A 61,647-nucleotide genomic window follows, 5' to 3' on the forward strand; every position below is an offset into this window, starting at 1 on the left:
CTGTCTCTTTAATATGATGATGCTATATCTGGCTTATTTATTTATTTATTTGTTATGATGTCGCAGCCGTGACTGCAAAGCACAATGAAGGGAAGCTGGTGCCTCTGCTCACGGAAGCCGGAGCCCTGGCCACCGCGGCTGCTTAAATATATCATATGTTTTACTAGGCATGTGCTGCTGCTCAGGTGCTTCGGCCTTATTCATAAATAAATACTAGGATAAGGAATATTCTGTTTTGCATTGCATGCTAAGCTTCTTCAACTCTTGACTCTTGCTCAACTCTTACGTATGCAATTACTCCTCTTTGTGCTTATGACTGTGCGGTGGCTTGAGCTTCTAACGTACTCTTTTGACTGCCATTTGTTCTGCCGGTGGTGGTGATGATCAGCGAGTCCAAATGATGGATGTCACAGAAATGTTGTCCTGTATAAAATGCCTGAAAGGTTCCCTGTGTACTGTAATGCACGAATTTAGAATGCATACGGGCAAATCCAGTAGAACACATCCGCATCTCTCTCTTTTTTTTCTTTTTTTTTTTTTAACTTTGCGAATGCTTGGTTGTCAAGGGTGCTGCTTCTGAATGAAGCAGTTGCAGGCTTTGGTTTAAAGCAAGAAAAATATTGAGCGTCGTCGAGGGTGACCGCACCCTGGCACTGTACATTGTTCCACCGAAAAAAAAAAAAATACTAGGGTATTATAATACGAGCGAGGAAATTGCATTAACATATTAAGCTTTTTACGTTGCCGACCACTGTTCAATAACACAACGGGGGAGGGACGGAGAGAAAGTGCAAGTCTCAGAGTAACAAACAGTTTAAAACACGTACAGATTCCAGCTCGGGTGGACCGTCCAGAATGTAAACAGTTAAAAACATTTGGGCTGTGCAGAAATGTTTCACGAGACGTGGATCAACCCTAAACCCTTAAATGAAAGAAACAACAGGGCCTTCTGTTTCTCGGTCCAAGCTGGACAACCAGCTCCTGATACCGTTATGTCGTGACTTCCTAGTCTTCTTATCTGACGTTAACCTCATGGAGTCCCTTATTCGAGTCTCTGCATCCCGTATTCACATGCGATGTTCACAAGCGAGAGCAGAGGTTGTGAGACTCTTAAAAACTCAACAAATCAGGAAGAGGCAACTTGAGATGGATAGTATACTTACATTCGAGAGCTCCATCCAAGATTGTAGCGTCCCTATGGCTTTTCCAGATTGTTGCGTCTCTTGCGCAAGTGCCACACCTTCAGCAAAACTGCTCACATGACCACTCACAAGCAGAGCAGCCGCCGTATTTAAAACCTACATATATGCCACATCAACAACACGTGTAAATAATCACCAAGATAACAACTCTCTCATTCTTCTGTGAACTTCCCATCTGCAGATTCTGTTTTCTTCTTAGCTTTCTTAGGTGCATTATCTCATATTTAACGTCTAGATGGATCCAAGATGCTACTGCTACTGTTGCTAAAAGGAACAGAGATAAAAACTTGCTTGTTAGACTCAGAGATCACAAGTATTAGCCTTCTTTGGTTATTGCCGCCATTTATTTTGTTCGTATAAATGAAAATTATACATTATTGCATACGTGACAGATAGATTTCTCTACTCTTGTTATATTTTTTATAAAAAAAAAAAAAAATTAAACAAGAGAAAACAAAGAAGCATTCATACCAAGATTTGGTTTATTCATGCCAAACAAACTCTTAAATCTATTGACTGCAAGCACTTCCTGTAGTATAGAATTGGTGTTTAATATAAATAAATGCAATAATATGAAACAGAGCCTTAACTTATAGCTGATATGACAGTTTGTACTACGCAAAACAATGTGCATGCTCGTTTGTACTAAGCAGAACAATGCATGTGAGACATGTTACGAACCCATAAGGGCAACAATTTGGGGTATCTGCAGCAGCACTGTTTTACTACATGGTAAGTAATGGAATAATACCGTGTGTTTCTGGTTTAAAGCAAAAGTAATATCCTATGCCATAGGCAGGAAAAGTAAAAGAGAAGAAAAAAAGGTAAAAATAAATTTGAAGCAACATGGAAGGAGAGGAACAGTGGAAGCATCGTGGAAAGAAAGGTACTTACAAAAGCATCTGCAATTGGCCCCTTCTCACCAGAGAGGACATCCCTAAGTACTTTTGCATTGAACTCAGGACCTCCCCCTTTCAGACTTTCTAGAGAGCACCGAGGGATACCGAAGTCCACTGTATGATCATATATACACATATCAGCAAACATTACTTACTAAGAAAAAGAGTTTCAGAAAAACCATGCATAAATAGTTGTATGATCATATATTTACACATATTAGCAAACATTACTGACTAAAAAAAAAAAAAAATCAGAAAAACCATGCATAAATGGTTCAGACACAGAGAATGCGCTTTATAGGAATAACACCTATTAGACATACATTGAGAAAGGAAGCTATTACATACATGGATCAAAGTGCAATCTTTCAATCTTTTCAGGAGTAACATCCAGGAGATATCCAGGTCCTGCAATATGGAGGACACTGTTAGCACAAGACTATAAAAGTTCACTTTCTTATGCCTACAAGCATTGTCTGTTGAAAGTAATAATGTAATCAACTGTGCTTCAGCTCATCAATTGACAATAGAGATGTATTTGAAGGCTATCATACCAAGCGGGCTGATCTCATCCAGTCCCTTTGAATGAACGACTAATGCTCTTTTTGTCCCAAATCTTTGCAATGCTTTGGCCATTTTCATAACCTATCCACGCAGTTAATTTACTTATCCATTCATAAAAGGAGCAACTCCTCAGAAAACATAAAACACATGCTATAAAGCATATTTTTCTCCACAAGAACAACAAGAATGAGCAGATGTCTGTAAATAGAACATGCATAGATTCTTACCAGTGACATGAAAACTGTAAGTGAAATGACTTAAACAGTTGAAAGAGCGACACTCTATGAGGGTTTGAATAAAAGGTAAGGGCATACAAGCTGGACGTTGTCAGCGTTTGTGACTTTAATCATTAAATAAATGATTTAGTACTAATCTTGTACTTCATATTCACAAAGTGAAACTGTATACACTTGACCTAAACTTTGGATCATTTTGAAATGACTACCCAACACTTAAAAAAAAATTTTGATTTTACTAAAAGGGTATTCAAATAGTTTGATTTGCCTTCTTAAAAGTAAATGCCTCACCTAGTGCATCAAGATATTTGTACATCATACCTTATTTTTTCTTAAATGCATCTCATGTCGTTTATTCAATTGCTCAGTTATTACCTAAAACAAAAACTACAACTCATTGGATGGTAAAGATCGAACAATTAGATAAAATGACAGACCGATAATGACATGGTATGCAAGTGCATGAATGCACTGGGTGCACGTAGTTTTTCAGAACGAATAAACTACTAAAATCAAATAAAATCAAAGGTTGGGCAGCAAAATTTTTAAAGAATAGGTAATTGTTTCCAAATGACCTAAAATTCAAGTTAGTTGCATACATTTTTACCAATTCATAATCTGCAGAAGCTGCTGATAATAGTTAAAAGCAAACTGATTTTCCTTATTTGAAATCGAAAAGAACAACTTTTCTTAAAATCAGGAAAACCCATAATATACTTTTCAAGGAGATGGAGAATTTTATATCCTGAGATGCAAAAGCTTCCTATACAAGAATCCTATTTGATTGTACCTAATAAATATTACCCTCCTTTGCTTGGAAGATTTCCTCTGGACAGCATTAGTCAAAAAAGGCAATCATGACTTGTAAATAAATGATCAACCTCTTGATCATCTTTTTATTTGTGCTATTGCTTTCCTCCAAGAAGAGGAATATACTTTTCAGCCTTCTATAAGAAATTCCAATGCCAACTGCCTCTAAACACTATAATTCGACTAAACATAGTCAAACATACATAAAACATGTAAACAGATATCTAGTAAGCATGTAAACGTCATGTTAATAAGTAACTTACGGATATTTAGTAAGCATGTAAACAGTAAAGATCTAGGCCATGTTATTCTAATTTAAATAACTAAGACTATGTCAATGTATGAATAAAAACGGAATGAAAACTTACAATGTCTTCATTATAAACACCAACAACAGCAAAAGGGACCTGCGCTGGATTGAGCATTGGGCCGAGTATATTAAACACTGTCTTTACTTTAAGCTTTTTTCTCACGGGACTAACGATTTTCATTGCAGGGTGATAGTATGGAGCCATCATGAAACCAATGTTTGTCTCCTTCACACACCTTTTCACTTCCTTATGCCATGAAAATCATGTGGAAACAGACAATTAGCATTACTTATAAACTCCTGCGAGATCTAGGTGACACAAACTCACACAAGATATGGGTGATTTTACATTAATTACAATGGCAGGGATGTAGAAAGAATTTAACATACAGTATATATTAAAATCACAAAGAAGACGGTACTGAAAGATAAACCATAATTCCTTTTAACTTTTACTGAACAGAAATACTCCAAAATCCAATAGCTGAGGCAAATTTAAAGCATCTTTGTTTCTCAATCATGTGAATCATGATACAATTAGCTTCTACTTCCATACTCAAATGGCTACATCTAAGGCAGCTTTGAGAAAACAAAAAGGTTAAATAAATCTACATGACATAGATAACATAGGATAATATACGAGATCTTTCAAAGGAGATAGAATCAGTGAGAAATTAGTGCGTTAGAGAGAGACAATCAGAATGAGCATAAATGACAATTCATCTCAGGAAGGAAAAGATTAAAATTAAGCCATATATATAGATATAGATATAGATATATACACATATAGGAATTTAACCACACTTGGTGAAATGAGCTTCAAAACAATGTGACTTTCAAAAAGTTGTAAGAGCTTGAAGTNAAAAAAAAAATGGGTTTGGTTGTTGGATCCATCAATCAAATAAAATAGATCGTTCCTATGAGAAGATCTAATCAAGAATTTCATTATATCCCTTCCTTCTGCATTATATTTTGTACGGTATCTCATAGGGATAAATGATATGGATACAGTATAGAATAGAACTAATAAAGTAAAGCTAATAAAAAATACTAAATATAGATAAGATATCGGAATGATTTTATCTTATTAATTCTAATGAATGATCTTGCGATTTGTAATAAAGTAATAAGATATTATGTTCCATGGAAGTAGCTCCATATAGGTATTTATACCTTCATTCAGATATAAATACACTAGGTTTAGGTTGCGCAAAAAAATAGTTTTTTCGTCACGCCAGGAAAGGATTTTCCAAGGTAAAAGGGTCCGTTGGGCACCTAATCGTTATGTCATAATAGATCCGAACACTTGCCTCGGATCGACTTCAATATATAGAATCAGTGAGAAATTAGTGCGTTAGAGAGAGACAATCAGAATGAGCATAAATGACAATTCATCTCAGGAAGGAAAAGAACAAAATTAAGCCATATATATATATATATATATAGAGAGAGAGAGAGAGAGAGAGAGAGCCCTTCGTACTCATAAGTTGTTTTCGACGTTGGGACCTTCGAATCGACGATCCACACCGTTAAACATGATCTAGAGTATTTGAAACTTCCAGAAAATAAATTTCGCAATTTTTCGAAATCATTATAAAGTCCATCAAGCGGGTATAAAATGAATGGTCAAAATCGAACGAGATCTTAAAAAGGGATGATCGGATCCTTCAATTTAAGATCGGAGTTATTTATCTTTATCTAGGTAGTGAATAGAACTTTCTATCAAAAATTCAACCTATTCCGATTCTTTTACACCGTTAAACTAGCAAGCATCCCATACCGGCCGTTAAAAATTGTCAATTTTGTGAGTTTTTGATCGTAAGGTAAATGATATCAAAAAATTATAAAATTTGATTTCTAGAAGTTTTAAATGCTCTAGATAATGTTTAACGGTATGGATCGTCGATTCGGAAGCTCTATCATCGAAAACAACTTATGAGTACGAAGGGGATCGTACTCATAAGAGTATAGTAGCAGGACTATATATATATAGAGTCCGGCTACTATACTATCGATAGTACCAAGCCCTAGGTACTATTGAGTTTTCTACAGTTAGATCTACCCTTTGATCATTTCCACCCGTTAGATTATACTATTAAACCAACCATCCACTCAACCCTAGGGGACCACTATCAATTTAACCGGGGACCACTATCATCCTAACCGCACATCTTTTCATCTAACGGCCGAAAACTCAATAGTACCAAGGGCTCGGTACTATTGATAGTATAGTAGCATAATTATATATATATATATATAGGAATTTAACCACACTTGGTGAAATGAGCTTCAAAACAATGTAACTTTCAAAAAAGCTTGTAAGAGCTTAAAGTATTATAAAGAAAGAAATGTCAAAAGTGACAGAGTATAACTCTTCTTGCTTTGTAACGTCACAGTAGGATGCTGAGGCTAATCAATAGCAAGTTTAAAGATGATTCACTCTCAGTTTCAAGTCTTTTGTACTATGTTTATTAGTTATGCTCATAGGCGACAAAGAATGCACTCTACAGGGGAGGAGGAGGAGGAGGTGCCATTGTGAGTAAAACCAGCATTTTCTGAGCCTCGCAAAGCAACCAGATGCACAGAAAAGAAAAAAAATAATAAAAAAGGAAGAAAAAACCATGTCAGCACGGAATATTTAGCAAGTGATGTACAATTAATCAAATAAAAACTTGCTAGCAAATAAAATGAGAATTTGAAGCAATAGCTAAAATGGCAGTTGCTATAGTGTGTTAAGCAATTAGAAATCCATATCCATATGGCTATTCTTTGACACTAATAAAAAGAAAGTGATATACTTTTTTTAAAAATCTGTCATATACCTTAAAAATTTAGTAAAAGGGGAAAAAGGTCTTGATTAAGAACATTAGATAATTTTGACGACCTCGACCATTTACAGATTCTTAAACAGATCATTTCCACCAAATCAATCGCCACGCTAATGTCATAATAGCATGTTGATGGTATGATAGCCACAAACTACCTCAGGGCCCAGATCGATATTGATGCCCAATGCCTCCAACACATCTGCACTTCCGCAAGCAGAGGAGCTCGACCGATTCCCTTGCTGCAAAGCAATAAAAATTCTCATCAGGTCCGGCGATGGCCCGACAATCTAAGCACATGCTTGCCCTTGCTTTTGCTTCTGCTGTTTGCTGCAGCCGACTCCAGTAAAGCATTTTGGAAAGCAGAAAAAAAAAAAAAAAAGGGGGACTCCGAGAGCTATTACTGCAGTCGGAAGCAAAATAAGATTTGAGGCCTAGAATCACCAACTCTGGTGCAGAGAGAGAGAGAGAGAGGTTATTTACCAAAGGATTTCGATACAGCGCTTCTTTTGAGAGCACTGCTCAGTAGAAGCAGAAGCAGCGGTTCTTCAAACAGCACAACACTAAGATGTAAAAGACCTTCTCACCTTCGCGACTCTCGCGCCGGCGGCGGCGGCCAGGACGCAAGCGCCGGTGGAGATGTTTACCGTGTCGGCGCCGTCCCCTCCCGTGCCCACAATATCCACCGCGTCCTCAAGACCCTGCACGGCCGTGCACCGCTTGATCATGGCCCTCGCCAATCCCACAATCTGTTATTCGGATCGGATTGCGCGAAGACAAAAAAAGAGAACTAGGAATTAGGGGGCTGCTTGTATACAAGCTCAGAGATATATATATATATATATATATATATATATATAGAGAGAGAGAGAGAGAGAGAGAGAGAGAGAGAGAGAGAGAGCAGAGACCTCTTCGTAGGTCTCTCCTTTGGCTCGGAGGAGGACGAGGAAGGCGCTGATGAGGGCCTCGTTGCCCCCGCGGAGAAGCAGATCCAGCGACTCCTCCGCCGCCTCTTCCGACAGATCCGATCCCCCGATCAGAGTCTCTATCAACTGCAGCAAACCCCCAGAAGAAGGGCAACAAATTAAGAACAGCAGCAACAAGAACAAGAAGAATGAGAGCATAAGCAGGAAGATTTATTTATTGCCGGTGGGGTGTGTGTGTGTTGCGCTGGGGAGCAACAGAGAAACACAATACGATACCATACCATACCTCCTTAAATGATGTGGGGGGATGCTGCGATGACGATGACGATGAGGAGGGGTGCACGAGCGGAGCCGGCATCGTGGTGGTGGTGGTGGTGGTGGTGGTGGTGGTGGAGACCACCGCCGCGGCATTCAATAGCCGCAGATGCTGTCGCCTCCTCTGAGGATAGAGAGATCCAGATAGGGGGGTGTTGTTGTAATTATTGCCATTGTTATTATTCGCACCGGCACCAGCATTAATGGCGAGATTGCTGCTGCTGCTGCTGCTGCTGCTGCGGCAGAGGAGAGGGAGAGGAGAGCGGGAGGAGGAGGATGAAAGAGGGGGTGGGGCCGACAAGAAGGAGACCCCCCGCGCCGCCGCCGCAGCTACTTCCATTTATTCTGGGGGCAAGGGCGTCGCTGATGTGGTGATCCCCTTTCTTCCTGGGGTCAAAAAGAAGAAGAGAGAGAGAGAGAGAGAGAGAAAAGAAAAAGAATTATTAATATACAGTACTAATATAGGGGAAAAAAAAAACAAAGAAAAAAAGGAGGAGGAGGAGGAGGAGGAGGAGGAGGAATCAGAAGGTGGGATGGGAGATTTTGGGGCTCACGCATGGAGGGGAGAGAGAGCGCCAGAGAGAGAGAGATAAAGGAGGGGTTGCAGAGAGGGGAGCGGATGATGTGTCGATGAATCGAGAAATGAACGTGGGTCGACCAAGGACAAGGACGAGGATGCAAACGGTCGCGGCGAAAACGGAAATGGCCGCTCCTCCAAAATCGGCCAGATCCTCGCTGGCGCTCGGGGTGGGGGCCACCGAGAGAGAGGGGATCTGCGCTTGTGGCGCCGGTTGGGACGACATCAACATCAACCCCCGGACGAGTGGACCCCGCACCCGAATGCGACTGCACGTCTGCACCCTACTTTACTATTATATTATATATATATATATATATATATATATATAAAAAAAATAGGAAACTCGCCCTTCCATCTACGCCGTTCATCATTCTCAGGAGTTGGGCCCACGGCTCACCACGTGAAAACAATGGCGCAAATCGCGAGAAACATAGTAGCAGTGTATAATTTTAAATTAAATTATCATAATACAGTTTCTAAAATAAAATATTATATAATATATTATAAAAAAAAACTGCTGGCTGGAGGGTTGCGTGGGTGGCATCGTGCAAGAGCCAGGTGTCACGGATTTAGCATTTTTGTTCGCAAAGCCCCTAAGTCCCTGACACAGGGCACGCTAAAATCGAGGGAACGGAACGGAACACACGTTTCTCTCACGTGTGGTAGTGCCTAGTGGACTAGTGGTGGTGGTTCTGCGCCGACCGAGCCTTTATAAACAAGTTTTACACCCCTCCGCGCAACGTAACCCTTATTTTTCCCGAACAAAATTGTCTAGCGCAATAAATTGTTTTAGAAAAAAAAGGAAAGGTGGGGCCCATCGCAAGTCAACTTGCAAGTTGCAACAATCTCTGGATCTCTGATAGGAGTAGCAAAAGTAAGATGTGACAAGGTCTTTTGTTCGTTCCTTATAATTGTTGTGGGCCACCAGTTCCGGTGCAATCAAATTTATTTAAATTGCATCATTCTCGGATATTTCCCCAACCTTTATAAGAACTTTTTCTAATCTATTTTAGTCTTGTTTGGACGGGAAAGTATTTATTCGAATAAATATCTTATCCGATATAAAAAAATTTTATTATAACTAAAAGTAAGCAAATTTAAGTAAAGTATGCAAAATTGAATAATAGTATATTTTAAAATCGACTGAATCAGATGCTAAAATCTTTCAAAAAAGCAAAAATCAAGTACCCAACTTTCAATTAAATATATATACATATATAAAATAAATAATAAATAATTAATGTGGATAACTTATTACCACGTTTAAGCAAGCCCTGACAGGTAACGGATTCGACAGGTAAGAAATGCTTGTACCATCCAATGCCAATTTGGCTTTTGAAACATGTTTTTTTTTTTCTCCCTTCTTTTCGTGGAAGGAATTAGATCGGAAAATAACTTGTATCCTTTGGAGATTTCTTTTTTGTCCTTTTGGCTGATTGCAAGCTTCTTTTTTTTTTTTTTTTTTTAATCTCATTCCATTACAAACGTCTGAAAAATTATGATATCCGCCGGAGGAAGCTAAGCATGAACTACAGATTTCAATCTAACAACAAAGCTACAAGAGTTAAAAAAATAGAAAATACTAAGTGAGACATGCATGCTCCTCGGCTTTTATGCTGATGAGCAAGATACTATTTGCATAAAACTAACAGCATAGCTGTGTGAAATTTTTCATAGCAGCAGTGGATAGGTCTACGATTTTCATTACTTCTGACGGCAATTAGCTGAATATCTCAAACTTCTGATTGTTTAAAGATAGCATTCTTATTTCAAATAGGAGGCAAGCCATCAGGATTGAACATTTTAAACAAAAGCTCATTGGGACTTAAAGCAACCATTTCCGCTCTTTGCCCGATGGCCACTAGTACTATTGAATCTACTGCCCAGACGAAACATAAGTTAACTGTCGCAAACAAAGCAAATGACGCAAATGAAGAAAGTTCATTCAAAGTTATCTAATTTTATGCAGCAGCGGTAATACACTCGATTGCCTGCTTGCAGATGCCAGTCATAGTAGCTTCAGGTCCGTAAACCTGCATTTAAAATAGGGAAATGCCCGGTGAGAAACTAGCATATTACGGGCATACAAATCTCCTATAAATAACCAAGTCATGAGCTAGATTGATTCTCACAAATCATAAAGGTTGTGTTGTAAGCAAATACGTCGATCCTTGAACATGGAATCTCATAACATACTGACCTAAGAAGTCCAACTGCTATATGAATGTATCACACACACGGTAAAAGTGGTTATTAGAGAAAAGCTTTCGATGAGAAGAGTGATAATAATGTTACATCCAGCTAATGGTGTTAAGGATATTCCTTCAACATGTAAATTTTTAATATTTTAATGGGCATCAATGAAAGGTCATTTTGATGCTGAGTTAGCGCAGAAGTGTTAGTATCGTATATTGATTCATGAGTTACATAAAATAGATTATTCCTCCAACTCTTTGAGATGTGAACAGTCAAGGGCTCAAAGCACAGAGAAAAACTTGATCACTACCAAAGGTCCTTTTAAAGAGCAATCCCAAGCCAAGTATATTGTGACAGAATCGGAGAACAATCAATAGCGTCTGAGAGAATCAAACTTTCACTACTACCAGTTCTAATGAAGTGGCAAGGGATGTAACTATCTGTACCAATTGATGTAATGTACTGACAGGTAAGCTGAACGACAATTACCAAGATGAGACTAGATGTTAAGTAAAACAAGTTATATAACATTTGTCCAGAAAGAAACGTGGAAGATCATAAAAGAAAAGAAGGTTTTAAAAATTAGTTAAAAATGGACATGAAGGTTAATCTAAATGTGGAAGTATGCATAAGCGAAATATGAATAGAATCAATTGTGTAAAGAGTGGAAAAAAATTATTTTTATCCAGCTTAGTGTTATATGATCTTGCAAGCAGTGGACCTAAATTATAGATGACTAAAGCTGACGCCATCAAATACCCAGACGAAGTAGGTTAGATCAGCCAGAAGAGAATATCCAGGTTGATTATAAGGAGAAAAAAAATTTTTGCCACAAACTCTGCTGTAGACGTAGCAATACAAATTCATGCTAGATCTGACTAAATAAGTTCATGAATGTGACATCAGAAGTTGCCTCATAAATGGTAAGATGATGAAACATAAAGTTAAGGTTATATAAAGTCGACAAGGCCCACAAGAAACCTCAGAGATACATGGCACAGTTTTTCCATAAGGCTATCAAACAAAAATGGGGCAATCAATAAACAAACAAATTAAAGGCCTTAGTTCCTGTTAAGGAAGAAAGTTGGATTAAAATAAAAAAAAAAGGTGTGCTCTGTGGAAATACGAGTTATCTAATGAAAAAACAAGTTTATTTAATTGTAAACACCTAGGCTTTTCCCTAATCTGCTAGTACACAAAAGCAGTCTAGCATATCAGAAGTTTCAACAACTGTTACTTACTTCAATGGGGATTCCGATTTCTTCTCCAAGATGTCGCATTTTCCTAAGGCCTGTTTGATAATTTGGACCTCCTCTCCTCACAAAGCCATGCATCCTTGAAGCCTTAAGATTTGATTCCTACAGATCCAATGCCAAAGAATGAAATAAAACCTTTAGTGCCAATATAAAGGATTGCTTATACCAATCATATTATTCCCTTCAGCTTTGTTTGAGATACGGAGAACTCCGATGAGAAATTGTACAAAACAAGAGACAGAATAGCTTAAATTTTAAAAGAACATGTAGAATGAGATATCACCTTTTCCCTTAGAGCCCGAATGATGCCACTAAATGTTGCAGCAACATCAGTAAAGTTGGCTATCCCTCCTCCAATGACAAGAGCTCTTTTACGGCCATCAGGATTGGCAGTAGCACACTGCAAAGTAAACATGATAATAAGTCATACTAAACCAAGACCTAGTAGCAATATCATTAATTCAGACTTGCATCTCCACCAATCACATGCCCAAAACAATCAACAATAATCTGGTGAAACCTGGAAATACGAACTGTAAGAAAAAAATAATAATAATAATAGAAACATGCTGCAAAAATGAAGCTTCATGATAACATATAGGACATGGTTGGCACCCACATCAATAACAACTCTTGCATACTGAAGCACCTCCTCTTCCTTTGGAGCTCCGCTATATTCTGCGTAGTTGCCAAGTTCAGAAGCATAACCAAGATCCCCAACCTGAGCAGGCATTGAGATATGGGCTCATTAACGTGTGCCAGATTAAAATTCTGTAGGTTTCTTTACAAAAAGTAAGTACCGTGTCAGCATAAATAACACTGGCGCCTCCTCCAGCTACCATTGTCCAGATTCGTCCTTGAGGGTTCAGGACAGTAAACTTCAAAGAAGCACTTGTCTGTAGACAGCATAACTTAGTTAACGTCAAGTCCAATTTAAAGCACTCTTTTCTCATATCACAAAAAGTGTACAAAGAAAAAAATTAATCAATAGAAAATATACTTGCCTTAGTTTGGCACATAAGAAAAAGGAAAAAGAAAAGAGAAGAAAAAAAAAGAAAAAAAAAATCTAATTTCTTTGTACATAAAATAGGTTTTATATGGGTTCAATTTTGAGTTCGTGTTCGATTCGTGTACAAGCAAAAACTGTAACCGAAACCAAAACGATCAGATTTTGAATTTTTATCCTTATAAACGAAACCATTCACATTTAGCTTCAGTTAAAACTGTCTTGGTCGGGTTCATGCTCCGATATTTTGTCAGGTCTTTATATCCATTGACATCCTATCGCATAATACTTTGTCATTAATAGAAGGTAACTTCAAACCTTTTCATCAAGCTTATGCACAAAGCTCTCAGTAGGACTCATTACTCTACCAAATGGCATTGGAAACTCAATATCTCCCCATCTGCAAATAAAATCGGTAGGTACTATCAAACCATATATTTGGGATCTTTTGGCAGTTGATGCATCATTTTCTAATGATTATTCTTAAAAAGAAAAAACAAACAATTCACACTAATGTTAAAATTGCATACTTCTTGAAGTTCTTAAAAGCAGCAGTGTCATCCAATTCCCCTCTCATATCCAGAGGATACGGCTTTCCATCAACCAAAGTGAAGGGGTTCATCTCAAGGAACGTGAAGTCAAGATCTGTTTAACAGTTCAAAAACCAACAAAAGCAATAATGAATTAGCAGCATTAATCTTTATTGGATTTATCTCCAAAGTAGAGAACTAAGGCCTATTATTTATCATGTGAGCAATTAACAAAAGGGTGTATTGAGTTTTATTACTACCACAAGGCTCAAAACTTTTGGGAAGAAACTCATACAATGATGTGGTACACATTGTGATCACATGAATTGATGATATAGCCATTACTTCCACCTCACAAATTACATCAATCACCTTTTTAATAGGCCTTAATGAGCGCCCTTAGGACACTCGTAAGGGCACTCATTAGCAAAATCCCTCTTCTATTTACCAACTGAGCAGGGGAGCTCACATTACCTAGAAAAGTAACGAACACCTTTGTGATGAAATCCTCAATTTCTCCTTTGATCTGAAAGTGCAGGATCACGAAAAACGCGGCAATCAGCGAAATGTCAGAGCCAAGGAAAATCTAATTGCCACCTGAGGGCAAGGAAAAAAAGAAGTGTTTAATAGAATAGTTCCAAGAGTGTTTACCTCCAAGGTCAAAGTTGCTAGCAAGGGAGCACAGGTTTCGGGCGAGAGGGATGTGTCTGACGGAATGAACACAGTTTTGACCTAATTTAAAGCGTGATCCGTCATGTAACTGAAAGAAAAAGGGATCAATTGGAGAAGGAAGGAAAGCAGTAAATTATATATACTTTATCCCAGTTCTCTTCGATCTCAATCCCTCCACACTCAGAGAAGCTAATGCTGCAGCCGAGACGCTCCGAGACGACGGAGAGATAGAACTCTTGGGAGTGCGGAACAAAGGGCTCGACAATGAAGGTAGTGATGGGGCCCTTGCACCCGCCGATCTCGACCTGCTTCCCCAGGCGCTCTTTCGTGAATGCGGCGACCTGAGCCAGATCGAGGTTGAGGCCCACGAGCCCGCTCTTGCCGCGCTTCCCGAACAGCATGTCAGGCTTCACCACCAGCTTCTCCGACGACAGCCACGGCTCTGCCTCTGCCAGCGCCATCAAGTCCGTCGCTTCCGTGATCTGATTCCGTAATCGAATAGGACAGACATCGATCAAAATAACAGACAAAGAAGAAGGCGGCGAAAAAGGAAGGGCAAATGGCACACTGCCAGTTTGCGGCGGAACTAAGGTTCACTTTGGTTCTGAAATTTTTGGAGCTGCGCATATTGATGCCCTGACCTTTTGGGAGTGTTTCACCCTGGTCATTATCCTTAATCGTCTCTATAAACAAAACGTGCTCTCTGCCGGTAAACAAAGTGCATTCTCAGAAAATAGAGACCGGAGAGAAAAGATTTCCGCATTTGAGACGAGATCTAAGCCTCTTTGATGGTAGACATTAGTTATTATATTAAGCAGAAGCCTAAACTAACATGATCTGATCTGATGCGAGAAGAATCAGTTAGGGGACACACGGAAATGGCACCAAAAAAAAAAAGGAAAATGAGACCAGGGTATGTAATAATAAATCATGAAGATGAGGAGGAGAGGACTATCAACTATGGATTAGACTAGATTATACCTGGGCGGATCTGATGGGGAGGTGAATGCCGAAGAGGCGCTGGAGATGTTGCTTGAGGAGGCGCTTGGAGTCGTACTCCCTGATCTTCTTCCTCGCCATCGATCCCACCTGCAACGCATGCATACATGCCCACATTCACATACAAACCCCTCACTCTCTATATATATCTATCTCTCTCTCATTAATTAGCTGCTCGAAGCAAACCCATCGAGTTTCAGTGAAGAAGAAGACGACGACGACGACGAGAATGGTAGAAGATACCTACCTATCTATCTGCCTGCAGGCAAAGGTTTTGGGGGCTGAAAAGAAAGAGCCGAAGACTGACTCGCTGCAGCTGAAGGGACGAACGGACGAAGCAGGCGGAAGAGAGTCGCAGAACGAGGAATTATATGGTGCTGCTGCTGCTGCTGCTGCTGCTCTCTCGGACGCAGCGCAGGAAGAGGAGCGTGGAGTGAGAGAGGCATTAAATTAGGTGGTTTGGCGAGCAGAAAACAAATAATAATCATATATAATATAATATAATATAATATAATATATGAGAACTGCTGCATCGTTGATTTTTCAAAGAAATTCGGTTGGTTGATTTGCTCATTTTTAAGAGCGCCTTAATAAATTGTCTGAACACTATTGTCTCTATCAAGGATCCAACGGATCGTACCTAACCTACATGGGTAAGAAATCTACTATTGATATTCCAAACTGTAAATCCCAAGTATAATTACTTTATATTTTTAGATAAATTTATTTTTAATAAATGAATAAAACATCTACAGTTTAAGACCACGTTATTTTACCAAAAATAAAATTCAAGTTGAAATAAATTTTTGGATAAATTAGAATTAAAAAAAAGTTAGTTATTTGCGTTGTTTGTTTGTATATATATAATTATAAAACTGAAGTTTTTTTTTTTATTTTTACTGTTTATTTGGTATAAAATAAATATTATAAGAACCGAAGTTTCTCATTATTTATACTTTATTTTTTTCATTTTTTTTTTATAAATGACCTCAGTTTGAATTTCAAAATAAATTATAGTGGATGGGACAATAATTATAAGTATTTATGATGGAAAATAATTTGACTCGTTGTCACGTTTAGCGAAAAAAATGAATCAAAATCAATGATGAGGTTTCACTAAGCGCTGCCGGACAAACTACTCTCATTGGATACCCACCAAACTCAAGGTCCTGAAGAAATGAATTAGTGCTCGCGCGCTTTGTGGATCTCGCCAAGTACATCGTACTTTATCAGCCTTTAATTTAATCTGTTGTTTAGCTTAATAAACTGATTTTTAAATCAGCAAAAATTGTTTAATTGCATAACATTATATACGAGATAAAATTGAGAATTTAAGACAAGGCACCAAGTATTTGTTGATTCACTTTCAAAAATAGATGAAAATAGAACAAGGTACTAAGTATTTTAAGATCTTTGATCGTAAGGTAAATAATATTAAAAAATTATAAATTTTAATTTTTAAAAATTTTAAATACTTTAAATAACGTTTAATAATATGAATCATCGATTCGAAAGCTCTATAACCAAAAATAACTTATAAGTACGAAGGCGATCACACTCATAAGAACATAATACTCGAATTTTATATATATATAATCATAGAACAGACTAGGCATTTAACTGTATAATAATATGGTGAAATTCAATACCACAAAAGCCAAATGCAGACCCAAAAAAAAACACAAAAACAAAATGCACAAAAAGAGTTTTAGTGAAGGCAAGACATGTGGTGTGGGCCTGACAACTAATAACCGTATGTGCTAATAGGACAGAGCCCAACCCCCCGTCCGTACGTAGTCCTTGTTCTTCCTTTCGTTACAGGTTTCTGACATCATTAATAACAGCACGAGTATCAAATATACCACAAAGTAATTAAATTTGTAGCTTGCCATCTCCATCACCCTGATATTGTCTTGTTAGATATAGTTTGAGAGGAAACTTTTCTGCACAACTAAATTGAAAGGTACAGTCCAATTCAAACAAGCATCTGGAAAGTGGAATCTGCACTATACAGAACAGATAACTTGCTGAACGGAGAGCTTTATAATAAAGATTTGATAAGATAATCCCCGCTACATTCTGTGATAGACACATTTAAGATCATTTCCTCCGGCGTGTTTCCTTTCCATTACTTAGCCCTTTAATCCTGGGCGTAAAACAAAAGCAGGAAGATAACCAACACTTTCTTTCTGCATCCGTAGAATAACTTGTTCATATTTATCTTCTGAATGTAATGAGCATGCTTCAATAATCTTTTTTTTTTAAAAAAAATAACGTTAAGTCGCGAAAGAGAGAATTATAGCCCTCCAAAAAGCTGATATCCATACCACCAAGAAAACAGCAGCCCTGCATTAGGCAAACAGTTGTTCTGTTACAAAATGGGCGAGCTTAATCGGCCAAAATATGAAGAAGACTACGGATTTCCGGATCCTGTATTCTTTCTTGGTTTTACCCTAAAACAAATGTGAATGCAATTGCGCTACGAAACAAGCATTCATCAATAGAAGCATCACAAAATTGTGCGGCCGAAAAAGTGTTTATAAAACTAGAAACATTAAGGGGCTGCTGCAGTTGTCTCAATGAACTATGTTTGCATATATATGCAAGGATATTACAAGATTGTATGGCCAATAAGAAAAAGATGTCATACATCGGAAAATGAGTCACCTGTTGGTATACTTGAGATGTTAATGCTTTAATATCTTAATGACTATTGTTAATCTAGCATTATCAGTTGAATAGAAGAATGAAGGAGTTTTGACTTTACCCCATGGCAGACTTGTCGAGAGTAGTTTTGGTTTGATGACTGGAGCAAACGAGCCAACTGCATCCATACAAAACAAATTGGTAAATCATATTTTTACGATGCCTATTCAGAAACCTTCACACAAAGAAAATGTTGCAATAAGTTAAGACACCTAGTTTCATTTAGTAGATTAAGTGTTGGCTTTGTTTAATTAAGAAAATACTCTGTGCACACCAGTTTACTTGTATGTAAACGCGATAGCTCACTGGGTTATTGGTTGATTCAGAAGGCTATCATGGTTAATTGCAAGTTTATGATAGTGGACAAAGCAGGACTCATTTGATTAACAGCTGTCAATATCAATTAGTAGTACTGCCTAAATGTTCACCTGCAGAGTCGCAATTGGAAGTAGAGTTCCAGTTGCCGCAGAGGCAGAGATCCGCGCCGCTGCCTTCATTGTGGCCACAGACCCCGCCGGTGGCCCGGCACGCTCCGCAGAAGCCCTGATTGTCGGTGGGCAGCGAGTAGGATAGTCTTATGCCATACGCCCATGCTCCTGGTCCCAGCGCCCGTAGAGGAGCTAGACTGTACGCGCTGCTGTACCCTTCGCACTGAAGATGAGTCAGGTTAATCGCCCGGATCGCCCCAAACTCCACCGCACAACATTCTGGTGCTGTTCCCTCACCCGCCAACATCCCGTCCCATGCAGGGCAGCGGTAGTAGTCCTCACAGCTCATACCTGTGGAATAACTGTTTCTTTTTTCCCTCTCTCTAGAAGCTTAAACGAGTAGAGAATACAAATAAATTCGTATGCAACAAATACCGGACACGTTGCGGCAGGGCAAGTGCTTGTTTGGGAAGCCCTGGAAGAGCGGGGAGTCAGCATGGCAGTGGAGCAGCATGAAGACGTTATCACGGTCAGGCTCGAGGTATGGCGCGCGCCATGGCTCGACGACAAAGCCATTGGCACCGTGAGAGAGGGACAGGGAGTAACAGTCAGACATGGCGGGGTCGTGGATGGTGAGGCCGCGGTAGGCATAGTCGATGTCGAGGACCCGGTAGGAGCCAGATGGCACATGGAGCATCAGCACGCTGTTGATGCAGAAGAGGAGGTCGCGGAAGCCTGCATGGCCGCAACCTGGGCGGAGGGCGAAGGGGTAGTCCACCGTAATGTTGCCGCAGTAGGACCGGCACGTGCTGATCGGGACATTGGCTACTGACACCGCACATGGCGCGGAAACAATAACAACAACAGCAACAGCAACAACAACAGTGGCAGTGAAGAGACGGGGAAACATGAACAAGGTAATGAGGTGGTGGATCATGGTGCTGGCAATACAGAGAATCAAATGGAAACTTAATTAAGAAGAAAGCAGATTTTAGTAAGGGGCTTGGGATGGGGGGGTGGGGGTTGTACACAGAGAGAGAGACAGAGGCATATATTCTTTGCTTGGTGTGATGAGTTAATATGGACCCTTGCTTTTCTCTTTTTCCTCCACTGATTTGTGTTCCTTTTCTTTTTCTTGGGCGCTCTTTCTCTCTCTGACATATGTGTCTCTGTTACACAGTTATCAAGTACGAGGTTGGTCTGGTTTGCTTTAATTTCTCCTTGGGCTAATTTATTGCAATGAATGCAGAAATAGCAGCAATTAGCTATTCTTTACAGAGAGCATCTTAGCCAACTGTAAAGAAAGCAACAAAATTGGAGTTGAACTGTAAATTCTGTTTTACCTAATTTAAAATGAGTGTCATGTTCCACTAGCAACTGTCTAAATTAAGCCCATACCAATCCCTCGCGCTCGATCTCCTTTACATTTTCTCCAGTGCAAGCCTCCACTATCACTGCTGGATTTGCTGCTTGATAGTTGATATCATATCACATGCTTGATAACTACATTTTCCCAGTCATGGGCAGCTAATTCTGTAGAGGGGAAAGGAAATGTTACATCAGGCCTAGACAATTAAGCATAACACAAGACCAAATAAAAATAAAGTGAACTTAAATAAGCCTCACACTGTACTCAATACCTCACTGAATTAAGACAGCAAGATCGTAAATAGATAGTAGCAGCATTATTCCAAAGAAAAAATGTTGTAGCAACAAAGTAACTCAGTCCAATCCCAAAATACAGTACAACGGATATAAATTAGGACCTGTACATAATAAGAAAAGATTTCAACTGAGCAACTAAAAAAAAAAAAAGACATCACTTATTTCAGTTACATCATTGAATCAGCCCCAGAAAATGGCATAGAATAATCTTTTGGAATGCAAACCACATTAACAAAGACAAAGTAATGATCATTGCAAATAAATCTAGGTGATGATGGATAAAGTGGATGTTGTCACTTGTGACAGTGCCAAAGGAAAAATGCTAGCTGCACAAGTTCTGTATTGAAGTCCATTTCCTATCCACCAAACTCTCATTTGTGCTGCGTCCTTTTTCAAGAACCAACAGATGGAATGAGAAACTCCATCATGAAGACTGAGAATTACTTCTTTAAGCTTCCCTCTAGCCTCTCTATTGCAGCACCGACTCGGCTTTGACTCACTTCTCCCCCCTCACTTAAATCAGATGACGAATTAGAACTTGCAATCTCCGCGTTTGCCTTTTCCATCAGCTTCAGTTGTAACCAACCTGTACAAGAACTCCTAAGAATTAGCCAGAAACAGAATTTATACAGTTACAGCAACTTGACCAAATTTAGTCCGAGTAACAAAAGGCAACTAGCATGCTATATTTAGTACTCCGCATCTTGAAGACTACTACAGAAAGAATAAATCATTCAAGACAAGTAATGGTTATGATTGCTCAAAGGGTAAACAGATCTCATGCAACATTTACCACCCAGACCAGTCCGACTCTTAATTACATAGCGAGAATTAAATAATAATCAGTTTCATACAATGTTCTCAGTTGACAATATTGGGTCCTAGCAAAGTGATTCAACAAATAAATAGAGTGATGATAAGGAAGTAATAAGGAAGCTTTGGTGATAGACAATTTATTCTCAGGGTCATAGAATGCCATGTTAAGACTGATTATTTCAAAGATTTTCAGTTTGCCAAGTAGAGCAAAGTGTAGATCATCTTTAACAAGACATACTAAGATCTATCGACTTTTCCTGGTCTTTGATGTAAATGGTATACAAGGCAAACATGGTGACTGAATAGAGGCAAGCAAGATGAATAGTACTAGTCTGCAAGATAAACATTACCAAGTGGAAAGCAAATTCCAGCTCCGAGAACTGAACCAAGGAGCACATTCCTAGCACGCCACATCATCGATCCTGGCACTAAGAATCAAATGAGCAAAAATCAGTTCAGCGTTTTCACACAGACAAAATACCCAAAGGCTATCATACTGGATCGTAAATCTCTTGTTTAGTATCACAACAAAATGTAATGACCGCGAGGCTAGGAAATAAATGGAAAAAGAACAGAAATTGAAATTAAAGCAGATGATTCAGCCAACAAATCAAACTTACAAGATAGCGCTTATGCAAACAAGTACTACTGAGTCAACACAGTCCTTATCAAATATGGTTTTCACAAATACTAGGGATACTTAAATAAGAGAGAATTCTCATTACTGGCTGGTAAAAATAGCAAATTCATAACTTGTTTCTTCTCTGAAAGTAATCCTCTACATTGTCATTTGATCTTCACAGCTCAGAGGTGTCTATTCCATATGTTTAAAATGTGAAACAGATCCAAGTAAGGCAGGGACAAGTAAAGCAGGAGTAACATAGCCAATTCCCTTCCAAACAAATTTAGTTAAGAGCAAGAATAAAAGTTAAACTTACATCCAACTTGGATACAGTTTTAAATGACCTAAATAAACTAAAGGACAAAGCTAAACTACAGACTTACTTCAAATAGACCAGATAAAACTTTTTATATTTACACATCTTAGCATTGCAGCAGTAATTGTAGTTTAAAAGAAAATGTAAACAATTGAAGTCTTTACGCGTTGAGAAGTTTACTATATTTGTTCAATGACAGCACCACCTTGCCTGTTAAGAAGGTCCCAACTAGTGGTACTACAGGCAACAAGAGATAAATATCTTAAAGTATGCTTGGAAAACCCCTCAACTATAAACTATTTTAAAATAAAGCCCCCCGAAATTTATTACTGGCGTCTTTTGACTCTTGTTTCGGTTTGAGTAACTCATATAGTTAATTTGGGAATGATGATTTTTTCTTCAAATGGTCTAGAGTTTAGAGTATCAACATAAATATTTACCACATATTTTCCATCATAAGATTAATATGGCATTAATGGAATTGTTATTTCTACTTCCTTTGAAGCAACCTTTTGATTTAGTAATTAACATAGTATGCCAGGAAAATCACAGTAATCAGAAATAGCAATCAGAGAAGGTATATGAAAATGAGTACAGACATAATAGGTTGAGTGTCTCACATATAAGACCGAACATTGCTGCAGTAGCAGAGCCAGCCCCAGCAATATTGAAAACATCGTGCACGCCCCTCTTGTCGGCAAGAAGGTTTTGTATGCCATAGAATGTGGCAGTGAACATGCCAAGGCGAATGCCGCCAACAAGTGAACCGCGAGTCACTCTGATAAACCTTTTCTCCATGGCATCTCTCATTAATCTGTACTGCTCACGCTTGTCCGGTGTGCTCCCCATTTTCAGCATCACTTCTGCATCTTTGCTCTGCCAATAAAAACATATTAAGCTAAGTACTTCTGCATCCTTGCTCTGCCAACAAAAACATATTAAGCTATGCACAGTAAAGGCTTTTCATCCTAAAGAACAAGTTTTCTAATGAAAGGATTAGATAACTTTATCGGTCCCTCCTGAAAAACTACAGTTTTGGTCTCTCCTGTTTACATCTAAAAGTTAGACTGGCCAAAATGAGATAACACCTAACAACCAGTGAGAAAACCCTGAAGGGAGATCGAGTGCGTGGAAAATGAGAGGTTGCTTTCCTCTTTGAGAGCTTAAAATTTAGAAAAACTAAGCGCACATTGAAACCAATTGTTAATAGATTTTTAAAAAAAAAGAACAAGAAAGGTCAAAGTATATTTCATATTCAGTTCAGAAAATATAATCTTATTGAGACAGAGTTTTCTGATGACAAGTTTAGAAATGAAGCTATTAGCGAACTATTATCAGATTTATTGTGCCATATAACCAAGTATTAAAGCTTGAAAATGTGCTTTCATAACCCTTCCGACACTACTGTCTACCGAAGTTCTACAGATAATAAAACTTCAAAAGTTTAGAGCTTACAACTGATGCAGCAGCCTCCTTGCTTCCTCCATATAACAAGCCAGCAAATACGCCGACAAGTGTTGCCGTGCCCCAATTTACTGTTCCAATAGGCCGTTGCCTCTCCTGAAGCAACAAAAAAAGAAAAAAGAGTAATGGTACAGAAAAACCTTTAGCATTGTAACCTCAAGAACGACACATTTCAAATGCATCTTGACTGCGGGTTCAAAATATGTGTTGGCTCAGAAAGCTTTTTTTTTTTTTCCCCCCAAACAAAACAAGACGGGCAAGCAAAGAATTCAATCTTTTATTGCTTGTAATGAACAAATGGAGAACCCATCGAACCATAGCTTGCGAAAGGTAATACTGAAATGTTTAGACTCCGCGGTCAGTAATACTAGGAAATAAACTCAAATTGTAGGGCGGTGTTTGGCGCTATTTGATGAGGTGTCGTCCGAGAAGTGCTATTGCGAGAAGCTCCTCTCTGCGGCAGAATCAGAAGCTCCGAATTGGATTGGAGCTCCTGCTTCTGGGCCTCAAGGTCACATTATGTGCTTCCGTAATCCTCATTGGGACTGCTGCAAGCTACTCCTCAGATTACTTTTGCAAATTCAACAACAGTAACAACAGATGAAGAGAAGAACACCAAAAATAAGGCAGGAGCAAACCGCCCACTGAATGCCACATAATCTACAGTACGGACTCAAAAGCAAACGATCAACAAGAGCCCTAAATCCGTCTCCAAAAGCTTACGCGATAGCTTCAAATTCACCTTAAAAGTACTTGAACAGAAACAAATTGGATAAACAGTGGAAAAAGGAGTTGCACCAACCGTTGAGATCGCCGCCACCTCTTCTGCTGGATTTTCTGAAGACGCGGCCACCATGATCCCAGAAACAAGCAAAAGCGAAGAAGAAGAAGAACCTAAGCCCTATAAAACTACTCCGAGTCTTTGTTTAGTCAATCACCAGAACCCTAATTTTAATTCCGATGATGAAGAACCCTAATTTTATAATAATAATATTATTATTCTCCCAGATGATCGAGAGATTCTGCCCCTGCGGCTGGATGAGCCGAGATCCTTTCCCTGATCCCGCTTCGAATACCCGCTTGCAAACTCTGGAGAACCGATGTAAATGGGTTGGACCGGCCCATCAGGCTAATGGGCTGACCACCCTAGAATGATTAGAATCGGGTTGTGGATGATGGTTTGGGCCTCTTTTATGGGAAAAAATTAGTTAGGGCCTGATTCCGGCTAAGCTAAGCCCGACCCAAGTTTGGGCCGGCCCCAATAGTTGTTTGTAAAAATATGTAGAAACAAAATTTTCCGATTTTTTTCTTTTCTTTTCTTTTTTTTTTGTAAAAATAAAAAATCGCGAATAGTTCCACTTACCTTTGGTTGTCCAAAGAGTTCTCCGTATAATTCGTTATTATATAGTGTTGATTAGAAAATTATACAAATAATTAAGGAATTTATCAGCTAATTAATCGTTACTGAAGAATTTATCTAATTATGTTATTGAATATTTCAACCATAAATTTGAGCCCAAAAGGAAAGGAAAAGTACATAGAAATTGTCTACTTTTTTATATTCTTAATTCTATATATTTCTATTTTATTAACTGAACTACTGCCAAATTTTTTCCAAACTCCAAATTTACTGCCCTTACCGAATTTTAGCCGAATACCGAACTTTCGACTATGACAAAAATCTTGCAAAAGATTGTTGCAGGTGTAGGAGCATCCCCAAAGCAAATTATGCAGTGCAACTGGTTACCAGTAAACCAATAGCATCAAAATAAGTACTTGCGTTTCATATCCTATACAAAATTTCTGATACCTGCCTCTGCTACAAAGAGTATATCTTTCTAGCAGGCATTTGTTACATGGAAAATGAAATGGGAACTCACGAAGAAAGCAGTGAGTGTTTGAAGTAAGTGCACAAGTAAGCTGTATTATACAACATTGTTCTTTACAAAACTCCAGTGAAAAGAATACCCAGTGTTTGAAGCATCGTGCCATCAAAGGCAAAGAAAGATGGAAGATGTACAATACGTTTTAATGTTGTATATAAATCGCCTTTGAATGTATTGATATATGACTTATCTGTGGATTTAAAGGGAAGGGGGGGAAAAAGAAATTCTATAAATGCGGTCTTGAGCTCAACAGTTTGTTTCAGGACAGAAATGCTGGCACCTGCTGCTTGCTTCGATGCCTGCAAGTTGTCATCAAATCTGAATGCAGTTTTAAGAATAGCATCAATGGTTTCCCCCCCCTGACTTTGTACAACTTGGGAGCCATAGAGAAAATGGCACTTCTTTCTCTTGGGTCACTTCACAGGTTGGTAGGACTGAGGAAACCACCTTGCCAATAGAAAATGCTTCAATCTTATAATCAGAGGGAATATTGCATAGCAGGGAATATGCATCAACGCCACCATGAGATAGCTGAGAAATCATTCACAGCAAAACGGAAGCAAAAGGAACATCATCATTCAGAATCTGTTTCCTGATGAAGCAAAAGGGTAGTAATTACGAGGATCTTTCCTTTGCTAAAACTTAAAAAGGACTGGGGAACTAGAGAGACAAATTATTCTTATTCTGATTACCAGGGAGAAACTATAAAGAGAACAAGTGATCAAATTTTGCATCTACGTCTCTTTTGCTACTATACCTTTGCTTTTTGAGTAAACAGATTATGGTTTTATTATGCCTAAGAAGTATAGATCTATGTCACTTTTTAAACCAAGGATAAACAAAAAATGGAGTTGTTTTGACTTTTATCTCTAACAATTCACCTTAGTCATGCACTCTGTCGCACAAATGTAGCAGTTAAACCATATCTATATGTTGGCAAGGAAATCAAATCTTATAAGAGCTTAGTTGCATATTTTGAAAACCAGGATGATGTAGAAACATAGCTTTCACAGCAAGAAACTCTAGCAAATCAAAATTAAACACGTATTAAAAGAAGATTGAAGTACTAAATGCGAAAAGGAAACAAAATTTTATGTGTTTGCCGTATGGAAAAGGGTGAAAGCTGGCAAGAAATTAAGGATCCATGAAACATAAAAAAGGTATGAGTATGAAGAGGGACTACATATATATATATATATATGTTTCTAGTTCGCGTAAACGTATCTCGTTTTCATTTTGAGTAATCTCCTCCTCACCTTTTTTGAATGGATATCTCCTCACATTTTTTTTTTCTTTAAAAGAATAATCATTTCACATTCTCAAAGTCAGACTAAAGCTGAAGTTAACTTGCTGAACAGAAAGATAATCAGCCCCTCATAAACTGAAAATCTAGAATCACAATAGCTTCTTGACTAGGAGAAAGTACTTACCATGCAGGAGCCCGAGAAGAGGATAAGTCAAGAAATGGGTAAGGCCACCTGTAGAGAGAACAAAGAAAAGAGAAACAGAATGAGCAAACATAAAGAACTTGGTGTAAGGGGAGCCTACAAAAGTGCTCATTATCATCAGAGATACTACCATAGCGGGATAATAGCGTGGATTATCCACTGAAAAATAACGTAAGTAGCTGTCCATAACAGGAAGTAGCCAATCCGGAACCAGGGGAAGCGCTGGCAAAACCACACAAAACAAAATACTTAATGAAGAAAACCTCAAGATTCAAAATAAATTACTTGATTGACCAAAGAGCCGCCAAATATACTCACCAAACTATTCAGTGCAGTATCACCGAGGAGGAAAACGGCATTAACTGAATGCATCCCAATAAGTAGCTGCAAAATTTGGCAAATTCATACATGTTTCGGATGGTGACATTACAAGTTTAGAGAAATATACATATCGTAGAAACTAACTAGAATGGAGACGAAACAAATACAGTAACTATTTTTTTTTTTTTTAAATATGCTCTCAAAATATTCAATCATCAGGGCAGATAAAGGATGCTGTCCAACACATCATTGTATTACATCTAACTAGTCAACACTGTATATAAATACAGTTGAATTAGCTGCACCATGAGAACAATCATTATGCTGATAGGAACAACCGAACAAGTTCAGATTATTTTTCAGCACTGAATTCGACAAAGCTTTTCCTATAAGAACATCAGTTGCTTCCTGGGATAATTTGATCATTACCTTGCATATAAAACTGATAACATAGGGTAATAGCTTGGAAAGAAAAGTAGATTAGTAACATATTTAGTTCATCCATCTTATTGTCATACACTGTTTATGGATTACAAACTGATGGTACTACTGGCTAGAATGGTTAATAGTGGATTAATAGTACTCCATTATACAGTAACAGAGACCAATCCTCCGAAGATGAATTTTCAGTAGATTGTTTTAAAAAAAATCTTTAATATATATCCAAAAAGACTGCTTGAAAAAAATAATAATATTTGCATACTCACAAAGTTGAGATCATAATCTTTGATGGCAAGGAAAGGGAAAATAATGAACCAAAATACGCAGTCAGTCAGCATCACAGCACCTGCATTTGTCTGTTTATAAAAAAGAAGTGAGTTAAATGACTGAACTATTCAACTATGAAAGTTTTCTCTAACTTTGAAGCGCTGACCCAAAAGAATACCAAAAAAATGCTGATATGCATGAGAAATTTCCCGACTCTTTGGCAAGGTAGATGCATCTATAGCTGATAACTAGTGATATTTCGGAAGCATGTTATTTTTCATGACTACTCTTACGCTTACTGCAAGTGGTAATTTTCAAAGTAAGATACTAGTATTCTGAACAGTTGTTTCAAATATCGGAGCTGGATATATGCTGTATATTATCAACGAACCAGAACTTCCAACATTAAAGAGTTAAACTGGAGAATATGAGCTCCACTTGCCTATTGCTAATTAATGCAGGCACTAGATTCAGTTTCATTATAGAAGGTGCTCAGTTAACTCTTACATCATGAAAGATAGGACTATAATCAAACTTTGATGCTGGAAATTACTAGGCGGGATCCTCTAATGATCATTCATAAAAATCACAATTACGCAAACATTATACATGCCTAGACGTAACACAACGAGATAATTTTAAATTCTTAATATTCAGTACTCCCTATTCCATGAATAGCAGCTATTCGCTGTAGAAAAATAGGATTTTGGATTATGTACACCACCTGATAGATGATCTGAAAAACATAACCCCAAAATCCAGCGGTTTGTCGAGCAAAGTGACCTTCATGGGAGGTAGACTCTTTGACAGCATGCGGGTTTGCATTTTCCTCAGAACTTCTAGGAGCCTCATATGTGCCTTGCTCGATATCCGGTCTTACGATGTCAACTTTATTATTGAGATATTGATGGCACCCATAGATGGACAGCAGCGAACCGAGCTGATCAATGCCGAATGAGTTAAAGATATATCTTTTATGAGGGAAAATTGCTCAATAAAAAGATAAAACTAAATTATGATCAGGATGTCACTGATCATGAATCTTTAAGTAACATCTAGATGTTCAACCAACATCATCAATGAGAAAAAACATACCCCAAAGTAGATGGTTACCAAAGCAAATGTCCACCTGCCCAACAACCAAAAACACGGTAGATTAAGTCAGCGATTAACTAAACAGCACATACAAATGCAAAATGAGTATTCCCAAAAGAGATTTGAAGAGAACACTGATGGTAGTTTAATATTACGAACTTGGGCAAACATGACAATAAAAAAGAATAGCAAAACAGCTAAAAATGCACATTGAGTTCTCCGAATGCACAAAGAGGTGGGGGAGGGGGGGAGGGAAATGTAGTTCAGCCATACGTGAATTACATGTTATTTGTCAGCAGGAGCCGAGATATAGCAGTATTGCACTATAAGGGAAGTGAGAAAAAATATATATATTTGTTAGATAGGAGCAATGATGTACACTTGAATGGAGTTCAAGCTTACCAATTGTTAAGTTTGCAGAGATGCGCACACGGACTAAAACACAATGAAATCACATACTTCCAATGACCGGTGCCTTATGCAAATGGGAACAACAGCGATAAATTGGCAATGGAATGAGTTGTGGGTAACGGACAGACATATGCGGGTAATTTGCAAGTTAAAAAAGTACGAAAATAGGGGGGAATTGAGCTTACTGAGTATAGTAGTAGAAGATGCTCCCTCCGTCCACGATGAGATTGGCGATGAGCAACGTCAACATTACGAAGAACGACGTCATCCGAAAGGCGAGCAGCCAAGCAGGATGGATGTCTTTAAGGCACGGTCTCCACGACTCGTCGTCATACAGAGTTCCGACAGACTTCTGCCGGCCGTCCTCTGCTCTGCCTTCTTCTTGTGCTCTCGCTGAGCCGTCGGCGGGGCCCTCATACCTCCATATCAAAATGGCTCCGACGACCACGGACGAAAAAACCCAAAGCGCGCACAGCAGTACTCTCCAATTCAGCCAGTAATGCGCGGAGGCGGTGTTAACAGTCATCACTGGCTGCCAAGGTTGCTGCGACGCTCCTGTTGAGAAATGCATAGTGGATTATTTCTAACTGCTCTAATGCAAACCGACAGTTGGATTCTGTTTTTGTTTCGATGCTTCTTTTCTTCACCCTAATAACTCTTCCCGCTGTCCGTCAAATGACGGTGCCCAATGACACTGGTCGGGTAGCCTTATTACTATAAAGGGATCGAATTATGAAAATCAGAAGACAACATCCAGAAACAGAAGTGGAAGGTTCTCTTGCCAAAATGAGCTCAAAAGAAAAGAAAAGAAAAGAAAAGAAAAGAAAAAAAATCCAGCTAATACAAATCACAGCAGAGGATAAGTCGAGAGGAGAAGAGAGCCCGCCCGCGAGGGAAGCGCGGAAGATGATAAGAGAGACAATTATCAGAACCAACAATTAGGCCGCCGCCTCTAGAAGAAAGAATCTGCTATCAAGGACGGCGGAAATTAAGGCAATGTAACAGGGGAAGAGGAAGGCGACCAAAAAGGGAAGATAATTAGAGCCCATTTCATCTATCACAGAGTGCACAGCCTAGGCTAACACCAGGAGGGGAGAGGGTGCGGGAGAGAGAGAGTGACGAAGCATGTGCATTAACAACACCTACAGGACTGAAAACGCACCCAAACCGTACGTACGCAAATGAGAAAAATAAACAAACAGGGGCTTCATGTCATGCATTAACCGAAAGGGATTTGTTCGCGAGGGGGAAGGGGGGAGAAAGATACCAAACTTTGGGTGGGATTTTTCATCAGGGCGAAAGCAATCCATTTAAAATAATTAATGCGAGGGGATAAGCAGGAACAGAGCAATATATGCGGAGCAAGGAAGGTAAAGGTAGGATGCTTACACACAAGGAAAAGCAGGGAACTGAATGAGATGCTTTGCTTTGCTCTGCTTTGCTTCACCCCTTTGGAGGGAAACCATGGGGACACATGTATGTATAGTCAGTCTCCTCTCTAAATAAATGAATAAATAAATAAATAAATTCTTAATAATAAATCTAATTAGAGAGGGGGACTCTTCAGCAGTATACCTTTCTCTGTTTTTTCGTAGGTTGTAGGCCACCACCCCCTTCGTCTTAAGTCCTAACGACCCTTCAAAAGTTCAATCCCTCCCCTCTCCTCTCCTCTCCTTCCCACAGCTAATAAGTAAGTAAGTAATGAGGTTGGATTGATCCCAGTAAAACAAAACCAAAAAAATAAAAAAGAAAAAAAAACTCTTTATTATTCCCATTTCAGTCTCGTCTCGTATTCCCTTACAGCTAATATTTTTTACCCAGGAAAAGAGGACGAACAAGCGGTTGCTTTTCCTTTTTTTGTACCATCCCATACGCAGCAGTTACGAGGCATCGAAAACTACCCAACACCCACCCGACTTGAGATAGCCCGCGAAATTAAATTACGACCCGTCGTGGGACGGGGGAGTTTTTGGGTGGATTTTCGGAGGACTGTTGCGGCTAAACACCAATACGTAGAAAAAAGAAACACGGTTGACAGACACGGGTCCTTTTCCAGTCACCCGTCTCGAAGGGATGAGAGAGGAAGAGAAAAAGAGAATCCTGGTCCATAGATTGTGTTCGTTGATTGGGATAATAATAATCACAATAATAATTTACACAACGTACGGAAAAGTGAGAGCATCTTGCAATCTACTGATCTACCTAGAGGCTTGATTTCAAACTCCGAGCCCGATTGGTCGAGCATCACGTCGATTTAACAAGTACAGGCTTAGGCGTGAAATTGAGCCTGGAAACTTGTCCTTGCCATGTCATTAATTTCATTGCATGGTACATGCATGGATTTATTGGGAATGCTCGATCTACCTTTGGCCCTTGCCTTGGGGGAAAAGTTTCTCTGTCGCAAGTTACATAACCCACAATAAAAAAAAATTTATAACACTAGTGTAATGTCATTAGTCGAAAATATGTTTTATGTGTTATTAGACCGGATAAACGGACGAGTTGGGTAACCGGCGGACGGGTTATTATACCCGTAGATTACTTGAGCATGGATAAAATTTACCTACAAATTTTTGAAAAGCTAATATCTTTACTCATACCCGTCCGCGGGTAGGCGGGTGGGTATGTGGATTATCTGTAATTTTTAATTTTTTGCTGTTATATTTTTTAAATATAAAACATATATATATATAAGTTTTAAAAGCATAATATAACTCATTGCTTAAAATATTATAATAAAACATATATATATATAAGTTTTAAAAGCATAATATAACTCATTGCTTAAAATATTATAACATACAATAAAAATATTTAAAGCTTAAAGCAAAAATATTTCATAACGCAATGAAAAATTAGAATTAGATTTTTTAGGATAAGTAAATAAAAAATATATATTAATTGAGAAAATATATTCTGTAACTAAAAAATATATGTACGGGTATCCGTGAGTACGTGCGGGTTATTCAAAATGCCCACTGCTTAATGGGTGCAAATCTGTAAATTTTTGGATTGAAAAAATTAGTATCCATACCCGTAAATTTATGAATAACCTGCGAATAACCGCAGGTCTGAATCAAGATTACCGGGTCTATTTGTTATAATGATTACAGAAAATAATTCTCTTCTATCACCCAAGCTTTCTTTTTCTCCATCAATCAAGGAGGCTGCTACAATAAGAAAATAGTCCCTGCATCTGATGCATCACGTCCATTCAGTGCAGCTACCATGTCATTTACCTTTTTTTATATCTTTATTTAATCCGAGCATCGAATAACTATATAATATTAATTTTCTCTCAACTTAAAAAATAAAAAGAAGAAATATGTGGAATATATTATAGAGTATGGATTAAAATAGAATATAAATGAATGAGTGATGGAATATGGGGAGAACGAGCCAAAAGGGGGCTGGCCCAACGAGTAGACCGGTGTCCTAACTCCTGGGTAAATTACTGGCATACCCTTCGCTTGCTTTGTCGGTTGGGTTTGGGTTTGGATTTGCTTCTTGCCAACCTCTAACTAGTAGTCGGTTATGAAACCAGCTGGAAGCCTGAAACTCTAACTCAGGCTGCAGGGACACAGACAGCTGTGGTTCTTCCTATGCTAGATTACTATAGCTGTCGCTTTAGCTACGATATAGTATTTTCCCTTATTTTAATAAAATATATATACTTCTTTCTAGACGACGTTAATTAATTTTCTCCAGAAAAGGACAAGCACTTGAGTGTGGGTAAAATTGTCCTGTGCATTCGGATGCTAGTTAAAATGAAAAGCCGGTTGGTGTCCTTTTTGGAAGCGAGCTAGTACCGTTGTCGCAAGCCCATTTCTGTGGGAGCTCATGCATTTTGTGGGTGCACGGGTCCAGCGTTGAGCCTTCTGGCTTAATTAATTTACCACTCATTTGTTTACTAAGTTTTATTGAGCACACAGGAAAGGCAAGGGTAAGAATGAAATGAGAATGTACTAGAATTTTGGAACGCATGCATGTATTTAGTAATTTTTTACTCTTTATTTGACTAGTAATTATTTGCGTAGCACCTCATCTTCTATATAGAGGGTATATATATTAGTCATGAATGAAAAAAAAAAAAAAAAAAAAAAACTAACTAACGCCTATTAGCAAAGAAAGTCTGCTCCCAAAAATTCATCAGTTGTTTGATTTTATAGACCGCTAGGAGAGGGTCCAACATGATCTTAGTTCATCTCTCCAATGAATAAAGCGAGTAGCGTGCTATTTTTTTCTCAAAAAAAAGTCACAATTTTATTTGAAAACCAATGTATTATCCCGCAAAATAATTTTAGAAAAAGAATGAAAATATCTAATATGTTTCCAAATTGAACTGTAAAGAAAATGAATGACAAAAACAAAGGATGCCAACCAATTTAGTAAACCTTAATGATTTTGCAATTTTTGTTTGGTTGGAGGTTAAAAGGGGATAAGGGGTTATTCCCTTTAACCCCAAACATGAATTTTGGGTAGGTGGAATCAAGTTAATCCCACCCCAATTTAATATTTAAATATAAATTTAAAATTTTAATTTTAATTTATAAATTTTAAAAATTTATAATTTGTAATCTTAAAATTAAAATAAATATTTTTTTATTTTTTATTTTTTATTTTTTAATTTTTAATTTTTATTTTTAAATTTTATTTTTAATTTTAAATTTAAATTTTCAAATTTCAAATTTTAATTGTCCAATTTTAAATTGTTATTTTTTAATTTTAAATTTAATATTTTATATTTGAAATTTTTAAAATTTATAATTTGTAATCTTAAAATATTTTTATATTTTTCAATTTTAAATTTTCAATTTTCAATTTTAAATTGTTAATTTTAATTATTGAAATTTTATATTTGTTAGATTTGATTTAAATTTTATAACTTTAATTTTAATTTAAGATTTAAAAATATATATTTTAATTTTTAATTTTTTAATTCTAAAAGTTATCTTATTTAAATTTAAAATTTTAAATATAAAATAAAAATTTAAATTCAAATATAAAAATTAGGGCAAAATTATTATTTTCTAGTTATAACTACCAATTATTCTTCTTATTCTATCTTATCTATTCAAACGCTATTTTTTCCTTATTTCCGCAAGAAACTCAATTTTCATCCAAACGTAAAATTGAACTATTCCGGACTTAACCCCATTCCTAGTTTTGTAACTTTTTTGGAAATAAAGAATTACTGTATATATATATAATTAATTAAATACTAGTTTAAGTACATCTGTGCACCGAGAGGGATCATGTGTACACACAAGTACGTCACAATTACAACTTGCATACGCACATAATACTATTCATCGTGCCCTAAGAATAAGTATAAGGTTGTATGCATAACCTGCTTTTCTAGTCATAATAAAAATCATTTTGCAAAAAATGAAAAGCCCAGAACAATTAATTACACAAAGAGCATAATAATATATGTTTACGACTCAAAATAAATTGTAATTCTATAATTCCATCCTCCAAGGTCCAACTTTTCTCCACAAAGAGCAATACTAGTTAGGCTAACCCTTCTTTAAGGAGAAATGTTATTAAGTCTATTATAAAAAAAGACTCTCCATTTTAGGCTTGCGTCAATACTTTTTGAATTTTATATATATATATAAAAAAAGATGATAAGACTATGGCATGAATATATATCTCTTGGATGGTATGCCTAGCATTGCTCTTTCTTAAATAATTAATCCATCAGCAAAAGAGGAGGTATACATATGTACCTTTTACTGCTAGCTGCATTTCTTAATTATTTCATCACTTTGAGAGAGAGAGAGAGAGAGAGAGCGAGAGAGAGGGAAAGAGACTATAAATGGATCGTCGAACCGAGGAAAATTAAAGTTCAGAAGGGTGATGGGTTGGATATATACATATAGGAGGGGGATACTGTTATGTACATTCTGAAAGGCGTGAGGCGCTAGCACTGGATGGGGAGGAGAACAGGCCTTTGTCGTGTGAAATGGTTAGAAACACGATCCTTATGAAGAGAGATTGTTAAGCCACCATCCTTCACGCTCTCTGTGCCTGTGTATGAATAACGAGATCAAACCCCTGATCTAGAGAAATACATTAATTAGACCTTATAGTTAACTGATCAATCTCAATGATTTGATAAGAATTATAAATCACGGGATATTCTGTTCTCTTCTTGTTTTTCTCTTTCTCGATCATCGGATTTTTTTTAATTAAAGGTCACAGTTCAATCCTCAGAAGTTTCAAATGTATTCAAATTTTCATTGTAGTATATATATTTCATATATTAGTTGGGCACATTAATTAATTTGTACATGTATTGGTGCGTATGGGTCATTTTTGCGGGGGGTAAATTAAAGGAAAAAATCAAAACCATATCTACAAGAACCGATGTAACTTTTCTCCAATATCCAAATATGCTATAACCGCGCGGTTTTTAATTAGAATACGTACAAAATACAAACCTCTACTGATAAGAAGTGATCACGTGATCCCAACTAGACGTTGCGTTCCGGTCACGTGATCCGAGCTAGACGTTAGAGCCCGGCAAGCTTGGAAAGTGTTGTGAACGATGCTGGGCATGTTTTCCGTTGGAGGAGTGTTTGTTTTTGAGAGAAGTTGTTCAAGTGTTTGCTTTCGGAACCTTTTTTCCATTGAGCAGTCAGTCGGTTACAGAGGCATTTCAATGGTGCATGCAGTGCAGCCTCAAAATAAATGAAGTATGTATATACATACCATTAAATATAAATATTAAAAATATTGTTATCTGATAACTTAATCTTTTGAAGAACAATAATTTTTTCATACTATATTTAACATATACATACTTCATTACTTTCTATCTACTAATACATTATTGAGGTTGGTCAAGTTAAATTCCAAAAAAGACTTAAAGCTATTAATTACACACTTAAATTTGTTAACTCTCACTTTCATGCTTTAGAGAGGTGACAATTTCCAAAGTATTTTGGAGCTCTTTTTAATTTCGAACGCTCTAAATGGTGATGCAGGTTAAGTTTTTGAGATAAACGATTGTTTCACATGATATCACGAAGATAAGGAGTTGCTATGGAGAGATAATATAAATGATATTCCATCTCGATCAGAGGATGGGAGTTGCAAGTCTTTATTGTATTTTGTGAAATAATAAAGATAGTTATTGTTTAAACTCGATTGGTTCCCAACCAAACTGTTGAGCTAATTATATTGATCCTATTTGTTCTTTGGACCTTACTATTTGGACTATATAATTTGGTGAAGTCAAAATCTTCTTATTCTATATTTTTTATTATGTATGTGGGCCCCTATTTATAACCCTTTGGATCATACTTCTTTTGATCCAAAAGTCCATATTGATAGCTTCTTCTTTTAACTAAAGTGAGACATTAGAATATTAGAGAAAAGAAAAGAGAGAAGTAGAGAGTGAGAAAAAGAGTGGGAGAAAAGAGAGAAAACCCGATAGCTTGGTTTTGATCTTAGTTCTATCAAGAAGGAGGTGAGATATTCCTTATGGGGTGTGGTTTATACCATTTGAGTAGAGCTAGAGTTGTTGGTGCTCTCTTTTTATACCTTAAATTAAGTTAAGGTGATATTTTTTCCATTTGAATCTCTTTTGTAATCTTCAATCTTATAGTGGAAACTTTTTTTTTGCATTGTTCTTTAATGAATGTAGGCATAGCCAAACTATGTAAATCCTTGTGTTTTTATGATTTTGTTTTTGTTATTGTTCTTGTGCTTGACTCTTCATTTGATACTTGTAGAGAGTGGGTTATGAAATTACCCACCAAGTGTTTGTGAAATTATCATTAATATTTTTCACCTTCATTTAACAACACAAGCACTCAATATTGTATGGGTGAAATTAATAACGGTCTTTTAGCTAATTAAGTCTAATTTTTCTATGATCAGGAATAACATTATAGCAATCTTTGCAAGATGGTGTTCTTGTTGTCTTTCTTAATGATTCCCTGTAATCCTTGAGCAATTTCGCTTCTTTCCTCCTTCAAAACTGTAAGCCTAGCTAGCCAGTATTATTTCCAGCTTATTGGTTGGAATTTTGGGCAAAATTAAACTAATCAGAATCTTCTCCTTCCTTTTGATTTGCACAGTTTGTTTCAACTTAATTTTGGTTCGTAACCTAGCTAGCTTTTCTCATTTCCCTTCTCTTTTTCCAACTCAAGCTCGTTTTTCTCATCATATGCTAGGTCGGGCACATGATTAATCTTTGGATTAATTGGGTTGCTCGAGGTGCATGATGGTGGTTCGGACGGTGGATTGAGGTTGGGAGTTATTTCGAATTTCTACGTACACGCTTCATTTATTTTTTTATAAAAATAAACTTAGCTGAAAATATAAATCAATTAAGATTCGAACTTAGAACTTTGAATATCAAGTACCAAGCTCTTTACCACTTGCATTAGGGACACTTGGTAGTTGATTTATATATTAACTACATGCTTAGCTTTGAGACCACAACACATATCTTCCTCTTTCTCTATTTAGTTTTCGGACAATTTTCAACATCCCTCACTAGATTTCGAGGTTATTTCCTTTTGTTTCCCTTTAATCTTGTACATGTGCCCAAATTTATTGCTCGGAATTATTTCTTGTCTTAATTAAGCACTATTATAATAGAATGCCTGCGAACATTTACCCCCAGAAAAAGGCACATTAATTTTCATTTTCAATAATAGAATCTAACTTCATTTCGACATAGCATTGCTTAGACAATACTTCGACTTTCCATATTGCTCATTTTAAAGAAAATTTCTAACATTGCGGAGCACATTACGTACGTTGCTAACTTAATTGTTACTTGCAACTTTTGGTAACTATTTACTGCAACCAATTTTTGTCCTACCTAGAGTAGAGAATGCTAATCCTACATGTTTGAATCTGCAGCACCGTACTCAGGAACGGCCTCCCCAGATTGATTGATCTCGCCATGAATATGCTACGAGATACGTGCCAGTTGTCTGCTGAGCAGGGACTGTCATGCATGAAACTGTAGACATGTGCTCCCTTAATTATTGTTCTAATGATGAATAGATAATTGTGCGATTAAGCGTCAGAGATTTCATCATGATTGAACAATTGTTTAACAATCGCTTTTTTTTTACTGACCGTCACTGACGCAAGTGGCAAAAGGGTTTGGTGGTTGGTACCCGAGACCCAAGTTTAAATCTTTGTTGATTCACATTTCTAGTTAAATTTATTTCTAAATGAAATAAACGAAGCGAGTAGCATGTTATCTTTCTCTGCAAAAAAAGGGGAAAAGGCAAAACACATTCCCTCACAAGTTTTCAAAAAAAAAAAGGGAAAAGACAAAACACATTCTCTCACAAGTGTTCTTTTGATCTCTTTCTTGTTTCTGACATATATATATAATTGATAGTATTATTATTATTCTTTATAATTTGACAGATCGATAGCCCTTTTAATCTCTTTTGTAAGTTATGGCTACATACTTATTCGGTCAGAATTGTGACTCAGTACAGCATAAACCAACTTAATTTATAAAAAGGTCTGAATCAGAAATAGAAAAAGAAAACAAAATAGAAAAAAGCCGGGCGTGTGATCAATCCTCTGAAATTAATGCTATTGCACGTATCTTGCACTGTACGTATCTAGCACCAACTTAATTACCCATTTCTCCTGCTACTTACGTGTAGACTTATTCAGGTGGCATGTATGGCAGAATCATCAATTGATTGGCCCCTTAATAGTAGACTGTTCAAGCGGATAGAGAGATTAATTACTTACGTGTAGAAGTTAATCGGGGAGCGGGTGCATGTGGTCGGATCGTGCACTACGGTCATACTATATCGCTGCCGTGTGGTGTATATATATGTATTCTGATCGTGATCGGAAGCTGCTATATCTGTAGGTATAGACTCTAATATATGCTAATTATTTGTTGTTAATCAATTGATGACCGGGTTGGCGCTGCGGCAGCTGTGAGAGATCATCTCCACCAGGTCCATCTCCTTCTTCACCGCCACTGCCTCTTTCTGATCCTCGCCGGCGGCGGCGCCCATCATCATCGTCGTCATCAGCACATCGTGAACTGGAGGAGCAGCCATGTCACCACCGTCGTGATCGCCGCTCCAAGCCATCTCCATCTCGGCCATGTCCATGTCCATGTCCATGCCCATCTCCATCTCCATCTCCATCTCCATCTCCATCTCCATGTCCAGAACCTTGTTGCAGTCGAGATGATCCAACACGTACCTCATCTCCATGTCCGCGCACTTCTGATCACAGAGCAGCTCCTTTTCGTCGAAGAGGAGGTCCGACACGTCGGCAAAGTCGACTTCGCAGGTCGGAACCAAGCGGTCCTGATCTTCGGCGCGCCCTGCATATCTGCTGTGTGCGGGTCCCTTTACATCCGCCTCCGCCTCCGCAGGCATCATGCTCATCGCAAGGCTCCTTTGTGGTGGCGGCACAATCAGCTCGTCGAAAGCACGCTCCGGTATCTTCTTGTTCTTGTTGTAATTGGCTGTCGATGGCGACAGCGCTGACGGCGGCGTTGCAGTCGTAGTACCGGTACCAGCTGGCCTGGGCAGGGGAGGTTTGAGGCCCAGGCTCTTGATGTAGTCCTGCAGGAGGGTTCCTGATTTTGGGTTCTTGGTGCTACGGCTGCGCCGACGGGCGAACTGCCGCCGCTTGGTGGCGTTCCAGTGATTCTTAATGGAGTTCTCCGTCCGTCCGGGGAGCCGCTTGGCGATCTCCGCCCACTTGTTCCCTACTTCCATATGGGCTTCAATCAGGATCCTGTCCTCCTCCTCGCTCCACGTATCTTTCTGCATCATCAAATCAATTGGAGCAATAGTTTTTGAATCATGCGTCAAATCCTCAAATGCATACAGCCACCTCTGCTGCACATAACTGAGTAATTAACAAATTAATTCCCTAAAAATGTGATGATAATAGTAAGCCTTTTGCCTATTTTTAGTTTTACATTGGGATTCACTAGATAATTTATTTACTTAATTTGAATTGAGTTGATTAACTCACTAGTTGGTTTTTTAAGAATTTGAATTTTTTTTCTTATTTTTCTTTTCATATAATTGTCTCGCTGCTTAAATTGCCTGCTTGCTTGTTGATCGAGCCGGGTTTAGTGGAAACTCAGCAAAGATCGTTCTGTTTGTGCTGCAGAAAAGCTTTTCCCGGTTCTTTTCCTTTCCATTTACCTCCAATTAGCCCAGCAAACCAGTGTGATCCGTATCATTTGCGCAGTCATTTTCAAAAATCAGATTCTTGCGTGCGGGATCTGTCAGTGCAGGCTGGCTGCAATAAAGCAGATGTCCAACATTGAGCAACTTTAGTCGTTTACTGCCTGCTCTGTAGTAGCCCGAACACGACCTCTAAGGTGTAATTTGCTGATCAACCTTGCTTGCGGATTCGAGGGCGGGCAAATTTTATGAGGATAACATAAGCAGATACCGCAAGAAAAAACATGCGATAAAGTGGAGCTAGCGCAATTTGCACATATATGAAATAACAAAAGAAAATTATTACGCCTGAAGAATTGATCTATTATCTGGGCAAAGATTAATCTTCATAGTAAAAGACTCGCTCGTTCGTAAAAGAAAATAAACATATATATACCAACAAATTAAGGTGGATGTAGGACGAAAATAATTAATGGATATATATAGAAAAAGGGATATTCATCAGGTTGTACCTTGATGTTGGGCCTCAGATGATTATGCCACCTTTCTCTACATTGTTTTCCAATTCTTGCCGGCAACATCTGAGCAATATGAGACCATTTCCGCAGTCCGTGCTGCTCCACTAATTTTATCAACCGCCTGAAAGCAAATAGCCATGCCAATTCATTAATTACTAACTCCTCTTTTTTTTTTTGTTTTTTGGGCTAGGATGAAAGGATATGCCTCCGAGAAGATTGAATTCGAGAGATTAGCAATTACCTGTCTTCCTCAAGCGTCCACTGCCCTTTAACCACGTTCGGCTTCTTGTGGTGCTTACCACTAGTCTTTTTCCCCGCCGCGCTCTTCTTATTCATCTCGAATCCCCTCAAAAGCGGTCTGCTGCTCCCCGTGACACAGGAGAGCTCGTCAGGAGGCGTGAAGGCCGCTAGAGGCTCGGCGCTGCAGACGGCCGGCAGAGGCTGGTGGCTAATATGATGGTGATGAGGACTCTCCATGTGATCTCGTATTGCTCCCTGCGTGTAGTGGGGGAGTCTGTCCATGATATTAGTATTGGGGAAGCTCTCGACAATATTGGATTTTGCATCGGTGCCCTCGGCCATGTCGATCGCCACCGGTGGCGGCAGTATCTTGTTGGAGAAACAGTCGCCGACGGCCGCCGCCGCCGCCGCGAATGGATATCTGGCGGATGCAATGGCATCGAAGGGGTCCGGGAAGTCCGGGTGGATCCCACTCCTTCCAAAATTACAACCGTCCAGATGCAATGGCAGCTCGTCTTCCATGTTGGCCTTGAAGCAACCAAAATCCATGGAAGCGACAGAGGGATGGCAAATGTACGTAGGTGCAAAATGGAGGAGGAATTTGAGCTTAATCTATCTCTGCAGTGGTTCCACAGAGATAGGCGGAGAGAAAGATGAGAGCATGCATTAACCCAGGCAGTGTCATGAATAATTCCCCGTTAATTAAGCCTTCAGGAAAAGAATAAGCAAAAAAGGAAACTGTTGATGAAGAGTTACTAGCTCCAACGGTTTTTAAAGAGGGCTTAGTAACTGCATGCATGCGACTGTTAAAGAGAGCAGGGTGCAGTGATTAGCTTGGCCCGTCCACGGCTGGCGTGGTGGATGAATTCCAAACAGTAGTGTCCTCTTGCATAATCTAATAACTGTTTTTCTTTTAATTTTTCTTCTGGTTAGTAAGGGCCTTGGCCCCGACGACGGCATGTTTTCGCGTCTAGACTCTAGACGTGGCAGACATTCAAAAGCTCACCTGAAACTGAAACTGAAGCGTGTCTGCCCGAATGCATACTAATCTGCACATACCGAGCAGCAGGCCTGCGCCGACACGGCCCAGTTTTAGCAAGAATAGATATTGATGTTGATTCATTTAGTTTTTCACGGCCCCTTCTATTAGAACCTAATTAGGGTTGCCTAAGCAAGAAATGCTCGATGCTTTATCGGATGTAGCTTGCACGTCCTTGATTAGTTTTTTGGCAAATGCATGTTGGCGGCCGCACATTTTTTTTTTTTATGAGAATGTAGATCAATAGTTAACAATATACATAACCTCCCTTAAGTTATTAATTTGAATTCTCTAATTTCTTTGTTTTGTACTGTATATCGACAACACCAGTTTACAAGGGACTTCTTTCACTGCATCTGTTATTTAGAAACTAGCCGAGTGAGCGGAGGGAAAGAAAGCATATACATGTTTTGTTGCTTTTGAAGAGGACATTGTGGTCATCCTCCCCTCAAGCATAAATTGCATAATAAAATCTCATTTGCTATAGTAATTAGCATTACTAAAGGCCAACTTCAACACCCTCTTAACTCCTCTCAAGGATTATTATTATTCTCTTAAAACTGCTATTAAAGCAATTAAATTCTTTTTCTCTCTTGCTGAATATTGATTGTTCGTTCAATTAATTGCATCACCCTTATTAGTCTTTACTTTCATTGAAGCCCTCGTTTAGCGGCAAAGTCCCCGCATCTCAAACCATGGCCAATAATTAATACGGGTGATCATAAGGCTGTGTTGGCACAAAGAACACATATGTGAATCACATAATGAAGAAAGAAGTAAGAGCCACTCGATGTCAATAAACCAAGCAACAAACTATGGATGTCGGTTTCTTGCTCGTATAAATGTGTGCAAGAGTATTTTCGAAATAGTATTAACTTAATTAGAATATAAAAGATGACCCAGATAAAATAATCTTACATACATAATAATCAAACATTATATTACTGCACCGAACTAAACAAAATAATACAATATTAGTTGTAATATGAATATAGATATCAAATTACTACTCATTTTGAGATAACCAGTATCGCTTTATGACGAGAATCAAACGAGCCCTAAAGGTTTGGAACAGCTGACTTTCATGGAAAGCTTAAAATCTTAAACACCATATAATATTTATGTGTATCCCAAAAAATTAGGATACAACTTCAGGGGTTTGTAGATGCATAAGTATTTTGCTGTTAATTGAGCTCATTGCTCGCAAACAACTTGTATTTCTCTGAATTGTGGCTTGGGAAGTTGTTTCAAGGTCAAGTTGGTTTCAAACAAGGACGAGCCTCAGCCCAACTTGCTTGCGTTCGAACCCAAGCTTGAACTTAGCTTGCCGTGCTTGTGTTCAACACCATTTATGTCAGCATGGTTTAGTAGTCAAAAAATACATATATGTGCTTGATAAGTACATATTCAAATAAGAGATATAAAATCTCCTTTTCTTTTTCTTTTTCTTTTTTTGAGAGAGAGAAAAGAACAATAAATTACCCACTTCATTCACTAAGAAAATAAGCTTAGCTATAAGGTGTGAGACAGCTAGACCTCAAGGTGAGAAAAAAGGACAAAAAAAAAGGTTTATAAAGCACGTAAGTAAGAAGTACAGGACCGGCCACGGCAGCCCACCTCTCATTGCCTCACCAAACCCTTAATAGTCCTTGCAGCCTCCGGCAGATCAAAGCTAAGCTTTCTAAAAGTTTGTAACTTCAACCTACTGTTAGAGATTTAACCGCCTTGTTTGTAGCTGGTAAGTAAAGATAAACTAAATCAATGCTAGATCAGACTAATACACCAACAGTAAAACAAACAACTACCACTCTCTGCAATGCATTTGAACATGATTGCACCTCTCAGGTGACCTCACTATTGTTGCCTCATCCAATACATCCTTGCTATCACTAAGAAAAGCTCAAAATTCTTTTACAATTGATTGGTACTCTCTGATCTGACAATGTATTAGCTATCTTGCTCATGTCATCTTCTAACAAAAGGTGATTAATCTGCAAAAGGATAACACCAATTACAACCAAGTAGTCGCATGCCATGCTTTAGTCATGGCATATGCTAAAAGCATCATAGCAATTAAATTCATCGAGAAAATCGAAACCATTTGACAAGAAGGAATTATTTAATAATCATTTGACATATTCCACCATTTTGTAGATTAAGTAGTCAATCAAGAAAAGGCAAACAGAAAATAAGTCCCTGGCTCCTCTCAGTAATAGATGTAGAGGCCGCTTGTTTTTAGTAGCGCACGAGCTACAGAAAGACAGTTAACTAACAATTTTCCTGCTAAGATAGTATGCACCTAAGGCTCCGTTTGGAATTGCTGGCAGAATGCAACACGCGTAGTAAGAAAATTCGGTAGGAAATAATTCATTTCTTCGCACAATTGCTCACTAGTATGTGGTGGCCCCCAATACCAAATGGGCACTATCGAAGTCCAATAGATACTCATGGTCTAGAAATGGTAAAATTGTTTAATGCACTAAATATGTATGTAATCTATTAAGAAAATTGACCAGAAGGGCAACCTTGTCCAAGTATAGTTTTGTGGGCCATGTGGAGATCATTGTGATTTGGGATTTATCACCCTTCATGAGCTTATCGAGCTTTCTTAATAAGAAAGTCCTAAGAGCATCCTGCATAATTGAGACGAACACTTGACGTCATTAGATCAATTTTTAAAATAAAAAAACTAAAATATTCTATAAACAATCTCAAGACACTATCATCGTAAAGCAAAATATAGATCCCAAAAGCATTTGACTACACACTGGCCAACTTACAGCAAGCGTCAGAGAAATTCAAAGGAAGGTATTAACTACTAGGGAAATGAGCATTACTATGGACAATTATCATCATCCAGGGAAATGAGCATTACGATGGACAATTATCATCATCCAAAAGTTCTCCCATCAAGAAAGAGTTGGCTAGAGCACAAATCAATGTTTATAATGCTCCATTTGAAGAAAAAAGGAAAAAGAGCAGCATGGAAATTGAGAACACATTTGCATAAAAATGTAGCATGCACTATAGGAAGATGTATCGGTTTAGAAAGACCTTGGATTTAAGCATTATATTCCTTAACTCATAAAATATCATCAGAGTTGTTTGGCCATAAGGAATTGCTTGGCCCAAGCTAAATGACTAAAAATTTATGCGACTCACAGAACTTAACATTTGAGAGCTGTCATCATGATGATGCCATTGCAAGTCTGCATGGACGAAGTAGGAGTGAAATTAATCCAGATAGAGGTAGACACTAGTGTATAACCAACTTTTATATCTATAAGTTGTGTACACAAAAGATTTGACCGTAAGGTGCGTTTGGTTCACATTATGTAGCTTTACAGGTTATTTTGACATAACTATATATCTGAAATTTCTGAATCAGATTACTACTGACACTGCATTACTGTGTTTAGTTTAATGCAGTAATATAATGCTGGATTACAGTGTATATAGAATTATTATGTTTAGTTCATTTTACAAAATTTTATTTTAAATAATTTTAATTTTAATTTTAAATTTTAAATTTTAAATCTAAACAAAAATATAAAATTTAATATTTTAATTTAAAATATAAATTTTAAATTTTAAAATTTTAATTTTCAAATTTTAATTTTTGAAATTTTAAATATAAATATAAATTTTAATTTTAAAATTTAAAATCTAAATTTAAGATTTAGAATTTAAAATATAAAATTGTGGTTTAAAATTCTAAATCCTAAATTTTAAAATTCAAATGAAGTTTGATTTGAAATTTTACAATTTAAAATTTAAAATTATAAATTTGAAATTTAAAATTTAAATTTGACAATAAAAATTAAAATTTTGAAAATTTGATAATTGAAAATTTTAAATAAAAAATTTTAAAAATGATATATTGAAAGGGTGTGGAGGGGTTGGAAGGGTAAACTTGTAATTTTACATAACATTTAAGATAACCCACCATCAGTAATATAAGATACCCACACTCCAGTCAGCAATATTTTCTAAGTAAATTCTGCACCAATTTGTAATGCTATATTGTCGATCAGATTATAGACTAAATGAATCAAACACAATGATCCTGGCATGATTGCCTATAATCTTGGCAGAATAATCCGAACCACACACGCCCTAAAAGACAATTGACTAGTAATAGGAAACAAAAAATAATAATAAAAAAAATCTAGACAAAGAAGTTAACGCAATAAAAAAGTTCAAACAAGTATACAAGTCTGGTCTCACAACAATGCAGGTACTACTAACCAACCAAAGGCAGGTAATACAATGTGACTGTGAAACATTGAAAAGGGAAAGAGGGTTTATGCGCCCTAGTTATTGCAGGTTCGCATTTGCAATGGGCACAATCAATGACATGACTGCATCACATGAATGACAGAGGAGCAAGCATCGAAGAACAACCAAGATATCAAAGATCAGAATATACAAGTCTAGTACCACAACAACGCAGGTACTACCGACCAATCAACTGCAGGTGCTACATTGTGTCTATGAAATATTGAAAAAGGAAAGAGGGTTAATGTACCCTTTTAATTGCAGGTTCACACTTGTATTGGACAGAGTCAATGACATGACTGCATCACATGAATGACAAGGTACTTTAATCAACATAGTTCCATCATAACATAGGCTTATCTGCCTTGTAAACATTTTTCTTCTGCTTAAATACACGCTAAAATTTCACACAAGCAAACAAAACAGTAAACATTCAAAAGACAAAAGCTGCCTACTACATTAATAAATATCATTTCAAAGCATCTACTTTTAATTTCTAAATCTCATCTAACTAATGGATATTTACAATGATAACCTTGCAACATGAAGTGGAAGTGAACTGCTCACCCAGCAACGAAAAGAAAGAAATAACAGAAAAGCAATGCTCAAGCCTGTTTTTCTTTTCTTTCCTTCCTTTTTTTTTTTTTTTTTTTGCAATTTGAAGTTATTGAAGCTGTTAAGTAGCAGACTTAAAAGTACCAACTTATTTAGTGTGGAGAGAAACTAAAGACAAAAACGGAATAAGAATCCAAACTAAAAAATTTTGTCACATTAAGTAAATGTTGCAACACATGCAACATCCTCTATTGAAGTCTTAAGAGGACAGTAAATTTCTCTAAAATGTAGGATGCTGACAGAAACAAGGACATCAAGCAGTCATACCCAGTTCTGACTGCTAGCTAACCCAATTTAAAAAAAAAAAAAAAGAGCAAAGAAAAGAAAAGAAAAGAAAAAAACTCTCTACATGTGTTATTCTACATGCAACACATTTTTCTAGATCCCCAGCACAGAAAGAAAACTTGGAGACTTTAACTTGGTAAATCACATACACATATGTATGTAACACTATAATACACTTTTTATTCTTTGCCATGAACATAATCATTTATCAACTTTTTGTGATGTTTAACGGAGCTGAGGTGCCACGAATCATTCTGACACAGTACGGAAAAGTACAGTTCCAAGGTAAAGATCAGTTACAGGACTACTGAGTAGTACTTTATTTTAAAGCGAAAAGAAGCACCGTCCGAAAGTGCAATGTCAATGGCTGTTTAAAAAAGGCATCAAATAGAAGAGGCAATATATAATTAGTTAAGGCACACGTTCGCATAGAATGATGTTGCTCCGTAATATTTTATCTTTTGAAGAAAAGGCAACATCAGCCTGCATTGAAAACTGATTTATATACTTTTCCTCAATAGATAAAAGATATAATAAGGGTACTGCATGTTACCTGCACCAAATATACTTAGTCCCTCTTGCGAATGGGATAGAACAGATGCATATTCCTTCGTATCCAGGAACACTTGCCACATGCATCGGCCCTCATCATGGACAGACACCTAATGGATGGATGACCTCAATAAAACGACATCCTTAAGCAGATAAATGAAGAAAGATTAAATTACGAAAAAACAGCATGCAAATGGAAACAAACCTGGAAGATAGAATTTATATACTCTAAAAGCTTAAGTTTATAGAGAACAATGTTTAAATATTTTTATATTTAACACTCTCCCTCACGTTTGGGCTCAAGACTTTTCGTCGACCCGTGACGTGGACTTGAATTAAATAGGAAGAAATTAATAAAGCTAGGAGCCTGACATGGCTAAAACTTAGAACCTCTGCTATGATACCATTTGAAACAACCGTTATACTTTAAAATCTTAAGCTTATAGAGAACGGTATTTAAATATTTTTATATTGAACAATAAGCATAGAAACAATCCAGCAGTGGCATCACTAGACAATTAAATGATTCTTTTGGACGACTCTAATGTATGGTCAAATGTAAGTTCCTTGACGACCTTGGCTGATTCTGTTTGCAACCTGCAATAAAGGGTTAAACAATTTGAAAGCATTTTGCCAGTGGGAACAGACCAATTCATTCCATCAAAATAATGCGATGAATACAGATGAAAGGAGATTGAAAAAAGAAGCAACTATCTGGGTTAAGAGCCATTCATTTAAAGTAGCACCTCTAAACCACTGATAAGCTAGCCTCTCCTAGCTCTTGTACCTCTGAGGATAAGCCCCTTACTTCGATTGTCATAAACCTTACAAGAACAAAAATTCATTACTGGGGAAGATGTAATTGATATGCTATTTTGAAGTGCACTTAGGTATCGCAACTAGAAGTGCAGAGACCATATCAAGTTGGTTGAAATGGCTCCTGTAGCACATCCTCTATAGGTTAAACAGGAATGGATCAAGCCAATTTGCCTTGAAAAAGTAATCCAATCCCCACTTCTTGCTCTCAAACTAAAATTAGCGGTCTACATAATTTCCTTTCCCCAAACCAATAAATTACGAAATGCGAAGGTTAATATGCTCATTTTCCATCAAACAAGATATTTATGGCACATCATAGAGGAATAAGAGCTCTCGGAGAATGAGTATCACACTGAAAACCATAGAAAGATAGATATTATGTGCTTTCATCTATTCATTCAAGACTGATGAAGTTCTCACTTGGAAGTGCCTTATAATTAGTCTACTACTAGAGAGTTGGCACAATGGTTAGTGGTCGGCAAAGCCTTTTTTAAAAAAATTTACTACATAGATCAACTAACCACTTATGTACTCAAGAAGATATGACCATAGTACTCAAACTTTGGCATCAAGTGATGGTTGTTCCCAGCTTTAAATCAAGGCCGCACAAATGCAAAAAGCAATGAACTGTCAAATGACAAAAATGGCAGAGCTTAATTTAAAATACAAATACAACTTCAAGGGAAGTAAACACATACCTTAACCTTGACACCAATTAGCAGGAAATGGTATTCACTTTCAGATACTACAAAGGATCTGGGATTAATAGCTTCATCGAGTTCGCCGAACTTTGAGTAGTATAATAGGCCCTTGTTTTCCACAAAATTTTCATCACTAGTCGCTGAGCCGCTCAAACATATTGAAATATCATAGAGACAAATAAAAACATTGAACATCAAAAAATAACTGACAAAATCAAAGGATTCAAATGAAGACATCATTGCAGAAAAGAAAACGGATAGATCATTCGCAATGCTGACGTACCAAGTGGTAATCAATACACAAGTTATTTTTCCTTCGTATCCATGAGAAACAAAAGATTCTAAAAAGATAATTTACCTATGCTGGGCACCAAAGTTCAAGTCTTCATGGTAAATTCCAGCTCTGGAAAGCCAATCAAAATGTTTCGCTCTTCTTTGTTTAATAAAGAATTTAATTCACTGCATGTCGTGAAAGAGAGACCAATTCAATTCCAAATAATGATTACAATATTCAAATACAACCATTAATGCTGTAAGGATAGAAGAAAATGAAATTAGAAGAGCAATACTTTAATAGCATATAATCAGATAACAAGCCTAAATAATACTTGAAATTGTGAAACAGGAAATCGGATTTCATGATGCTGAACACCTTCATCAGCCCATTTCATCTAATGGACTCTCTTTCTTTACAGGCCGACTGAACCACCAGCACACTGAACTACTGCTTGTCAGCCTACTGAACCACCAGCACACTGAATTGTTGCTTGTTGATTGACAACAAAGCCTACTGGAAACGGACACGAATCTCAAATTCTGATTGTCTACGTTTTATATCAATTGAGTCACACTGGGTCGTTATTTGGGTCAATAAAGTGTTCCATTTAGTTCTTAGGTCTCTAATTTCAAATTAGACCATTAGGGGGACCAGTTGGAGTTCTTTTTGGTTGAGGACTGAAATGATTAAAATTTATAAGTTAATATTGGAGTTTGAGCGATAATTGGATCTCAATTTGGTGTCCTTTGGGTCATTATGACAAAAGTGGATTTATTTATTAAGGATTTATTTGATTCTTTCTGTCTTCCCTGCCGTGAGTATCCCTTTGCCCTCTTTTTCTTCCTCATCACCTCCACTGCTTATTCTGATTCTCCTTCCCTTTCTTCTCCTCTCCTCATTCTCTTCTGCTTCTCCCACCTACCTCATTTTTGCTGTTGAATACTCCTCCCAACCCCACCATAGCCAGCAGCCAACTGCAGCTCAATCGCTGACAACTGTAGCCCGATTGGTACAATGCAGCAATAGTAATGCTATTTTGTCAGCCAAACTATATGTGCATCTAGGGATTGCTTCTGGAATCTAATTTCGATTATTTCCAACCAATACAGTATGGTTGACTCATAAGTTACCCAGGCAAGACTACATCATCTAGAACCATAAAAATATCACGCAAAAATAGAAGTAAAATAAGTAATGTCGAGTTACACAAGAGAAAGAAAAAAGAAAAGAAGAAATGCCATCTACCCAAGTACTTTATCACCTCAATAGAGGCAATTTAACTTGTAGAAACTTTCTGATGCTATTCAACCTATACTATTATCACATCATGGAAATATGTTTAGCTCAAATCTGAATTCCACGTGTTCTGTAAACCAGAGGACTTAAAAACCAATACTTTTCAAGCATATGAATCACGTGAATATTGTAAACACTTTATCAGTCTCCAGCTACAATTTAACCCCACTTTTCCAGCCAAAGGCTATTGTGGCCCACCCAACAAGCCTATAACCACCCAAGTTATGTCAAACAGAGAGTGGAGGAGTCTATAAAGTAACCTGATGATAGTAATGTTAATTGCAAAAGAGAAGGAGATAATTGATGGCTTCTTTAACAATTTGCATTTAACAAAAAAGAAAAAAAAGCATAAATCAAAATACCACCTGTTTGGTATTTCTCCAGGAAGTTCCATAAAATGTATCGCACGGTCAGAATAACTTGAAAAGACCATCTGCAAAGCCATTTTCATAACGACCATCACAAATCCAAGTACAATTACAAATCCTGCACTGATACTTATATTTTGAAACTCAAAATAACGGCTAGTCTAAACCCTAAGAAAACTCGCTTCCTGCTTAGATCAACACAGACGAGCAAACTCTGGAGGAAAGATTCTTACCACATCTTCCTTGATATGAAGGAAATGAAGAAAGGAAATACTACCAGGATTACAAAAGAAGAGAAGAAAAAGATAAATCAGAATAAAAGGAGAAATGCCAAGTCTATAACCAAAAAGGGTTGTATTCTTAAAATTCATCCAAGGGCGCCTCGGGTTTACTAACCCCTTAAAAAAAAAGGAGTGATAAGACTAGCAGAGAGAACTCTCTTTGGTTGTAGACTTAGCATATCTCGAACAAAAAATGTGTAGTACTAATAAATATTATTGAACATACCAAATGATTCAATGAGAGACCTCTTTATTCCCTGTTGGAAATGGCAACCAGTAACCAGCAATAGGCAATAGGCCCCATCATGTTTCCACATTCCTTTTGTGTACATCAAAGCCTGATATCTCGTCTCAAAAACAATTTTAATGACTTCTGCTATCAACATCCTCTGGATTTCTTTGCTACCAGATCTGATTCATCAACGTCGTATCGGACACATAACCATACTGCCACATAGACAGAGATAAAAGTTTGTTAGACTATACAGGCTTAAAATTGCATAGTATTATTGCAGAGATTGATTAGGAAACCTACTTAGGTTAGGTGCCACACAGACCAAGACAACTAAGATTTACAAAGTATGCTCAGAATCTCGAACCTATATGAGGCAGAGAAGCAGTTATTCGCTGCAGCTTCAAAATTAACTACTCACAAAGAGCAGTCCAACTATCTGCATTGTGATATGTTGTTTAGCCTTGAACTCTTTCAAACAGTTGAGAATACGCTCCTGGAGATATTTCCGCAGCTTTTTTAGAATCATTCTCTAAATTAGGAACTCTATCATGTTTGCCAAGAATGACGAGACGGAAGGATCATGAGGTCACAAAGCAACCGTAGCAAACTTCTCATTATGCTCCTCTTCTCAGGAAAAGGGATCTAAAAGGTCAGCTTCTTGAAAAGACCCAACTTTTGCTTGCCAAATACCTAGCTCCTGCTTCTCCATTAGAAGCTTTTCAAAAAGCAAGATCAAAAAAGGAATAGGATCAAGGAATACAAAGTTTATAAAATCTTCGAAAACTACTTGTGCTTCATTTCTAAGAAGGCTCTCTTATCCAAACTAGTTAAGCAGTTTACAAGTTACAAAGACGAAGCTCATGTTCAGCAAAACCATCACAAGGCTTCCACACAAGCCAACATTGATTCCAGCTCCATTCCAAGGCCAAGCCTGTTGCTCTATGCCACTTGTTCTATACTGAAAACGTGATCAGGCAATTGTCAAGAGGAGATTACGCCAAGTCTATGTTCTGATAATAATTAAATCTGCTATATCGCTTTCCACAGGACCACATAAGGCCAATACCTTTTCAAAAGCTTCAAGTCCTGTGACTAATCAAAAGAGTAAGGGACTAAGGGGCATACATTTTAGATCCACAAATTTAAACCATTTTGCAGACATCCATAATCAAAGCCTTTTAACAGAAAAAGACACCCCAGCATTAAGGGGAAGCAAGCTCCAGTGCGAGCCATTTGTGTCAATACAACAGCTATGCCAGTTGATCTGATATGAACCTTCAGGAAACGCAGAAACATTCAGCAAGTAAATTGAGAATCCCGGCCCTCTCTCATTTGGTTCAAAACACACACAAGCTGTCACCAAATCCTCATCTCCATTCACAATGTTTATCTCATTGGCTTTTCCAGCATCTTCTTTAAGGTACTGCAACAGTATGGCATTTAATTGTACCATTTCGTTAATCTTGCGAGGACGAAACTCCCACGTATTTTCAGCTTCCCCTTTTCCTAAGGGTAAGCGAGAAGATACCCTTGCAGCAAGAATGCAGTACAGCTTAGCGAGCTGAGCTGAAGTTCTTGCTAACATGTTCTTTAACTGAATGCAGAGATTTAGCGATAACTGGAAACCAGGTGGTGTTATTATTTTGTCTTTGTTTCCAGAATCTGCACCGAATATGAATAGCTCGGCACCAATGCAATGCCTGCAACAGCATTCGAGTGTGAACCAATTAATATACAGAATCTAGGCTGCATTTTGATAATTGTCAAAAAAGGACAAACAAAGAGACAAACATATATTATTTTTTGCACAGCCAAGTAAGAATTATGGAGAGATAGATAATTTTAATTACTCTGAAGAACCTCGGAGTTCCACATATTTGTGAATGGCCAAATGAACCTTTAAAACTCCCAAAGTTATCAAGATTTTTGTAAGCTGTGGTATCAATAACCCAAGTCACTAAAATCAAATGGAAACTGTTAATGCAGTAAATGTGAACGATAAAGAGAAGCAGCATTTGGCTCTGAATCTATCAATATGAAATAAATAATGCTAAGCAACAAGGATTTAAGTGCCCTGGCATGGGGTCGTGCTGGAAACTTGTTGGCACGGTGCGTGCCGGACCGTGCCGATGCATGCCGATCAAAACAAATACAAGTGTGCCGACACATAATGGCATGAACTATTTATTTTCTTTAGCAACAAAATACTCCAACTGTTTATTATGTATTTTTTTCAAATATTTTGAATTGTATTGAAAAAATTACTTACTAATTTAAAGAATAGAGGGTTTTGAGCTGTGCCATCGGCACGAGGACTGTATTGTGCCGATATCTTGCTGGCACAATACGACACGGTGGATACAACCTGTGCCGATGGACATTTAAATCCTTGCTTAGCAACCAACAAGATCTTCAAAACTATTGGATTTATGAAGCTACCTATAATGCAATTTAGAACTTTGGAGTAAGAGATTTTAAAAATAATACCTTGTCCTAAAGTAGTATCTAGGAAGCTGGAAAGGTAGTTCCATCAACTTCTGCAGAATGTCATACATAAGTTGCAGCCCTCTATTAACAAGAGACTGCAGTTCCCCTTTGTCTATTACACCTTTTGCATCTCTTCTAATACAAAGCAATCCTTGTAGAGCAAACTGAAAAATCAATAAATAATCCCTATCCAAGTAATTGGCACAATTGAGTTGTGTTCTGGACCGGAAGAGATCAATCTTATCTGTAAGGAAAGACATAAACTGCTCAAATTGAGCGGTAATCTTGCTGCCTGCGCCCCCCAGTCTCATAAACAAATCTTGAACAACAGGAGTATAAGAAACCTGATCTCTAAAGCTGCAGGGCATGATATTTTTGTCAGCATGTGAAATTGAAAAATCCATGGCAAAAGCAGTGCAAAATGCCAGCATCGAGCAATTGAAAGCTAGCCTACAGATGCTTCTAAAACTTTGGTGGTCAATATCCAGAAACGATGTAGCAAGAAGATCATAGTTCTTCGCTAACTGATTTAGTCTTAAGGACTTGTTAGTCAAACCAAGTAGCAGAGTCTTCATATTCTCCGTTGTTGCTGCAAAATGAATATTTTCATTTCCAACCTCCTTATTGAGGACTTCCATGGCAAAAGAGTGTGAACTCAAGAATCCAAATATTCCCACCACGATCTCAAGAAACTCAGCTCTAAGACAAATGAACCATCTTTGGAAATAAAAAAGACCATCTGAAGGTCCAGTTAAAGCCAAAGTTTCCTCTGATGACCATATTCTATTGCATATCTTACCAAGCTTTCCTTCACAATAACAGATATCAACTCTCGTGCCACTAAGATACTCCATATCTATTTCAGTAACATTAATCTCTTTTTCACATATTCCCTCCGCCTGCAACTCACTAATCAGCTCTATGCCTATTTTGGGAAATAGAAGTAATTTGATTTCACTTTCACCACCAGCCAGAAGCATCAAAGATGTCAACCAGCAGCTGAAGGAGCTTGACTTTACAGCATGTATCAATTTCCTGAAGACAAAAGTTGCTGCAAACCACAGACCTTTAGAAAAAGAATACTTTCCAACCCGATAAGCTGTCCAGTAATTCCTTTCTCTTATCATCTTTTTAGCAAAACCGAGAGCCCTTCGCTCTTGGACAGCCCAAGCAGAAGGAATGAAGTATCTTGGTTTCGTAACTCCCTCATGTGCCTCAAGGTTGCAGGGAGCAAGTCTTAGATCCTTTTCCTTCTCACTAATAACTTTGCATCTGTTAGACGCAAGATGAGAATACATGCACAAGCAAAAGATTTCATATGTATCATAATAACGAGGTGCACTCTCTTTTATGCACTCAACTAAATGCTTCACGACAAGATAAATATAGCAATAATGTTGTCCAAAATCATTAAGTTTATTGAGACTAGCATTTGAAAATTTGCATAAAGTTAACATTAGCTCTGAAACAACAAGAATTCGTGACTCACCATGATATTCTCCAGCGGCAAATACAAGATTCGGTTTCTTAGCATCCAGTTCCTTACAGAGAGAATCACATGGAAAGTTTGAATTATCAGGATTTGGTTTCTTGACAACTGAATCTTTCTTAGATATGCTACTATAGGTACCAATACACTCGGTGTTGACATTGTCATCCACATTACCCAGAGTTTGAATGATGCATCTTATTTTATCCAGAGCTACAAGTAAAGAAGAGGGATAATCTTCAGCAAGGCGCAAAATAAGACTGAGTGAGGTATTATATTCTTGCTTCAGATCACCATCGAATACTGTAAACAGCATGTTCTGATTGGTTTTACTCATAACTTGCTTGGCTAGGGATATGAGGTAATCCATAATTAGGGTAGTAGCTCTATTGGCAGAAGGTGGTAGCTCATTTTCGCCATAAGTCAATAATATAGCTTCTGGATCATCTTGGAACTGAGAGCAAACCGAAGGCAACTTTTCTTCAGGAGAGGCATGGGAATGCTCTTCCATTGCCCTCCTCAGGCAGCACAAGATATCAACAAGAAGGTGAAAAGCAAGACTTCTCTTTACACCAGAAGCAGAAAGTGCTGCACCCTCCACGTTCAGAACAAGCTTCGATAAATCAGGCACACTTATAGAAGACAGACTTGATGGTATGACACCAAATATCTGAAAGAAAACAATTCATTTAGTGCTCAAAAAATATTCATGAAACATGGGATCGTAGGAGAGATAACAATAAATTACACAGAAGCATCAGAAACGATATGCAGACAACATAAAGCTCATTACCTGCCGCAAAATCCGTAAAGCCTCACACTGGAAGTTCAGCGTAAGATCACTATCCTCTATTACATTGTGTAATATGCCTAATACATCTGTGTTGATTGGAAAATGACATGCATATCTGCTAAATAGAATGCCTAAACATTTTAAGGCTCTAGCCTTCAGAAGAGCTGTAGATTCATGCTTTAGAAATGATAAGAGTAAGTCGACCTACAAGAAAAAAGATTAGCCAAATAAAATATGAAAATCAAAAGAACCTGAATGTGCTTCACTTTTTTATTACAAAAAGACATACTATAGCGGATAACGTAAAAGAAACCTGTTCAGCAATTAATATGGTTGACTTGGAAGCCAATTTTGATAGTGTCAATAGCATTTCGGCTTTAAAGTCATCTTCCATTGAACTGAGAACGAGTCTTTTTCCAGCCTGCAACACAAACAATGGCGCAATTAGCAAACTCAACAAATGAGTATCCAAATTACAACAGAATAACTATACAAAAGATGAGTTATTAAGAAACATTAACATTAATTTTGCAAAGCGATTGATCTGTATAGAGAATGAGAGAAACTTACGAATGTATATCAGCAATAAAATAGGTATAATTTAGTCCAGAAAGTTGAAACAGAGGTGAGAAAAAGGAAGCAAAAATGAACCCACTTGAAGCCTGAACTTGAAAACCAATGTATGCAAATCATTTAATACAGTGTATAATTTTCTTCCGATAGACCATAACTGATTGCTTCTAATAAACCCAACATGTAACATAACTAGGAGAAAAATAAAAGGGAAAATGCATATTTTAGGAGTATGGATGCCATAAGAGAAAAGGATGTGTTTTCCTCTTTTCATTCAGGCAGATTTAAAACCCAGTACTCGAGAAATTTAATTCAGAATTTCTACATCTACGGCGCCCATACATTTTGGAGCATTCAAGCATCAAAAAAGTATACAGTCAATATTCCCAAACCGATATACCAATTATATGATGTATGAAAATGCAGCCATAACAAAACTAGCTACCAGTACTAACACATCACCATTCGGAAGTACAAGCAATCAAGTTTCAAGTTAAAGTACAGAGTAGAGACAAGCACCTTGTAAGTGCTAGAAATAATAGATAGCGTGCATTGCATCATAGATAAACTACGGATAGCTGCCCGCTTCACAATAGCCGATATGCCCGACGAGCAAATAAGATTTATCGAAACTTCCAGGATGATGCATGAGAAATCCTCCGCCAATAAACAAAAGCAACCAGCAGCAAATAAAGCGGCCATAACCTGCAAACCAGAAAAGGAATGATAAAAAGCAATACTACCATCAGTTTATCAATCAACCCTAGAATCAAAAAAACAAAAACCCAGTATTTTAGCATGTCAAATCAATCTATTGAAAGATAGTTTAAAGGGAATACTGTATAACCAGAAAGCGGCAACACAAAAATGAGGAAAATAGATATAACCTCCGATACATGGGACGACTGCAAGCTCAACAATATCACATAGCGAATTTGCGCGCTGTCTTTAGCTAGATCCGCCCAGCAACCAAACAAGCGCAAAGCCAATGATTTAGCTTGCTGATCACCTGTGTCAAAAACCACTTTTACTCTCCTAAGCAGTTCTACGTAATTAGGCACTCTGTGCTTTGCCAGAATACCATTATACATTTTGCCCTTCTTGCTCAGGTGCCTCAACTCCCCCAGGAAAACCTTCAGGATACATCTTCTCATGTGATTGTCCCCGCGCCTAAATGCGTCTGCAAGTCTGAGAAGGATCGTGTTGGAGAACAATCTGTCCTCCCCTGGTACCAAACCGTACATATCTGACACTGCTTTTGTGATGTTCGATTCTATGCTCAGCTCTCGAATTCTATGGCTGATCTGTTCTATAGCTGCAATGCGTTGGCCTGTAATTATACGAGCATGTAAACATGCAAGAGTTAACAATACAGAAAAATTATACTGAACAGCATAGGTGCACAGGAACAACAAACATAGTTAACAAACATGAGCCTTTAACAGAGGCAGCCCGCATAATACTGAATATGAAATAAACAAAGCACTGTTTAACCCAAAATTACGCAAGCACTTAAAACATTCTGAGCTCAAGTGATGGAAGAAATCAGCCAAATTTTCAAGGCCAGACATGCTGACAGCAATGGTGTTCCGAGCCATAATAAGTGCCGAAATTCCAATCTGAGGTAAACAGGAATAATGCTTTACACATAAAAGCAAAGAATCGAACCCTTTAATTAAGTAAAGTTGTTCGGGGGTAAATCAAACAAAAGTAGTGGTACAGTAATGTTGAGAAATGAGAGATGAGAGGACGAGTGCGTGACCAGGCTTGTTGGAGCGGAGGCCCTTCTCGAGGTCGATGCTCCACTCCATGGCGCACGCCGCTGTTATCTTATCCATCAGCTCGAGGAAGAAGCGAGTGAGGCTTCTATATGTAACGACCTGGAGTAGAGTAGAAGTAGTAGATAACAGAGGAGGTAAGTAAAAGTGTTAACTTTGCATAGTAAACTGAAATAAGGGCCGCAGCAGGTTGAGGAAGGTGCGAGCTTGGGGGAACGCCGGCGGCGTGAGAGCGCTCGGCTGGAACTCCGGCGGAGCGGCGGAGCTAGGGCATCCTGGGTGCTCGGAAGGAGAAGAGGGAGGATCGAGGTAGATGGGCGCAGGACTATGCAGAATCTGGAGAGCGGAGGAATAGAGCGGAGGAAGAGGGAATTCGATAGCGGGTAGCGGGCGGTCGGATTACCGGATCGGGCGTAAAACGCGGACCCAAGCCCCGCCGGGTTGCGGATAGTGCGGAGAAGGGAGGAACCGACTCCCGCTTGCCTGATAACCAGTGTTTTGGACCGGGAAGGCCCAGCGAGAGGCCTAACTACTGCCGGATACTAGCCCGCCAGGCCCACTCTTTAAATACTATTTTGCAGTGAACCCCTCATAGGATAGTTTATTTTTCTTTCTGTACAATTACCAAGTAGTATAAAATTATAAATACCAATATAATGTAAACAGGGAAATCAACGAAATGAATTCCTTCTCCCCAATTATTCTTCTTCTTCTCTAACCCTTCTCCCAATTCTCTTCTCTAATCTACTTCTAATCCGCATCCCTCATCTCTCTCCCTCATCTCTGTGTATCTCTCTCTCTATCTCTACTTCTCCATCCTTCTCTACCCCTATTTCTCTCTACTTTCTCTTCTTTTCTCTTCTTTTTCTTACCGCCATCCGACCTCAGAGCAATTTCATCGTCGGTGGTTGCGGATCGTCACGGAAGCACCCATCATCGTCACCGCCATCCGACCTCAGAGCAATTTTATCATCGGTGGTTGCGGATCGTCCGGCGCATTACACTATACTATCTATTTCTAGTGGGGGAGGGCGTGCGAGAGAGAGAGAGAGAGAGAGAGAGAGAGAGGGGGACGAAGGCGGTGGTGCTACGGGAGAAGGGCACCGGCGCCTTTTGGGCGGCGTCCGGGTTGCTTTGCGTCGGGTTGGACTTGGGCTGTTTGAGTGCATTGTGCTTAGGATATATTCACTTCGTGGGCTACATATGGGGTGTATTAGACCTGCCTGGGTCACTTTTGTGGTTCATTTGAGGCCCGGCCCGGAATAATGACTGGGCACGTGGAGGAGCACCTCAAAATTGGAGGCCTAAAAAAATCTGGCTTCATGCCAAGGTTTTTTAATTCTTTAGTTGGACTATACTGGCCCAATCAATTCCAAAAGCATGCGCTATTGGATAGCTTTCCATATCCTCAAACCTTTGTGTGATAGTACAAACTTTTAATTGAGATGATAAATAAATAATTTTTTGCACACTAATAAGCTATTCGGCTCAAAAAGTGAGTCTTAGAAAGTTGTATCCAAATTTAAACTATTTATTAATAATGAGGAAGAGCAAAATCAAATTCAGATGACTAGGATGGCTTTTTGGGGCTTAGAGATGACTAAGGGGTCCGATGCATCATTTTTTTGAAGGATTGTTTAAATTCAAGCGGAAATTTTCATTTTGATGCTGAACCCAAGAGTTTCTATTTTGTGACTAATTTTGAAAAATGAAAGCCCCGTTATTTTAGTGGAGATATATATAGTGTTCAGGTAAATTGATCTTGGACCTGGTCGGGCCTTTTAAGAGACATGGGCCCGCAAAGCCCATTTTCCTCTTTTGACCCCGTGCGGTATATAAGCAGCGTTTGGTTAGGGAATAAGGATAGAAATAGGTCCTTATCCCCTCCTTTATACCCAAACGCTAATTTTTTATCCGAGAATAGTGATTCTCGGTTATCCCCACCAATACATTCATTTTCTATATAAAACTATCTAAAATTGTTCTTATCCCCGAGAACAATCTAATTTTCGTCCAAACACTATTTTTCTTATCCCCATACTTGTACTTATTCCTGTAATAGCTAGTTCTTGCTTATACCCGAACCAAACGGTACCAAATTTAGAGACGAAACGCCACCAGTGCAGAGAAAATGGTCTCATAGGAATGCAGTCCGGGATTGAATATCTTCCGTACACATATACTCATGGTACAATTTAAGATCGATCTGATACTTCCTCGAAATGGCTGAGATCTGTATGATATCTGAGTGATCGATTTTGTATAATTTTTGGACCCACACAAGTTCGGACGAAAAGTTGGATCGCAAATTGAAAAGTTTCTATTTTAGCAAAAAAACAAAACACTCCAAAAATAGGATTATCAGAGCCCATCTTATTCTATGCTTGGGCCATTCTACGGTCCATTTGTCCCTGGACTTACTGAGCAGACTCAATTAGCTCTTTTAGACATTTTGCACAGATTTGTCCCATATGCGTGGCTCAATTAGCTCTTTTAGACATTTTGCACAGATTTGTCCCATATGCGTGGCTCAATTAGCTCTTTTAGACATTTTGCACAGACTCAATTAGCTCATGGAGTCATGGGGGCATTTGGGGCGGGGAATGGGATGGTATAGGGCTTTGTTTTTTTTTTTTTTTTTTTTTTTTTTTTTTT

The 61,647-nt window shown here is 37.9% G+C and overlaps 8 protein-coding genes across 28 annotated transcripts in view; 1 reads left to right on the forward strand and 7 right to left on the reverse strand.

Moving 5' to 3' along the window:
* LOC109710245 (glutaredoxin-like) overlaps nucleotides 1-500 on the forward strand; it is a 4,008-nt gene extending 3,508 nt beyond the window's left edge. The window contains exon 4 of the mRNA XM_020232753.1: nucleotides 67-500. Within this exon, the coding sequence (XP_020088342.1) occupies nucleotides 67-146 (80 nt within the window). The 3' untranslated portion in view covers nucleotides 147-500. The remainder of the gene's footprint in view (nucleotides 1-66) is intronic.
* On the reverse strand, nucleotides 693-8,785 carry LOC109710241 (anthranilate phosphoribosyltransferase, chloroplastic-like). 3 transcript variants are annotated; one of them, XM_020232746.1, is made up of 11 exons: nucleotides 8,642-8,785; nucleotides 8,059-8,474; nucleotides 7,755-7,898; nucleotides 7,434-7,595; nucleotides 7,005-7,088; nucleotides 4,080-4,268; nucleotides 2,656-2,746; nucleotides 2,450-2,509; nucleotides 2,097-2,215; nucleotides 1,164-1,298; nucleotides 693-1,054 (listed from the first exon to the last, which is right to left on the reverse strand). In XM_020232746.1, the coding sequence occupies exons 2-11, from the start codon at nucleotides 8,425-8,427 to the stop codon at nucleotides 1,043-1,045; spliced, it is 1,365 nt and encodes a 454-aa protein (XP_020088335.1). In that variant the 5' UTR covers nucleotides 8,428-8,474; nucleotides 8,642-8,785; the 3' UTR covers nucleotides 693-1,042. The 3 variants fall into 3 exon arrangements, with proteins under 3 accessions (XP_020088335.1, XP_020088334.1, XP_020088336.1); XM_020232745.1 differs by lacking the exon at nucleotides 8,642-8,785 and having other exon boundaries at nucleotides 8,059-8,635; XM_020232747.1 differs by lacking the exon at nucleotides 8,642-8,785 and having other exon boundaries at nucleotides 8,049-8,334.
* On the reverse strand, nucleotides 10,388-15,791 carry LOC109710242 (ATP-citrate synthase alpha chain protein 1). 2 transcript variants are annotated; one of them, XM_020232750.1, is made up of 12 exons: nucleotides 15,574-15,791; nucleotides 15,309-15,416; nucleotides 14,471-14,809; nucleotides 14,307-14,387; nucleotides 14,130-14,181; nucleotides 13,656-13,770; nucleotides 13,444-13,525; nucleotides 12,920-13,015; nucleotides 12,739-12,840; nucleotides 12,403-12,519; nucleotides 12,105-12,221; nucleotides 10,388-10,700 (listed from the first exon to the last, which is right to left on the reverse strand). In XM_020232750.1, the coding sequence occupies exons 2-12, from the start codon at nucleotides 15,405-15,407 to the stop codon at nucleotides 10,629-10,631; spliced, it is 1,272 nt and encodes a 423-aa protein (XP_020088339.1). In that variant the 5' UTR covers nucleotides 15,408-15,416; nucleotides 15,574-15,791; the 3' UTR covers nucleotides 10,388-10,628. The 2 variants fall into 2 exon arrangements, with proteins under 2 accessions (XP_020088339.1, XP_020088338.1); XM_020232749.1 differs by having other exon boundaries at nucleotides 15,570-15,791.
* LOC109710243 lies at nucleotides 17,283-20,210 on the reverse strand. The gene is made up of 5 exons (XM_020232751.1): nucleotides 20,101-20,210; nucleotides 18,896-19,993; nucleotides 18,461-18,811; nucleotides 18,094-18,150; nucleotides 17,283-17,672 (listed from the first exon to the last, which is right to left on the reverse strand). Exons 2-5 carry the CDS (start codon nucleotides 19,395-19,397, stop codon nucleotides 17,623-17,625), a joined length of 960 nt encoding a protein of 319 aa, XP_020088340.1. The 5' UTR covers nucleotides 19,398-19,993; nucleotides 20,101-20,210; the 3' UTR covers nucleotides 17,283-17,622.
* Nucleotides 20,127-24,427, reverse strand: LOC109710244. Its single transcript, XM_020232752.1, has 5 exons — nucleotides 24,146-24,427; nucleotides 23,335-23,439; nucleotides 22,500-22,755; nucleotides 21,292-21,369; nucleotides 20,127-20,711 (listed from the first exon to the last, which is right to left on the reverse strand). Exons 1-5 carry the CDS (start codon nucleotides 24,197-24,199, stop codon nucleotides 20,566-20,568), a joined length of 639 nt encoding a protein of 212 aa, XP_020088341.1. The 5' UTR covers nucleotides 24,200-24,427; the 3' UTR covers nucleotides 20,127-20,565.
* Nucleotides 25,208-30,868, reverse strand: LOC109710989. Of its 4 annotated transcripts, none has more exons than XM_020233842.1 (10): nucleotides 30,788-30,855; nucleotides 30,602-30,710; nucleotides 29,398-29,767; nucleotides 28,802-28,835; nucleotides 28,431-28,646; nucleotides 27,706-27,795; nucleotides 26,996-27,061; nucleotides 26,808-26,899; nucleotides 26,660-26,707; nucleotides 25,208-25,760 (listed from the first exon to the last, which is right to left on the reverse strand). In XM_020233842.1, the coding sequence occupies exons 3-10, from the start codon at nucleotides 29,736-29,738 to the stop codon at nucleotides 25,643-25,645; spliced, it is 1,005 nt and encodes a 334-aa protein (XP_020089431.1). In that variant the 5' UTR covers nucleotides 29,739-29,767; nucleotides 30,602-30,710; nucleotides 30,788-30,855; the 3' UTR covers nucleotides 25,208-25,642. The 4 variants fall into 4 exon arrangements, with proteins under 4 accessions (XP_020089431.1, XP_020089432.1, XP_020089433.1 ...); XM_020233843.1 differs by having other exon boundaries at nucleotides 30,602-30,661; nucleotides 30,788-30,824; XM_020233844.1 differs by lacking the exon at nucleotides 30,602-30,710 and having other exon boundaries at nucleotides 30,788-30,868.
* LOC109710743 (transcription factor MYB98-like) lies at nucleotides 39,118-41,402 on the reverse strand. The gene is made up of 3 exons (XM_020233481.1): nucleotides 41,128-41,402; nucleotides 40,881-41,007; nucleotides 39,118-39,996 (listed from the first exon to the last, which is right to left on the reverse strand). Exons 1-3 carry the CDS (start codon nucleotides 41,361-41,363, stop codon nucleotides 39,118-39,120), a joined length of 1,242 nt encoding a protein of 413 aa, XP_020089070.1. The 5' UTR covers nucleotides 41,364-41,402.
* Nucleotides 43,635-59,583, reverse strand: LOC109710517. Of its 15 annotated transcripts, none has more exons than XM_020233162.1 (17): nucleotides 58,977-59,583; nucleotides 58,719-58,833; nucleotides 58,102-58,544; nucleotides 57,734-57,919; nucleotides 56,955-57,062; nucleotides 56,642-56,845; nucleotides 54,360-56,518; nucleotides 52,173-53,572; nucleotides 51,864-52,084; nucleotides 51,354-51,421; nucleotides 49,774-49,874; nucleotides 49,413-49,523; nucleotides 49,236-49,303; nucleotides 48,642-48,719; nucleotides 47,897-48,492; nucleotides 44,691-44,798; nucleotides 43,635-44,156 (listed from the first exon to the last, which is right to left on the reverse strand). In XM_020233162.1, the coding sequence occupies exons 2-8, from the start codon at nucleotides 58,810-58,812 to the stop codon at nucleotides 53,041-53,043; spliced, it is 3,726 nt and encodes a 1,241-aa protein (XP_020088751.1). In that variant the 5' UTR covers nucleotides 58,813-58,833; nucleotides 58,977-59,583; the 3' UTR covers nucleotides 43,635-44,156; nucleotides 44,691-44,798; nucleotides 47,897-48,492; nucleotides 48,642-48,719; nucleotides 49,236-49,303; nucleotides 49,413-49,523; nucleotides 49,774-49,874; nucleotides 51,354-51,421; nucleotides 51,864-52,084; nucleotides 52,173-53,040. The 15 variants fall into 15 exon arrangements, with proteins under 15 accessions (XP_020088751.1, XP_020088745.1, XP_020088756.1 ...); XM_020233156.1 differs by having other exon boundaries at nucleotides 47,897-48,005; nucleotides 49,413-49,555; XM_020233167.1 differs by lacking the exons at nucleotides 48,642-48,719; nucleotides 49,236-49,303 and having other exon boundaries at nucleotides 47,897-48,005; nucleotides 49,413-49,555; nucleotides 58,102-58,223; nucleotides 58,296-58,544.

Source organism: Ananas comosus, linkage group 5 (assembly GCF_001540865.1).
Source record: "Ananas comosus cultivar F153 linkage group 5, ASM154086v1, whole genome shotgun sequence".
NCBI classification, from domain to species: domain Eukaryota; kingdom Viridiplantae; phylum Streptophyta; class Magnoliopsida; order Poales; family Bromeliaceae; genus Ananas; species Ananas comosus.

Excerpts from the sequence above, each read along its gene's own strand:
- LOC109710241 (XM_020232746.1), bottom strand. The coding sequence starts at position 8,427 with ATGGAAGTAGCTGCGGCGGCGGCGCGGGGGGTCTCCTTCTTGTCGGCC. Across the intron at positions 7,596-7,754 it reads AAGGAGAGACCTACGAAGAG|ATTGTGGGATTGGCGAGGGC; the intron begins GTCTCTGCTCTC and ends TCCGAATAACAG. Across the intron at positions 4,269-7,004 it reads ATATCGATCTGGGCCCTGAG|GAAGTGAAAAGGTGTGTGAA; the intron begins GTAGTTTGTGGC and ends TCATGGCATAAG.
- LOC109710242 (XM_020232750.1), bottom strand. The coding sequence starts at position 15,407 with ATGGCGAGGAAGAAGATCAGGGAGTACGACTCCAAGCGCCTCCTCAAG. Across the intron at positions 12,520-12,738 it reads ATGCAAGAGTTGTTATTGAT|TGTGCTACTGCCAATCCTGA; the intron begins GTGGGTGCCAAC and ends TTTACTTTGCAG. Across the intron at positions 10,701-12,104 it reads AAATCGGAATCCCCATTGAA|GTTTACGGACCTGAAGCTAC; the intron begins GTAAGTAACAGT and ends TTTTAAATGCAG.
- LOC109710243 (XM_020232751.1), bottom strand. The coding sequence starts at position 19,397 with ATGATCCACCACCTCATTACCTTGTTCATGTTTCCCCGTCTCTTCACT. Across the intron at positions 18,812-18,895 it reads GCCCTGCCGCAACGTGTCCG|GTATGAGCTGTGAGGACTAC; the intron begins GTATTTGTTGCA and ends GTTATTCCACAG. Across the intron at positions 17,673-18,093 it reads CTCGACAAGTCTGCCATGGG|GGCTGCTGTTTTCTTGGTGG; the intron begins GTAAAGTCAAAA and ends TGCCTAATGCAG.
- LOC109710244 (XM_020232752.1), bottom strand. The coding sequence starts at position 24,199 with ATGGTGGCCGCGTCTTCAGAAAATCCAGCAGAAGAGGTGGCGGCGATC. Across the intron at positions 22,756-23,334 it reads AGGAGGCTGCTGCATCAGTT|AGCAAAGATGCAGAAGTGAT; the intron begins GTAAGCTCTAAA and ends TTTTATTGGCAG. Across the intron at positions 20,712-21,291 it reads TGGAATTTGCTTTCCACTTG|GTTGGTTACAACTGAAGCTG; the intron begins GTAATGTTTATC and ends GTTCTTGTACAG.
- LOC109710989 (XM_020233841.1), bottom strand. The coding sequence starts at position 30,522 with ATGGATTGCTTTCGCCCTGATGAAAAATCCCACCCAAAGTTTG. Across the intron at positions 28,836-29,397 it reads ATCTTCTACTACTATACTCA|GTGGACATTTGCTTTGGTAA; the intron begins GTAAGCTCAATT and ends GTTGTTGGGCAG. Across the intron at positions 25,761-26,659 it reads TCTTCTCGGGCTCCTGCATG|CTATCTCATGGTGGCGTTGA; the intron begins GTAAGTACTTTC and ends ATGATTTCTCAG.
- LOC109710743 (XM_020233481.1), bottom strand. The coding sequence starts at position 41,363 with ATGGAGAGTCCTCATCACCATCATATTAGCCACCAGCCTCTGCCGGCC. Across the intron at positions 41,008-41,127 it reads TGGACGCTTGAGGAAGACAG|GCGGTTGATAAAATTAGTGG; the intron begins GTAATTGCTAAT and ends ATTTGCTTTCAG. Across the intron at positions 39,997-40,880 it reads ATCTGAGGCCCAACATCAAG|AAAGATACGTGGAGCGAGGA; the intron begins GTACAACCTGAT and ends TTGATGATGCAG.
- LOC109710517 (XM_020233160.1), bottom strand. The coding sequence starts at position 58,812 with ATGGCTCGGAACACCATTGCTGTCAGCATGTCTGGCCTTGAAAATTTG. Across the intron at positions 57,063-57,733 it reads TTATTTCTAGCACTTACAAG|GCTGGAAAAAGACTCGTTCT; the intron begins GTGCTTGTCTCT and ends TTTGTGTTGCAG. Across the intron at positions 56,846-56,954 it reads CCATATTAATTGCTGAACAG|GTCGACTTACTCTTATCATT; the intron begins GTTTCTTTTACG and ends TTTTTCTTGTAG.